General features: G+C 50.8%; 5 protein-coding genes across 11 annotated transcripts in view; 3 read left to right on the top strand and 2 right to left on the bottom strand.

Moving 5' to 3' along the window:
• LOC136759396 (T-box transcription factor TBX1) overlaps positions 1–2,580 on the top strand; it is a 4,346-nt gene extending 1,766 nt beyond the window's left edge. Inside the window, exons 3-6 of the mRNA XM_066714379.1 lie at positions 519–620; positions 1,071–1,242; positions 1,965–2,120; positions 2,509–2,580. Of these exons, the coding sequence (XP_066570476.1) occupies positions 519–620; positions 1,071–1,242; positions 1,965–2,120; positions 2,509–2,580 (502 nt within the window). The remainder of the gene's footprint in view (positions 1–518; positions 621–1,070; positions 1,243–1,964; positions 2,121–2,508) is intronic.
• A 2,161-nt stretch (positions 2,581–4,741) lies between these two features.
• On the top strand, positions 4,742–13,996 carry bace1 (beta-secretase 1). Its single transcript, XM_066711593.1, has 9 exons — positions 4,742–5,686; positions 10,360–10,448; positions 10,978–11,194; positions 11,541–11,678; positions 11,939–12,073; positions 12,197–12,298; positions 12,508–12,657; positions 12,896–13,067; positions 13,755–13,996. Exons 1-9 carry the CDS (start codon positions 5,363–5,365, stop codon positions 13,994–13,996), a joined length of 1,569 nt encoding a protein of 522 aa, XP_066567690.1. The 5' UTR covers positions 4,742–5,362.
• A 2,125-nt stretch (positions 13,997–16,121) lies between these two features.
• rnf214 (ring finger protein 214) lies at positions 16,122–27,312 on the bottom strand. 5 transcript variants are annotated; one of them, XM_066711525.1, is made up of 16 exons: positions 26,957–27,312; positions 25,511–26,172; positions 20,211–20,403; positions 20,077–20,136; positions 19,828–19,968; positions 19,529–19,662; positions 19,360–19,428; positions 19,043–19,139; positions 18,854–18,942; positions 18,443–18,542; positions 18,225–18,320; positions 17,801–18,069; positions 17,464–17,587; positions 16,976–17,110; positions 16,666–16,767; positions 16,122–16,479 (listed from the first exon to the last, which is right to left on the bottom strand). In XM_066711525.1, exons 2-16 carry the CDS (start codon positions 25,573–25,575, stop codon positions 16,414–16,416), a joined length of 1,740 nt encoding a protein of 579 aa, XP_066567622.1. In that variant the 5' UTR covers positions 25,576–26,172; positions 26,957–27,312; the 3' UTR covers positions 16,122–16,413. The 5 variants fall into 5 exon arrangements, with proteins under 5 accessions (XP_066567622.1, XP_066567613.1, XP_066567630.1 ...); XM_066711516.1 differs by lacking the exon at positions 26,957–27,312 and adding an exon at positions 26,761–26,850; XM_066711533.1 differs by lacking the exon at positions 26,957–27,312 and adding an exon at positions 26,761–26,850 and having other exon boundaries at positions 19,828–19,965.
• pcsk7 (proprotein convertase subtilisin/kexin type 7) lies at positions 26,795–50,605 on the top strand. The gene is made up of 16 exons (XM_066711503.1): positions 26,795–26,933; positions 29,542–29,957; positions 30,515–30,649; positions 31,635–31,800; positions 32,839–32,929; positions 33,348–33,402; positions 38,857–38,995; positions 39,288–39,388; positions 42,916–43,083; positions 43,198–43,305; positions 43,511–43,613; positions 45,631–45,787; positions 48,530–48,624; positions 48,870–48,963; positions 49,142–49,259; positions 49,544–50,605. Exons 2-16 carry the CDS (start codon positions 29,583–29,585, stop codon positions 49,853–49,855), a joined length of 2,217 nt encoding a protein of 738 aa, XP_066567600.1. The 5' UTR covers positions 26,795–26,933; positions 29,542–29,582; the 3' UTR covers positions 49,856–50,605.
• A 2,097-nt stretch (positions 50,606–52,702) lies between these two features.
• tagln (transgelin) lies at positions 52,703–62,327 on the bottom strand. Of its 3 annotated transcripts, XM_066711564.1 has the most exons (6): positions 62,139–62,327; positions 55,558–55,602; positions 54,727–54,918; positions 54,361–54,535; positions 54,069–54,171; positions 52,703–53,839 (listed from the first exon to the last, which is right to left on the bottom strand). In XM_066711564.1, the coding sequence occupies exons 2-6, from the start codon at positions 55,567–55,569 to the stop codon at positions 53,695–53,697; spliced, it is 627 nt and encodes a 208-aa protein (XP_066567661.1). In that variant the 5' UTR covers positions 55,570–55,602; positions 62,139–62,327; the 3' UTR covers positions 52,703–53,694. The 3 variants fall into 3 exon arrangements, with proteins under 3 accessions (XP_066567661.1, XP_066567670.1, XP_066567678.1); XM_066711573.1 differs by lacking the exon at positions 55,558–55,602 and having other exon boundaries at positions 62,139–62,325; XM_066711581.1 differs by lacking the exons at positions 55,558–55,602; positions 62,139–62,327 and adding an exon at positions 55,632–55,889.
• Between the last annotated feature and the right edge of the window lie 5,822 nt (positions 62,328–68,149).

Genomic DNA, 68,149 nt, shown 5'->3' with positions numbered 1-68,149 from the left:
TTTAGTGACAGTGTGTGTTGTGCAGTGTTTAATGACACAGTGTGTGTTGTGCAGTGTTTAATGACACAGTGTGTGTTGTGCAGTGTTTAGTGACAGTGTGTGTTGTGCAGTATTCAGTGACAGTGTGTGTTGTGCAGTATTTAGTGACATAGTGTGTGTTGTGCAGTGTTTAGTGACAGTGTGTGTTGTGCAGTATTTAGTGACATAGTGTGTGTTGTGCAGTGTTTAGTGACAGTGTGTGTTGTGCAGTGTTTAGTGACAGTGTGTGTTGTGCAGTGACAGTGTTTAGTGACACAGTGTGTGTTGTGCAGTGATTAGTGACACAGTGTGTGTTGTGCAGTGATTAGTGACACAGTGTGTGTTGTGCAGTGTTTAGTGACAGTGTGTATTGTGTAGTGTTTAGTGACAGTGTGTGTTGTGCAGCGTTTAGTGACACAGTGTGTGTTGTGCGGTGATTAGTGACACAGTGTGTGTTGTGCAGTGACAGTGTTTGGTGACCGTGTGTGTTGTGTCTGCAGGAGGATGTTTCCGACATTCCAGGTACAGATTTTTGGGATGGACCCTGCAGCCGAGTACGTCCTGCTCATGGACTTCATCCCCGTGGACGACAAGAGATACAGGTCTGACACTCCCACACAGCGACACACCCACACAGCAGCACACCCGCACACTGACACACCCACACACCGACACAATCAGATGTTGATCCATGGACACACTGCTTTACTGACACAGACAGTGACACACTAAAACCAATAACACAGACACAGACACTGACACACTGACACACCAGCACACCCACACACCGACACAATCAGATGTTAATATATGGACACACTGCTATACTGACACAGACACTGACACACTAAAAACAATAACACAAACGCTGACACACTACTTCAGTGACACTAATACACTGAGATACTGATACACTGATACCCTGACACTCACACACTCATACACTAATACTTTGAAGCTATGACACACTGACAAATGCTCGGATAATGACACTGACATGGACACACTGACACACTGTCCCACTGATAAGCTGCCTGTACCCTGTGCTCCAGGTATGCGTTCCACAGCTCATCGTGGCTGGTGGCGGGCCGGGCCGACCCCGCGGCCCCTGGCAGGGTGCACTTCCACCCGGACTCCCCCGCTCGCGGTGCGCAGTGGATGAAGCAGACCGTCTCCTTCGACCGGCTCAAGCTCACCAACAACCTGCTGGACGACAACGGACATGTGAGGCCCTGTGACACGAGACACCGCAATACTGACATCCTGACAGACTGAGATACTGACACCCTGATGCACTGAGATTCTGACACCCTGACGCACTGAGATTCTGAGACACTGACACACTGAGATACTGACACCCTGACGCACTGAGATTCTGACACCCTGACGCACTGAGATTCTGAGACACTGACACACTGAGATACTGACACCCTGACGCACTGAGATTCTGACACCCTGACGCACTGAGATTCTGAGACACTGACACACTGAGATACTGACACCCTGACGCACTGAGATTCTGACAGCCTGACACAATGAGATACTGACACCCTGACACACTGAGATACTGACACCCTGACATACTGAGATATTGACACCATGATTCACTGTAATACTGTCAGACCAACTTACTGAGACACTGACACAGATATTGAGATACAGTCTTACTGAGAATATAACACACTGAGATGATGTAACACTGTTTTACCAAGCGATTGACACCGACACACTCACAATGACATCACTGCTGACACTGGTACACTGTCATACAAGGATACTGATACTGTAAAAGATTGACACACTGACAGACCGAGGCACCGAAACACACGGACACAGATAGTGACAGTCACACTCTGATATGAATTTGACACCAGAAAGCTGACACTGTCTGTGTGTGTGTCTGTATCCGTGACTGTGTGTGTGTGTCCGTGTGCATATATGCACAGATTATCCTGAACTCCATGCATCGCTACCAGCCGCGCTTCCACGTGGTGTTTGTGGACCCGCGGCGCGACAGCCAGCGCTACGCCCAGCACAACTTCAACACCTTCCAGTTCCCTGAGACGCAGTTCACCGCCGTCACCGCCTACCAGAACCACCGGGTACAGCCGCCCGCCTCAGTGTGGTGCTCCCTCGCGCAGCCACTACGCTGTCCCTCTCTGTCTCTGCTGCCTCTCTTGGGCTCTCACTGTCTCTCTGTGCCTCTCACTGTCTCTCACTCCCTCTCATTGTTTCGCTGTGTCTCTGTGCCTCTCACTGTCTCTCTGTGCCACTCACTGTCTCTCTGTGTCTCTCTCGTGCTCTCACCGTCTCTCTTCTGTCTCTCTGTGTCTCTCTCGTGCTCTCACCGTCTCTCTTCTGTCTCTCTGTGTCTCTCTCGTGCTCTCACCATCTCTCTTCTGTCTCTCTGTGTCTCTCTTGGGCTCTCGTTGTCTTTTCCTAGCTCTGTTCCCATCTCTGTGTCTCACACCGTCCCTCTCTGTGACTCAGATCACGCAGCTGAAAATCGCCAGCAACCCGTTTGCCAAAGGATTCCGGGAGGTTGACAATGACGACTGGTGAGGGGGGGGCAGGGGGCAGCCTGTGTGTGTGTGTGTGCACGTGTGCCACCGCGTGTCCATTAATGTCATTCCTGTGACTGAGGATGTGTCACAGTGTGTTCTATTGAGTGTGTAGCTCTGACAGTGTAACAGGGATGTGTTGACATGTTGCAGCGTGTGACAGAGCGGTGTCGTTGTGTTGGCAGGGTGAGCACCGCTCGGTCGCTCCCTCTCTCCGTCTCCTTCTGTCGACCCAGGGGAGGCAGGCCAGAGCCCAAGATCACACAGCAGCAACCACAGCAACTGCAGCAGCAACAGCAGCAACAGCAGCAACACTGTCCTGGTGAAGAGTCTTTCTCTTGCTCTCTATTTGTGTTCCCATTCTCTCTTTTACTCTCTCTCTCTCCTTCCCTCCCTCAAAAATCAATTATAACACAAAAATTATCTCTTTTCTAACCCCTCTCTCTCTCCCCCTCTCTCTGTGTACAGACTCATGTCTTCAGGACCCAACGAAGCCCAGCCCCTCCCTCATGCCCCTCTCTCTGCCCCCGCACCCCTCCTACTCTGAGAGACCCCCCAGCTGCCAGCTTGGTTACCCCCCTGCCGGCTGCACACAGTGAGCCTGCCCATTCCCAGAACAGCGGCCTGCCCTGTCCACCCCTTGACACCTCTGAGGACGTACCATTGCGTCAATTTCAGTACTACATCCTCTACACCAGACCACCACAATCTCTCTCTCTCTCTGTCTCTCTCTCCTCTTTAGCCCTCTTTCTCTCCGTGTCTCAATCTCTCTCTTGCTTTCTCTCTATTGTTGTCATTATATGCCATTCTATGTGTCCCTGTCTGCCCCTCTCTCCGTCTCATTGTCTGTCCCCTCCACATGTCCCCCATTCTCCCTCCCTCTGTCCCCTTCATCGATCTCTGCTCCTCTCTTTCCCCGTCCTCTACCTCTCTGTGTCCCTCTCTCTGTCTCTGAGATGCTGTCTCCACCTCTCCATATAAATGTGCAGCATTGCTGGATTGTTGGCTCTGTGTTGTTGTATTGATGTACTGATGTTGTGCTGTCTTGTGTCCTGTGGAGAGAATAAACTGCGTTGTTGTGAATGTGCAGTGGGATGTTTCTGTGTGTCTCAGCCCCTCTGTCTCACTCGTAGATGCCCCTTTGTATTAACTGATGTCCCGGCACTTGCCCTCATGTCATATATCTGAGACAAACAAGTCACCCTGTGTAATCTACTAACAGACTACAGCAGCTCTGTGTTTCCCTGTAGTTCTGTAAGTGTCTTGTATATGTGCATTATCAACACGCTCTGAATTCAATAAATCTTGTGTGTGTATTCTTCAAAACTGTTTAGTCCCTATAAGGATGATTGTGTATCTATGTGTATTCAATGAACACTGTATATCCTGTGCAAAGTGCTGATGGAGATAGTAGACAAATAGTCAGGGTGGACTCTAAGGGAAGGATTAAACAGACAAGGAGGTGAAGTATGGTATCAGAAACTGCACTGCAGACCTGGGGCAAAAACAGCAAAACTATGAAGTCACAGTAACAAACTGGAATTAAAGTCTAGTTATTATACCTGTTTCTTTTGCAGTTTTTGTCAGCATTTCATCAATCGACAGTCATACCTGCTGCTAAGTCAGCAACTGTATTTATTGTTCTCATCTATGTAATTATATTTCAATATTTTCAGAGGGTGGTGACTTTTATGAGAAACAGTACCGTCAATTCCCCTTTTCAGATTATTTTTGGATATGTTTTTTACATTGTATTTAAATATTATACTCACAAATGAAACAGAATGAACTATTCCTGGGACAGCCTGTCTGTCTGACTGTACAGTTACAGAGGTTGGTATGATATGGGGACCACAACCTGTTCTTGTTAGAACTTTGTATGATGCTAAAATTACCTACAGTTGTGTTTTTCATATTTTGCAAGAACTCCTGTTGCTTCTTATTCCCGTGGGTTTGCACTTATTTTTTAAATCCCTTTTATCTCACTATAAACCTGACGTGACACAGTGGGGTGTACAGGAAAAATAATACAGCCCCCATGATGCACTGCTCACGGGGAACCAGACATGGGAGCTGAACTAGGATGTTGAAAGCAGGATGCGAGAGAGAGAGAGAGAGAGAGAGAGAGAGAGCGCTGGAGGAGGGTGGGTGAGGCAGCAGCAGCAGTACAGAGAGAGAGAGAGAGAGCGCAGAGGAGGTGCGGATTATGGTGGACGCCGGGGCTGAGGGCTGGCTGTGTTTCTGCGCTGTGTCCGGACCATGACGGGACAGGGGCCGGGGTCGCGCTCGCTGGGTGTCCAGATTGTGCGCTTCGTGGCCGGAGAGATTTTTAAACCTCAGGGCATCTGAGACAATATTGTCATTGCCAACAAACAGCGCTTTTCCGCGGAGAGGCGCAGTCCTCCATATTTCTGCGTCTTCATCACCTGACAGCTGGGGAGCCTTTCGTGTGCATTTTTCCATTTGTCCGAAGATGCAGGTGCAGCGGCGGTAGAGGGGCCGGCGGTGCGGGGGTCTCCCGGTGGCCGGTAGCTGCAGCCTGGTGTTTCAGTACCGCAGCCCGGCCTGTCCGCGGAGAGAGGATGCCACTGTGTGCTCTGGTCGGGATGACTGTGACGGGCAGCGGCTGAGAAGAGCTGCCTGGACCGTCTGGACCGACCCAACCCCGGCTGGCAGCACTGCGGGGACACTGGGAGAGAGAGGGACCCTACTGATCCATTCATAAGGCATTAATACTACACATATAAACACGCAATTAAATAAATAACTAAATCCATACAAACATGGACGTGCCGCTTGTGCGTGGACTGCTGCTCCTGTGCTACGCCAGCCACCTGCTGACCCCGGCCTCCCCCGGCAGGGCCGAGGAGCCGGGCCGAGCCGGGCCGCTGGGCATCAGGGTGCCGCTGCGCAAGGGGCTGCCGCAGGACCGCCCCCGGCTCCCGGACCCGCCGCCGCCGCCCCCCGCCCGGCCTCGCCACCCCAGGGACGCCCGGGCCGCTCGGGGCACCAGCGCGGTCAACTTCGTGGAGATGATTGACAACCTGCGGGGGAAGTCCGGGCAGGGGTACTACGTGGAGATGACCGTGGGCACCCCGCCGCAGAAGGTAAGACTGGGACAGACACCTGTACAACACACTGTATTACTGTGCGGCATTTTACACTGTATAGCACTGACTGCACGACACACTGTATTATACTGACTGTATGACACACTTACTACACTGTACAGCACTGACAGTGTAATAAATGCAACAAATGGCCTTACAGTTCACCCCCCATTAAAACCCCATCCCATCCAGTACTGTTTCCTCAGAAAACAACAACAACTGTCAACAGTCACAGAAAGTTCAACAGGAGGTCAAGGGTCACTGCAAACTGTGCTTACCCAATTCCTGCTCCTCAACGAAAGCAAAACTCAAAAGCAGAATCCCTGAGACTATTTGAGCGACTCTCAGAGTAACTTGTTCCACAAAGCATGCAGTCCTCTTCCAGTTCATGACATTTCACACATACAGATTACATTTTCACATGTCTCCTATGGGTTGACTACATATCTGTGGATTTGCATGATCTGTGGGCAGGCGAAGGGTGATTAAAAAAAGATATATTAATTGAACCGTTTCAGTTGCATGTAAAAGGAAAACGATCAGTACCTCATTATGTATTTCCTAGCAGTGCCAGCACATATGGGAAATACGTCCCTCAACGCCACACGTGGTCGATATGTCCTCGGGGTGAAACGACGTGTGGAAGTGCGATAGCGACGCTCCACAGCACAGCTGGCACGGTTTCTGTGGAGATGGGCCTATAGTGGGAAATAATACATGTAGACTGACTGGGGATAGCACAGACACATGCCGGAACATGATGAAAAACTATGTTCTGTTCAGAGAAACCGAGTTACTGAAAATGATGGCGCCCCAAGTTTACCCAACAGAGTGAACGCACCCCTTCCTAGGTGTCCTGCTTTGGCAGTGAGAAAAGGACACGCCTTGCTGCCAGTACTTGCCTGACACTGTTGTCCAGAAGTGTCATTAGGGTGATTTTAAAGAGGTCTGGTATTTGTCGGTGCATGGAGAGATATTAGTAATCCAGGGAGCAGAGATTAGAAGCTCCAGATGTGTGCTGTTAGTTGCACATCATTTCTTGCATGTAATCTTGTTTTCCTACAGTGTATGTGTATGTATGTGTGTACATGTTTTTCATTTAGCTTGACACGTCTAACCTAGGTTGAAGAGGGCAGGTTTTAAGCCCTGCCTTGTGTGTGGATTGACTTGACACGTGGGATTGCGTCTCTAAGTGGATCACAGTGTATGACTGGGACTGTGTATGTGGCAGGGTGTATCTGGGTCAGGGAGTGAGGGAGTGAGTCCATGTACGTGTGCCAGCATCAAGTGTGTCTCAGTGTATGTCCCCCTTGCCCCTGTGTGGTATTGTCTGTGTGTGTGTGTGTGTGTGTGTGTCAGTCAGTCACTGTTCATTGTGTTGTCAGTGTGTAGGCACTGAAAGCCCCATTGTGCCGAGCACTGTTCTCTCTCTCTGTGTGTCAGCTGTGAGGGAGCTTGGGCTGGGGGTGTGAGCGGGAGACGGGCGTGCTGTCCCCCCGTCCCCGTCCCCTGCTGCTCTCTCTCACTTTCCCTTACATCTGCTTTTTCTCACACATCAGTATGAGACTGGAATAACTGTATTGTGGGTTTCCAGCCCTGCTCCTGCAGAGACACAGAACAGGGTTTTCATGTGGTTCCAGTTCAGCTCATTAATTGCGCAGTTCAGCCAATTAGTCCGCAGGGCTGCAGGGCAGGCCGATCTGAGCGCGGCCGGCCACAGCGATTCCAGCGATGTCTGGAGTGACAGGTGACAGCTGAGCTCTGGGTTCAGGAGCTGTTGAATGACGGGACGCATCGGGGTGGGAATCGGTCAATGAAAAGTCAATGAATGCATTACTGCGCGGGACACTGACAGAGGAATGGATTCGGTTCAAGTTGGCGCTCTCGCCCCCCCTGACACACACAGCCGATGCCACCTTCTCCTTCTCTGCTTCCCTCCATGTCTCTCCATGTTTACATAGCTCATCTCCCTTTCCCTTTCTCGCTCTCTCTCTCCCCCCCCTCCCCCACCTTTCTTTCATTGTCTGATCCCCCTCCACCTTTTCCGACACCCTGGTTGTTCTGAAGTGTGTCTCTCTCTCTCTCATTTTTTCTTCCCCTCCCCCCCCTCTCCACCTCAGCCTCTCTCTTTCTTTCATCCCATCCCTGTTCCCCCTGGCTGTTCTCAGGTTTACTCCATGCCTCTCTCTCCCTCTCTCGTCCCTTGCCTCTCTCCTGCCCCCCTTCTCACCCAGTATCAGATTGTGCTCAGTCAGTCGGTCTGTCAGTTGGTGTCTCAGTGTCAGGTGACCAGTAGGAAGTTCATCAATAATAGAGGTGTCCTTCTGTGCTCTCTGTCAGTTTCCTGTGGTCCCAAGGTCTGCAGCCCTGCCCCCCCCCCTTCCTCTCTCTCTTGTGTGCTCTCGTCTCTCTCTCTGCCAACTCCTGTCTCTCCCTTTCTATCCTGACATGTTTCCTCTCTCTCTGTCCCTCACCATCTTTCTCTCTCTCTTCCCTTTCCCGTTTATTTCCATCTGCTGACTCTTGTCTCTCTCCCTATCCTGTCATTTGTCCTCTCTGTCTCTTTCTCTTCCTCTCTTGAGTTTCAAAGTTTCACAATTCACAATGCAGTCAGCGTGCCCGGGTTGAGCCAGTTTTTCCAGAGCGTTGATACTGATTCTCAATGGAAACAGAACCGTTGCAGTGCAGGGCGGTCGAGACAGAACCAGGAGAAACCCATTTACAGACATTTAGGACCAGCCTGACCGCGTGTCTCGCTGTGCACCTGGAGCTCCAGGGTGTGTTGTGTTTCTGTGTGGGAGAACAAGTTGCCATGCTGTGACAAGTCTGTGCGCAAAACCCAACAGAGCATTTTACAGCTTGTGCAACGAGAGGGGAAAACAAGTGCTCTGCCGCTGGTGTGAGAAGAAGTGTGTTGACAGTGGACAGCCTGTCAGTGTGTTGACGGTGTGCAGTGTGGAAGAAACTCAATCTTCAATCAGGTTGGATCGTTGCAATGCCTTTAATACACGCAGCATGGAGAGGAACAGTGAATCAAGAAGATTCCAATGTTGCTCTGACTTCATAGAAAAGGCTTATATACACACAGAAGTCAAAGATCTGGTTATAATTAACAAGTCATTACTTACAAGTTGTTATCTTAAAAGCTAGCTAAGCAGAATATACACTCACCTAAAGGATTATTAGGTACACCTGTTCAATTTCTCATTAATGCAATTATCTAACCAACCAATCACATGGCAGTTGCTTCAATGCATTTAGGGGTGTGGTCCTGGTCAAGACAATCTCCTGAACTCCAAACTGAATGTCTGAATGGGAAAGAAAGGTGATTTAAGCAATTTTGAGCGTGGCATGGTTGTTGGTGCCAGACGGGCCGGTCTGAGTATTTCACAATCTGCTCAGTTACTGGGATTTTCACGCACAACCATTTCTAGGGTTTACAAAGAATGGTGTGAAAAGGGAAAAACATCCAGTATGCGGCAGTCCTGTGGGCGAAAATGCCTTGTTGATGCTAGAGGTCAGAGGAGAATGGGCCGACTGATTCAAGCTGATAGAAGAGCAACTTTGACTGAAATAACCACTCGTTACAACCGAGGTATGCAGCAAAGCATTTGTGAAGCCACAACACGTACAACCTTGAGGCGGATGGGCTACAACAGCAGAAGACCCCACCGGGTACCACTCATCTCCACTACAAATAGGAAAAAGAGGCTACAATTTGCACAAGCTCACCAAAATTGGACAGTTGAAGACTGGAAAAATGTTGCCTGGTCTGATGAGTCTCGATTTCTGTTGAGACATTCAGATGGTAGAGTCAGAATTTGGCGTAAACAGAATGAGAACATGGATCCATCATGCCTTGTTACCACTGTGCAGGCTGGTGGTGGTGGTGTAATGGTGTGGGGGATGTTTTCTTGGCACACTTTAGGCCCCTTAGTGCCAATTGGGCACCGTTTAAATGCCACGGCCTACCTGAGCATTGTTTCTGACCATGTCCATCCCTTTATGACCACCATGTACCCATCCTCTGATGGCTACTTCCAGCAGGATAATGCACCATGTCACAAAGGTCGAATTATTTCAAATTGGTTTCTTGAACATGACAATGAGTTCACTGTACTAAACTGGCCCCCACAGTCACCAGATCTCAACCCAATAGAGCATCTTTGGGATGTGGTGGAACGGGAGCTTCGTGCCCTGGATGTGCATCCCACAAATCTCCATCAACTGCAAGATGCTATCCTATCAATATGGGCCAACATTTCTAAAGAATGCTTTCAGCACCTTGTTGAATCAATGCCACGTAGAATTAAGGCAGTTCTGAAGGCGAAAGGGGGTCAAACAGTATTAGTATGGTGTTCCTAATAATCCTTTAGGTGAGTGTATATCATTAGAGGACAGAGTTCATGGGTCAATACTAGGATTAGGGAGCAGACACTCAAATCATACTGTTTGGCATCTTCTCCAAGATGCTCATCATAAATAACAAACAGAGGTCAAACTACCTTCTGGCCTGACCTTCTAGCTTTCTTAAGTATACAATGAAGAAAACGTGTGAGAGAAATTCCTAACTTTCCTTCCACAGCAGCCTGTCAGTGTGTTGACGGTGTGCAGCCTGGCAGTGTGTTGACGGTGTACAGTCATTGTGTTGCTGGTGTGTTTTTCCGCAGCTCAATATCCTGGTGGACACGGGCAGCAGTAACTTTGCAGTGGGAGCAGCTGCCCACCCCTTCCTCAGGAGATACTATCACCGCTCACTGTGAGTAAGGTCTGAGTACCTCACACTCAGCATGCACTGTACACAGCCACTGCAGTCTACACACAGTCTACACTACTAACACTGTACACACCATGTACTCGCACCACACTCACTGCCTACTGCCTACTGGCAGTACTCACACTCTACACTGCACTGTAGGCCACACCGTACTGTACATACAGTGTACCATACTCGTCCTGTACTGACACTGCTCTACACTCCACCACACTCGCCCTATACTCCCACTGAACATTACCGGCATTGTACTCACACTTTAACTACACTATTCATACACTGTACACTTACTAACACAGTACACACAATGCCCAATACTCTCACTGTACCCATCTCATGCGGCACACTACTGACCTGGTACTCACACTCTACCCTACTCACCTAGTACTCACTCTTTACTAACTGTAACACACACACAGACTGCAATATCTCTCCTCTGTCCCCTCCCTCGGACTCAGTGCTGTGTGTGTGTACTAAATGCTCTCTCTCTTTTTCTGTGCCCCTCCCACCCCAGCTCCAGTTCGTACCGGGCGCTGGGCCGCAGTGTGTATGTTCCGTACACGCAGGGCCGCTGGGAGGGGGAGCTGGGCACTGACCTGGTGTCCATCCCCCACGGTCCCAACGTCACCCTGCGCGCCAACATCGCTGCCATCACCCAGTCCCACCGCTTTTTCATCAACGGCTCCAACTGGGAGGGCATCCTAGGCCTGGCCTACGCAGAGATCGCCCGGGTCAGCAGGGTGGGGGGGCATTGTGTGTGTGTGTGTGTGTGTGTTTGTCCATCAGTGTGGGAGCTGATTTGTGTGTCTCTGTGTGCCTGTCTGTCTGTGCATGTGTTTCAGCTGCTCAACCCTAGAAATGTTAATTAACCTGTTTTACTGCCCATCTCTAATAGTAAACTACTAACATGTATTTAATAACTTTTACATTTGTGATTAGGAGACCGAAGCGGCTTACAAAATATGACACTGCAACATCTTTTTATTTAATTAATCCCAGCTCAAATCACATCGGTATTGCCAAAGCATTGACATATTGACATACAGGTGCTCGCTCTCTCTCTCTCTCTCTCCCCAGCCTGACGAGACTCTGGAGCCATTCTTTGACTCCCTAGTGCGTCAGACCCCGGTGCCCAACCTGTTCTCCCTGCAGCTGTGTGGGGCCGGGTACAGCGGCAACGACAGCCAGGGCCCTGCCACCGTGGGGGGCAGCATGGTGAGAGAGAGAGAGAGAATGGGGATGGAGGGGGGAGAGGGAGAGGGAGAGGGAGAGGGAGAGGGAGAGGGAGAGGGTGGTGGGGACGGGGGAACGTTGACAGGGAGTGGAGAAGAACAGGGAAGGAGAGGGGGAGGGGCAAATAAAGGATGGCAAAGTAGGAGGCAGGGAAGATGACTGGAGGGAGGGAGGGAGGCTAGAGGGAGGTGCACCAGGGGGGGTTTCAATATCCAGCCTGACCGTTGCCCTGTGTGCTGCAGATCATCGGGGGGGTGGACCCCTCTCTGTTCGCGGGGGAGCTGTGGTACACGCCCATCCGCCGGGAGTGGTACTATGAGGTCATAATCGTGCGCATCGAGGTCAACGGACAGGACCTAAACATGGACTGCAAGGAGGTGAGAATTTAAACGACTGACTGTGCGTGCGTGTGTGTGTGTGTGTGTGTGTGTGGTTCTATGTATGTTTTCATTGGAACTTTGACAACCACTAACCTCCCTCTCTCCCTCCTCCTCTCCCAGTATAACTATGATAAGAGTATAGTTGACAGCGGCACCACGAACCTGCGTCTACCCAGGAAGGTGTTCCAGTCTGCGGTGAAGGCCATTGAGGCAGCCTCCTCAGTGAGTCTCTCTTGCTGTCTGCCTCTCCATCCCTCCATCCCTCCATCCCTCCATCCCTCAATCCCTCTCCCTCTCTCCCAGTGCAGTGTCGACAGACTAGTCAGTGCCTGTGTCTGTCCCTGTCATTGCCGGCTTCATGTGGCTGAGTGTCCAGTCATTCAGTGTGTGTCTGTATTAACTCTCCCTCTCTCCCTCTCTCTCTCTCTCAGACAGAGCAGTTTCCTGCAGGCTTCTGGCTGGGGGAGCAGCTGGTGTGCTGGCAGGCTGGCACCACTCCCTGGCACATCTTCCCTGTGATCTCCCTGTACCTGATGGGCGAGAGCCGCAACCAGTCCTTCCGCATCTCCATCCTGCCACAGGTGAGAAGGCAGGGGGGTGAATCTCAAACCCACAGCCCGGTCTGGGGACCCCCCACATCACTACCACGCTCCCAGGGTGTGCCATTCTCCCATGCAGTCATAAGATAAGATGCATGAAGCTGTGTTTGCTTGCTTGATGGCATTCTGGAACCCTGCTGAAATGACACACGTCGCATCAGCAGACGTGTCGGTGACTCGCCCTGACTTGCCCTGTCCCCTCTCTCTCCTGTGTGAGCAGCAGTACCTGCGGCCCGTGGAGGACGTAGCCTCCTCTCAGGAGGACTGCTACAAGTTTGCCATCTCCCAGTCCAGCACGGGCACCGTCATGGGCGCCGTCATCATGGAGGGCTTCTACGTGGTGTTTGACCGGCAGCGGCACCGGATCGGATTCGCCGTCAGCACCTGCCACGGTAAAGGGGTCGGGGGGGGTGAGAGGAAGGGGTATAGAGGACGATGGCAGTAGGGGGTAGAGGGAAGAGGCGGTGGGGTGTAGAGGGAGAGGGGGATGGAAGAGGGTGTGCAGTCGGCTGCTGTCACAGTGAGAGGAGAGGAGGGGGTACAGATGTTTTTCCTTGACTTGAAATGAACGCGTCATTCTCTGTGTTTACCTGTCTGTCGGTATTGTGTCTCTGAACATTGTTATATAAATGTAATTTTATAAGCTCATTTAAACTGTTTTCACCACATACCCTGGAAGGTGGAGGTTATGTTTTTTTTTAAGTGGATACAGGCTGAATCGCAATGCTATTATAATAATAATATTTCTTAGCAGAAGCCTTTATCCAGGGCAACTTACAATTGTTACAATAGATCACATTATTTTCCATACAATGACCCATTTATACAGCTGGGTTTGTACTGGAGCATTCTGGGTACAGTGCCTTGCTCAAGGGTACAGCAGACTGAACCCCCGACCCGCCGCTCAGCAGTCGAGCCCTGACCACCTCTCCACACACCTGTGTTAGATTAGGTTGGTCAACACTGTATTCAGACAACATCACTACTTTGACCTTAGAGAAGTCTTGGCCGGCCCTTTCCAGCCCCTCGCTCTCAGTGGGGTTTGTGTGGCGTTATATTGTGTCCCCCCTCCCCCGCAGTGCATGACGAGTTCCGCACAGCTTCGGTGGAGGGACCGTTCCCGGGGGCGGAGCTGGAGGACTGCGGCTACAACGTCCCCCAGACAGACGAGTCCACGCTCATGACCATCGCCTACGTCATGGCGGCCGTGTGCGCCCTGTTCATGCTGCCGCTCTGCCTCATGGTGTTCCAGTGGCGCTGCGCCCGCTGCCTGCGGCCGGCGGGGGGGGACTTTGCCGACGACATCTCGCTGCTCAAGTAGACCGGGGGGGGGGGGGGGCTGGCCTGCACTGACCGACTGACTGGCTGCAGACTGGAGTGAGACTGTGTCACTCTGCTGTGACACTGGAGTGAGACGGTGTCACTCTGCTGTGACACACTGGAGTGAGACGGTGTCACTCTGCCGTTGCACACTGGAGTGAAACACATCCCCTCTGTCTCTGTATGGAAGATCTTGGCTCTTACTGCAGGTTCAACCTTTTCTCTGTCCAGTGTAATCCCTCAGTTCCCCCTGCTTTTCTATAGCGCTGCTCACCCCAGAGTGTGCTGCTGTTCTCCACTAGGGTGGGAGGAGTCTCTCTCTATCTCACTGTCCATCTCTTCCTCGCCCCCCACTGTAGTGCAGTCCACCCCTACGGCTCAATTTGCGCACCAGCTGCTCCACGGCACAGAGGAGCCCCATCCTGCGCTGTGACACTACAGGAGGACATTTCCACCGGCGATGTGGAGTTTTATATTGTACATCTCTGTCTGGTTTGGATGGAGGAGGCTGACTGGGGCAGTGGGGCACCTCCAGGGGAGACACTCAGAGAGACTGCTGTAAGAGTCAGGGTCTGTACAGAAATGTAGCTGATTTACTGTGTGTGTGTGGCAGGGTTGTATGTCCCCCAGCAGACAGAGGGGTGTGATACAGCACTGTGTACATACAACTGGGTGAGAGCAGGAAACTTCAGTGACTGAGACATACAGGGAGGGGGGGCACATGTTGAATGGTCTGGGAGGGTCTATGTGGAATAGAGGGGCTTCACTGTATGGACTGGGGCCTGTGTGAGGGGCAGGGGGCGCTGTCTCAACACTACCTGGCAGAGGGATGGGGCCGGGGCCGGGGGGTGTCTCTCCAGGGTTCATATACTTGCACTATGTTACCAAAGGCAATGGGACCACACACACACACACACCGGCCCAGTTGCCACATTCATGGCTGCCGTGCCGCAATCCTTTAGAAAGACAGCTGGAGGAATGCTGTGCCATTCGTCCTTGCAGTGCAGCTTCTAGGCGCTGCTGACTTTCAGTCCCAGTTCCTCCCAGAGGTGTTCTAACTCTGGGATTTGTGTGTGTAATAGTACTGTATTGTACATATATATATACACACATGCAGTTACTGTCAGAACTGTACACCCCCTTCTTTTGAAACAAGTGTTATTCTCTGATTAATGTTGTATGATAAACATTTTATTTACGCCTCTTTGTTTCCTCTGGGCTCGGGCTGATGGGTGTTTCCACTCTCTGATCTGCACGCCATTGGTGGGCAGTTGCCACTCCAGGTGCCAGGGACCCAATATCCTGCTGGTTTCTGTTCTCTAAATTCTTTAATTGAACTAATAATTGGGATAAACTGAGCTCATTCAGAATTATAAACCACTGGAGACTTCGGGTTAAATATAAAAGTAAATAAGGCACCACAACTTTTTGTACTTTAAAACATTATAACATTAAGTAAAGCAAAGTGTTAGTTCAGTTTGGGTTTCAGTGAATGCATTGAGGATGCAGCTGGCACAGAAACCCACAGCACACTGGGTCCCCCGGGTCAGCATTGGGAAACACTGGTTAAAGGGAAGGTCTTTATTCTGGTTCAATAATGACAGGATAACGTGGCTGTCAGTGAGGCGTCTGAGCACTTCTCACTGCAGCGGCACAGGCATGGAGATACACAGCAGCCCTGTCAACTCAGACTCCGCTCTGCACGCCCACACACCCACACCCGCACCCACTCTCTCTCTCTCTCCCTTAAACAAAGTGCAATAAATATCACACTACAGCCACCCCCCCCCTCCAGCCCCTGACAGGTTGTCAATGTGTGTAGTGTTGTTGACTGTAGAGATTTTACTGTATAAACAAAACGTACATGGGCAAGAAAGACATGTAATAAATTCTGTATAATACCCGAGTGGACTGTGTCTGTGGGCCGGGCTTGAGTGAGATGAAGGCTGGACTGGCGTATTAAGACCAGAAGTGGGCCGCCGGGACATGGAGGATGGAGGTGTTATTGACTGGGGGGTTCATTCTGTTTTTTCCAGACCTAGGGGGGCTCTACAGGGTTGTTTGCTCACTGATGTTTAGAACTGCAGGCTGAAAGGGTTAATGGCTGTATTCCACATGAACAAAACACTCTGTAACAAAATGTTTATTGTAAAGAAACAACACTGGCTTTGTCTTTCCCATTTCCTTCCCCTCCTCTCCCACACCCCTATCCCTCTCTCCATCCCACTTTTTCACTCCCCCTCTCGGAGAGGGAGGATTGGCTAGTTTTCCATAATCTCTTTCTCTCCCTCCCTCCGTCTCCACCTCTCTTTTCTGTCACCCTTCTCTCCCTCAGCACTGAGAGCGGGCACTGAACCCATCCCTACATTGTGCCCCTCCTCTCTCTCCCTCTGGTCTGCCCTCCCTCCATCTTTGAGGTCACTTGGTGGACGGGCAGAAGGGGCAGGCGTTGTTCTGGCTAGACTGGACCCACACGCTGATGCACTGGAACAGAGAGACATGGAGACACGGTCAGACACAGAGACACAGGCACAGAGACACTAAGACAGAGACATAGAAAGAGACATACAGACACTGAGACAGAGACACAGTCAGACCATGAGACAGACACACAGACCCAGAGACATACTGTCAGACTGTGTCGTGCAGCGCCCCTCCTCTCTCACTCACCTCCTTGTGCACCAGATGGGAGCAGCTCATGGCCTGCTGGGTCCCCGGCTCCACCTGGTTCTGACACATCAGACACAGCCTCCTGCTGCTGGGCTGCACTGGCTGGGAGGGGAGGACAGGACAGGGACGGGACAGGGACACAGAGAAGGGGACAGTAGAGCAGTGGAGGATGAGAATACAAGACACAGGTACCGCATCGCTGTCCCTGATATCTTTCAGGAGACTGTAGTAGGTCTAAGCTCCTCTCTGCAGGAAAACATTGACCACTGCTCCAGGTGGGGGTGTGCGCGGGGAGTGGGCCTGTCCTCACCTGTGGCGGCCTGTGCTGGAACGCAGCCTGGGAGACGGGTGCCCCCGGGTGCAGGTGGGCAGGGCGCTGGGCCTGGGGCGCCATGTTAGGAGCCGTCCTGGCTGTGGAGGAGGGCGGCCCGATGGGACCTAGAGACTGAGGGTTGGAGGAAGAGAGACTGCACTGAAACAACCTGCAGACGCATCCCTGGCTTCAGGTGTGTGTGGGTCTCCGTGCGTGTCATTTGGGGTGTCATGGTGTCAGGCGAGGGTACAGCTGTCTGCAATTCAGCACGGGACGTTTAACACGTCACACGGAGGCGGCTGCAGGGTCTCGGTTCGAGGAAGTCACACCTACTGGACTGGCTCCTCCTGCTGTTAAAACCGTGATTTTGGAGTGACTGATGCACCAGGGTCCGAGAGGAAGATTCGCAGTGTGTGTGAGCGCAGCGTCGGTGGGGCAGTGTGTGTGTCGGCACGTCAGGGAGGGTGTGGGTGTGTGTCACTCACCTGGCGCGGCGCCTCGCTCTGTGCCAGTTTCAGTGCCACCTGCTGTGTGAGCTCCTCCATGGACAGACCCGCCATGGTGCCCCGGGACATCTTGATCTGCTGCAGCACGGCGGTCAGCTGAGTCCTGAGAGAGAGATTTTATACAATACATTTTATATTATATTATTTATTTTCCATACATGTATGTATGTTTACTTGCTTTGGCAACACAAATTAGTTTGCCATGCCATGCCAAAATTGGGAAAGAAAAAATGAAATTGAGTGTGTGTGTGTCAGAGAGAGTGCAGTACTGTGTGTGTGTGTGTGTGTGTGTGTGTGTGCGCGTGTGTGTGTGTACCTGTTGCACTGGGGGAAGCGAGCTCTCAGTTTCTCCAGCAGCAGACCCAGTTTGTCGGCGGTCTGCGGGGCAGGGGGGTTGGAGGGGCTGGGGGCCGGGGCAGGCGGCGGGGTTCCCACTGTCCGGTGCCTCTGGGTGGAGACCGACTTTGGCATCTTGAAGGGAGTCGCCATCGGGGGGGCTATGCTGGGGTACGGGTTCGTGGCCGCTGGCATGGTAACGGGAGTCCGCTGGGGGGGGCGAATCATCGTGTCGATCAGCATCTGGGCCTGCGAAGGGATCAATAACAATCGATCGATCGCACAGAACCGATTTCCTTCTCTGCTTCCCTGTCACTCAGCGTCACACGAATACCCCTCTGCGTTTACTGATGCACTGACACACTGAGACTCAGGGACGCTGACGCCCTGGCACACTAACTCACCGTGGGCACAGCAGGCAGGACTGGCAGAGTCACTGGGGCCAGACTGTCCAGCCGGTGGCCAGTGCGCAACAACTGGAGCTGTTCACTGTACCGAGACTGAGGGAGAGAGAGGGAGGATGGATCAGGAGTCCGATGGTTCCACATCCTCACCCACAGTTTTCACACCGTCTTCACTTCAGTCTTACTTTCCCACCACGCACACACTCTCCCTCCCTCACCTGCACTGAGCTCAGTGAGCTGCGGATGAGTGCAATATGTTTCTCCCACTCTGTCCTTAGCTGCAAGTGGTGGAGAGAATGGAAGGAGGACAGCTCCATCCTGGGGGGGGGAGGGAGGGAGGGAGAGAGAGAGGGAGAGAAATGAGGACAAACAGAGAAACCATTGTCCAATTTTTGTATTGTGTTTTTCCAGTGTGGAATCTGCCGAGAGAGAGAGAGAGAGAGACACACACACAAACACTGACATGCAGGCACACACATGCAGTGAGAGACCAAGAATTCAGAGAGAGAGAGAGAGAGAGAGAGAGAGTGAGAGAGTGATGCAGTGTGACACGGACACAGGGAGTGACTGACAGAGAGAGAGAGAGACGTGAGAGGGACAGGTGGACGGACAGGCCCGGGCTGCTGTACTTGAGGTAGCTGAGATACGTCTCTGCCTCTGCCAGCCACTCCTCCAGCTGGGACACAGCAGTGTCTCTCTGCAGCTCCACAACTGACACCTGCAGACAGACGCACACGGTGTGTCAGTAGGTCAGGGTGCCAGTGTGTCAGTGCATCAGTAGGTCAGTGTGTCAGTAGGTCAGTGTCCTGCCTCCTTACCTCGTCCCTCAGGGTGCTCTGTCTGGCCTCCTCCACCTTCCTCCGCAGCTCTGCAGTCGCCCTGCGCAGCTCCATCAGCTCGCTTTCCCAGGACTCCCTGCTCCGCGGGGTCAGAGGTCAGACACACAGCCAGACAAGAACATGTGAGCGCCTGGCACCCAGTCCGTAGCTGTTGTGGGTCTCGTTTACAAGATTCAGTGACATTACAAATGGACAGGTCTGGGGCTACTGCAGAGACTGAGATTAGACTGCAGTGCAGAGCTGTGGAGCTGCTGGGGTGAGTGCGGTGTGAATTGTGGGGGGGTGTGGAGTCTCACCTCTCCTGGTTCTGCTCATTGATCAGCAAAGCCAGCCTCCTCTCCTCCTCCTCCAGCTCCTGAGCCAGCCTGAGACAGACGGACAGACAGAAGAGACAGACTCACCCACACGACACATGACTGGAGTGTCTCTCTCTCTCTCTCTCTCTCTCTCTCTCTCTCTCTCTACCTGTTGCTCTCCTCCTTCAGTCTGTCCCTCTCCTTCGTGAGCTCCTGCTTCTTCACAGAGAAATTCTTCTTGGTGGTTTTACTGCAGTTCAGTGCCAGCTTATCCCTCAGAGCCTCCAGCTTGTCAAACACCGCCTGGAGCAAAGACACCCTTCACTTGATACACTGCACACCACCGACACACTGCACTGTAAACACTGCACACCACAGACATGTCCCCTAACATTCCCCCAGTCCTTAAACTACAGCCGGCCCAAACCCCACCTCGTCCCCGCACCCCCAGTCCCCTCGGCCTCTGACCTTGGTCTGGCTCTCTCCCTCCTTCACGCGCCGTTCCAGGCTGCAGACCTGGCTGTTGTTCTGCAGCTCGAGCAGCTCCTGCTGTCTGGTCACAGTGTCGCACTGCTGCAGAAGCTCCGCGGCGCGCTGCTCCACCTCCTGCTGCACACGCACAGCACACACACAATTAGTGTATGCACAGTACTGTATAGTAAGATAGTGACATTATGAGAAACAGGATGAGACACAATAACTTAGAACGACAATTACCATCACGGCCTCGCAGTCCTGCTCCGTGTTCACTGCCCGCTCCTCTCTCCAGAGCTCTGTCTGCACCAAGACACACCGTCAGAAAGCAGTACACACACCAGCCTATCTGACCTGTACACCTCTCCCTCTCTCACCTGTGTCGCCTGCTCCACCCATGCGTCCATCTCTGAGTCCAGTGTGGGGGAGGGCTCATTGTACAGCTCCCCTGCGCCGACGCACACAGGTGGACCTCCCAGCAGCACCGGGGGATAACCAACATCAGCAGCCTGGGGATTGGTCAAGGGGTCTGTGGTCCAGATGTACGACTGGTCTGTCACCACGGGCCGGCTCAATGGAAGTGGGAGAGAGTGGCGGGAGTGTTTAGGCGTTCCCAGTGTGAGGGGGACGCAGTGCTTTACTTACTCAATGCTAAGTCAATCAGGCTTTAATCTGGACTGTACATAACATGACTGACTGACTGACTGACAAATAAGTTGACCGACAGACCTTAAGTCTGATTAGTTTTGGTCCACAGGGCAACACTGTGTGCGAGTGCGTTACAGCGCGAGTCTGGGGGATGGTGTTCAGACAGTCACAAGCACTGTGCAGATTATATGAGTGCAGGAATTGAGGCAATGTGCACAGCATGTGAGTGTTCAGTAACTTAAGTGTGTGTGAATAAAGTGTGTAACAAGCCAGTCAGTCAGTGTGTGATGTAGGTAGTGCTCAGTCAGTCAGGGTGTGGTGTAGGTAGTGCTCAGTCAGTCAGAGTGTGATGTAGGTAGTGCTCAGTCAGGGTGTTGTGCAGGTAGTGCTCAGTCAGTCAAGGTGTGGTGCAGGTAGTGCTCAGTCAGAGTGTGATGTAGGTAGTGCTCAGTCAGGGTGTTGTGCAGGTAGTGCTCAGTCAGTCAAGGTGTGGTGTAGGTAGTGCTCAGTCAGGGTGTGGTGCAGGTCGTGTTCAGTCAGGGTGTGGTGCAGGTAGTGCTCAGTCAGTCAGGGTGTGGTGCAGGTAGTGCTCAGTCAGTCAGGGTGTGGTGTAGGTAGTGCTCAGTCAGTCAGGGTGTGGTGCAGGTAGTGTTCAGTCAGTCAGGGTGTGGTGCAGGTAGTGCTCAGTCAGTCAGGGTGTGGTGTAGTGTTCAGTCAGGGTGTGGTGCAGGTAGTGTTCAGTCAGTCAGGGTGGTGTGTAGGTAGTGCTCAGTCAGTCAGGGAGTGGTGCAGGTAGTGTTCAGTCAGTCAGGGAGTGGTGCAGGTAGTGCTCAGTCAGTCAGGGTGGTGTGTAGGTAGTGCTCAGTCAGTCAGGGTGTGGTGTAGGTAGTGCTCAGTCAGTCAGGGTGTGGTGCAGGTAGTGTTCAGTCAGTCAGGGTGTGGTGTAGGTAGTGTTCAGTCAGTCAGGGTGTGGTGTAGGTAGTGCTCAGTCAGGGTGGTGTGTAGGTAGTGTTCAGTCAGTCAGGGTGTGGTGTAGGTAGTGTTCAGTCAGTCAGGGTGTGGTGTAGGTAGTGTTCAGTCAGTCAGGGTGTGGTGCAGGTAGTGTTCAGTCAGTCAGGGTGGTGTGTAGGTAGTGCTCAGTCAGTCAGGGTGTGGTGCAGGTAGTGTTCAGTCAGGGTGTGGTGCAGGTAGTGTTCAGTCAGGGTGTGGTGTAGGTAGTGCTCAGTCAGTCAGGGTGTGGTGCAGGTAGTGTTCAGTCAGGGTGTGGTGCAGGTAGTGTTCAGTCAGGGTGTGGTGTAGGTAGTGTTCAGTCAGTCAGGGTGTGGTGCAGGTAGTGCTCAGTCAGTCAGGGTGTGGTGTAGGTAGTGTTCAGTCAGTCAGGGTGTGGTGCAGGTAGTGCTCAGTCAGTCAGGGTGTGGTGCAGGTAGTGTTCAGTCAGGGTGTGGTGTAGGTAGTGTTCAGTCAGTCAGGGTGTGGTGTAGGTAGTGCTCAGTCAGTCAGGGTGTGGTGTAGTGTTCAGTCAGGGTGTGGTGCAGGTAGTGTTCAGTCAGTCAGGGTGGTGTGTAGGTAGTGCTCAGTCAGTCAGGGTGTGGTGTAGTGTTCAGTCAGGGTGTGGTGTAGGTAGTGCTCAGTCAGTCAGGGTGTGGTGTAGGTAGTGTTCAGTCAGTCAGGGTGTGGTGTAGGTAGTGTTCAGTCAGTCAGGGTGTGGTGCAGGTAGTGTTCAGTCAGTCAGGGTGTGGTGCAGGTAGTGTTCAGTCAGTCAGGGTGTGGTGCAGGTAGTGTTCAGTCAGTCAGGGTGTGGTGTAGGTAGTGCTCAGTCAGTCAGGGTGTGGTGCAGGTAGTGCTCAGTCAGTCAGGGTGTGGTGTAGTGTTCAGTCAGGGTGTGGTGCAGGTAGTGTTCAGTCAGTCAGGGTGTGGTGTAGGTAGTGCTCAGTCAGTCAGGGTGTGGTGTAGGTAGTGTTCAGTCAGTCAGGGTGTGGTGCAGGTAGTGTTCAGTCAGTCAGGGTGTGGTGCAGGTAGTGTTCAGTCAGTCAGGGTGGTGTGTAGGTAGTGTTCAGTCAGTCAGGGTGTGGTGTAGGTAGTGTTCAGTCAGGGTGTGGTGTAGGTAGTGCTCAGTCAGTCAGGGTGTGGTGCAGGTAGTGTTCAGTCAGTCAGGGTGTGGTGTAGGTAGTGTTCAGTCAGGGTGGTGTGTAGGTAGTGCTCAGTCAGTCAGGGTGTGGTGTAGTGTTCAGTCAGGGTGTGGTGTAGGTAGTGTTCAGTCAGGGTGGTGTGCAGGTAGTGCTCAGTCAGTCAGGGTGTGGTGTAGTGTTCAGTCAGGGTGTGGTGCAGGTAGTGTTCAGTCAGTCAGGGTGTGGTGCAGGTAGTGTTCAGTCAGGGTGTGGTGTAGGTAGTGCTCAGTCAGTCAGGGTGTGGTGCAGGTAGTGTTCAGTCAGTCAGGGTGTGGTGCAGGTAGTGTTCAGTCAGTCAGGGTGTGGTGCAGGTAGTGTTCAGTCAGTCAGGGTGTGGTGTAGGTAGTGTTCAGTCAGTCAGGGTGTGGTGTAGGTAGTGCTCAGTCAGTCAGGGTGTGGTGCAGGTAGTGTTCAGTCAGTCAGGGTGTGGTGCAGGTAGTGTTCAGTCAGGGTGGTGTGTAGGTAGTGCTCAGTCAGTCAGGGTGTGGTGTAGTGTTCAGTCAGGGTGGTGTGTAGGTAGTGCTCAGTCAGTCAGGGTGTGGTGCAGGTAGTGTTCAGTCAGGGTGTGGTGCAGGTAGTGTTCAGTCAGGGTGTGGTGTATGTAGTGCTCAGTCAGTCAGGGTGTGGTGCAGGTAGTGTTCAGTCAGTCAGGGTGTGGTGTAGGTAGTGTTCAGTCAGTCAGGGTGTGGTGCAGGTAGTGCTCAGTCAGTCAGGGTGGTGTGTAGGTAGTGCTCAGTCAGTCAGGGTGTGGTGCAGGTAGTGTTCTGTCAGTCAGGGTGTGGTGTAGTGTTCAGTCAGGGTGTGGTGCAGGTAGTGTTCAGTCAGTCAGGGTGGTGTGTAGGTAGTGTTCAGTCAGTCAGGGTGTGGTGCAGGTAGTGTTCAGTCAGTCAGGGTGTGGTGTAGGTAGTGCTCAGTCAGTCAGGGTGGTGTGTAGGTAGTGTTCAGTCAGTCAGGGTGGTGTGTAGGTAGTGTTCAGTCAGTCAGGGTGTGGTGCAGGTAGTGCTCAGTCAGTCAGGGTGTGGTGTAGGTAGTGTTCAGTCAGGGTGTGGTGTAGGTAGTGTTCAGTCAGTCAGGGTGTGGTGCAGGTAGTGTTCAGTCAGTCAGGGTGTGGTGTAGGTAGTGTTCAGTCAGTCAGGGTGTGGTGCAGGTAGTGTTCAGTCAGTCAGGGTGTGGTGCAGGTAGTGTTCAGTCAGGGTGTGGTGCAGGTAGTGTTCAGTCAGTCAGGGTGTGGTGTATGTAGTGTTCAGTCAGTCAGGGTGGTGTGTAGGTAGTGCTCAGTCAGTCAGGGTGTGGTGCAGGTAGTGCTCAGTCAGTCAGGGTGTGGTGCAGGTAGTGTTCAGTCAGTCAGGGTGTGGTGCAGGTAGTGTTCAGTCAGTCAGGGTGTGGTGCAGGTAGTGTTCAGTCAGTCAGGGTGTGGTGCAGGTAGTGTTCAGTCAGTCAGGGTGTGGTGTAGGTAGTGTTCAGTCAGTCAGGGTGTGGTGCAGGTAGTGCTCAGTCAGTCAGGGTGGTGTGTAGGTAGTGCTCAGTCAGTCAGGGTGTGGTGCAGGTAGTGTTCTGTCAGTCAGGGTGTGGTGTAGTGTTCAGTCAGGGTGTGGTGCAGGTAGTGTTCAGTCAGTCAGGGTGTGGTGTAGGTAGTGCTCAGTCAGTCAGGGTGGTGTGTAGGTAGTGTTCAGTCAGTCAGGGTGGTGTGTAGGTAGTGTTCAGTCAGTCAGGGTGTGGTGCAGGTAGTGCTCAGTCAGTCAGGGTGTGGTGTAGGTAGTGTTCAGTCAGGGTGTGGTGTAGGTAGTGTTCAGTCAGTCAGGGTGTGGTGCAGGTAGTGTTCAGTCAGTCAGGGTGTGGTGTAGGTAGTGTTCAGTCAGTCAGGGTGTGGTGCAGGTAGTGTTCAGTCAGTCAGGGTGTGGTGCAGGTAGTGTTCAGTCAGGGTGTGGTGCAGGTAGTGTTCAGTCAGGGTGTGGTGTATGTAGTGTTCAGTCAGTCAGGGTGGTGTGTAGGTAGTGTTCAGTCAGTCAGGGTGTGGTGCAGGTAGTGTTCAGTCAGTCAGGGTGTGGTGCAGGTAGTGTTCAGTCAGGGTGTGGTGCAGGTAGTGTTCAGTCAGGGTGTGGTGTATGTAGTGTTCAGTCAGTCAGGGTGGTGTGTAGGTAGTGTTCAGTCAGTCAGGGTGTGGTGCAGGTAGTGTTCAGTCAGTCAGGGTGTGGTGCAGGTAGTGTTCAGTCAGGGTGTGGTGCAGGTAGTGTTCAGTCAGGGTGTGGTGTATGTAGTGTTCAGTCAGTCAGGGTGGTGTGTAGGTAGTGTTCAGTCAGTCAGGGTGTGGTGCAGGTAGTGCTCAGTCAGTCAGGGTGTGGTGCAGGTAGTGTTCAGTCAGGGTGTGGTGCAGGTAGTGCTCAGTCAGTCAGGGTGTGGTGCAGGTAGTGTTCAGTCAGTCAGGGTGTGGTGTAGGTAGTGTTCAGTCAGGGTGGTGTGCAGGTAGTGCTCAGTCAGTCAGGGTGTGGTGCAGGTAGTGTTCAGTCAGGGTGTGGTGCAGGTAGTGTTCAGTCAGTCAGGGTGTGGTGCAGGTAGTGTTCAGTCAGGGTGTGGTGCAGGTAGTGTTCAGTCAGGGTGTGGTGCAGGTAGTGTTCAGTCAGGGTGTGGTGTATGTAGTGTTCAGTCAGTCAGGGTGGTGTGCAGGTAGTGCTCAGTCAGTCAGGGTGTGGTGCAGGTAGTGCTCAGTCAGTCAGGGTGTGGTGCAGGTAGTGTTCAGTCAGGGTGTGGTGCAGGTAGTGCTCAGTCAGTCAGGGTGTGGTGCAGGTAGTGCTCAGTCAGTCAGGGTGTGGTGCAGGTAGTGTTCAGTCAGTCAGGGTGTGTGGTTAGTATGAGAGAGGTACCTGGCCTCCCGGTGTGAGAGCTTCTCCAACATGTCGTCCCAGTCGCACTCGCCCTCCAGGCTCATCTCTGCCACCTGAACACAGACGCGGCTGGTCAGCGGCTCCGGAGACGGTGGACGCCTTTCGCCGCTGTGGCTCTAGGGCCGACTGACGTCAGCACGCACGCTGGACGTCAGCGCGGTTTGAGACGAGCCGGGCTGTTTACCCGCTGGTGCGCAGACTGACCAGCGCAGAGACGCTGCGTGCGGACGCTCAAGAGCAGCGCTAACCCGGCGGGAGGCGAACTGCGACAGCTGAGCGTATTCTGGCAAAGACTCGTTTTAGCCCGAGCAAAGCGCAAGTCCCTTCACTGGAGGCGAGGCGGTCTGATCCCGCCGGTCGTGTAATATGAACACAAGCACCCACTGCACACAGCAACACACGCCTTCGGACCGCGGCGCGCTTCCGGGTTCAGAGGTCACGTTTTGGCGTTATCCGCAGCTCTGCGCGGCTCCACCAATGGGATCCCTGGGAATCTGCAGTTCTGCGCAAAACTGCGGACATCTGCGCCACAAGGAAACGCCCAGAGAGAAGACGAGAGAGGCCGAGGGTCCCGCAGCGACGGAGGCGCCTCTGTTTGCCAGAGCGTCCCCTTGTGGCAGATGCTGCTTCCCGCACGTTTTCTGAAACGCAGGCGAGAGCAGTGCAGTCAGGATTTGAGAGCAGAAATATTGAAAAACAATATTCCCATATGCGGCGGAGCAGCTTTTGCTTTAACTCCATGTCTCATCTCAAACACTATTACAACACACTTTTTTAACATTTATAGTTATATATATATATATATATATATATATATATAAATATGTGTCTGATTCCCTTTTCACGCAACTGCATTAAAAACGTACAAGCAGTGCAATATGCAGGGCACTGATTATCAAATGTAAACTTTGTATCGCACCTTTCATACACAAGATGCATCTCAAAGCGATTTGCATACAGAAATATAACAATATAAATGATAACATACAAAGAAAAGATACAGGATAAAATAAGCACCCACAAAAACAACGAATTTAAAAATAATCAATAGGCCTAGAACAAAACATACAATAAAACACCTCAAGTGGACTAATAAAATAAAAACATTGTCAAGAAAAAGCAAGCCTATAGAAGTATGTGTTTTTAAAACAGGAATAGAATATAGAGAGAGTATATATATGCGTCTTCGGGCGTCTAAGCGTTTGACGAATGGCCGGAAGTGACGCTACCTTGCGTGTGCGTGAGTCACCTGAACGCGGAAGTGGCTGTCAACACGACGGGAGGCCGACGGACTCGGCCGCGGAGCAGACAAGCGCACAGCCTGGGAGAAAGTGTCCAAAGGGGCGGAGAGCAAGACAGGGATGAGTTTTTAGGCTGAGGACAGAGGCATTTCAGTGGACAGGTAAGGCGGAGCGAGCGACCTACCGAGAGCGCAGCGGGGACACGGACAGACACGCCGCAGCCGCCGGGCAGGTCTGCTGGGTGATTAGGTGGAAGTTGTGCGGGAGTCTCTGTGTCCCTCCCTCGTCTCTGTCCCGGTGTCTGGTCCTGCTGGTGCCTCTTTCTCTGTGTGCTGTGGAGAGGCTGGGAGACTGGATGCAGTGGTCGCTGTCCCAGTAGCTGCCTGTAGTGTGGGACAGTGCTGTGTGAGACCCAGCTGCGCTTGTTATGATTGGTTTAATTGGCAGTGAACTCAGGGCAACAGGTTAAAGCAGAGAGAGAGAGAGAGAGAGAGTGTGTGTGTGTGTGTGTGTGTGTGTGTGTGTGTGTGTGTGTGTGTGTGTGTGTGTGTCTGTCTGTGAGAGAGAGGGACAGGGGACAGAGCAAACCAGCCTGTCCTGTCTGTGACTCTCTGTCAAACCTGATCAGCACCTTCCTGGGGTGTCACTGCATGAGTGACAGAAACAATCAGGGAGTGAAGAGGAGAAGTGTGTGTGTGTGTGAGTGTGAGTGAGAGAGATTGTCATTGTCCTGTGCACTGGACCTGCATGTCAGTGCTTTAGGAATAGTGATGTGACTTAGTCATGGTAATAAAGCTTTTTGAATTGAACTGAATTGAGAGAGATAAATTGACAGTGTGGAAGAGAAGTAGAGAGAGAGAGAGAGAAAGTGACACAGACAGGAAGAGAGAAAATCGAAAGTCTTAAATTAGCATCCTGTCATGTGTTACATTTCATCTGTGTGTGTGTGTGTTGCTGTATCATTAAGAAAAAGGACTGGTGCAAATTTGCTGTGGCTGTGACATAAAAGGCTCCTGGGGTGAGTCCAATTTAAACAGGCAAAACCAGATGCATTTTTCCAAGTTCAAGGAAACAACACGCACAGGTTCCTGTCTCTGTCATGTGAGACACGTATTGTGACAGACGCACCCAGTACAGCACAAACAGAACACAAGCAGGGCAATTTCATATGTATCTAAAGATTTATTTCCTGTTCTTGCCTACATTTAATTCAGGATCTCAGCTAATATAAAACTCAGTTTCTCTCTCTCTCTCTTCTCTGCAAACCCAAGCCAGATCTTTCCCAGGGCTTTTACAGTTGAAATCTGAGCAGCCCTCCTGTGTGTCCATGTGTGTGTGTCTGGCGGCCGGCTGGCTGTCTGCAGGCGCACTAGTGTTACACAGCACCCTTGCTAAAGAACAGCTTGTTTTATTTTTTAACAAAGTGCATGAAGACGTGTTTGTTCCTATTTGTTGCAGCATTGAATTGACCTAAAGGGATATTATTATTATTATTATTATTATTATTGCCCAGCAGCAATATCAAAACTATACTTTAATAGGCCCTGCACCAGTCACAGAGTGGCACAGAGAAACTTAACACAGACACAGACAGAGGCCGCCGTCCAGCCAGTGCACAACTCAAGGATTGCACAACAGTGCTTGGCATCCGGTCTAGGCAGGCTCAGGTTGTTCTGTGCAGTGTAGTCGTGCATCGGTGTTCCAGCACGGTCTGTGGGTATTTATCACGTGAGCCGCCAGTGTGGCTCTGTGGGCGGCGCACACCCTTGGCACACAGTGTGCTGGTGGGTGAGGCAGTTTGAGCAGCAGGGGGGTGTCAGGGCCTGGTTCAGTGCTGCTCAGAGGCCTAGGCTGCTGTTGTGAGATGTGGCTGCTGTGCTGGGAATCTCACACTGCAGCGAGCTTCATCACAGGCGGCACTGGACTCACCCGCACACACAGGGGTACACCGATTCACACTGAGACCCTGACAAATACAGAGACCCTGATTCACACCGAGGCACTGACACACACCAAGGTACACCGAATCACACCCAGGTAGCAAGACACTGATGCATCGAGATAGTGTTACACACTCTGACACTGATACACAAAGAGAGGCACTCGATTCACACCGAGGTGCTGAGGCACTAGGTCGAAGTAACACACATTCTCAGACAAACACAATCTCTTGACACTGATGCACCAAGACACTGATCTATTAAGTCACACTGGGGTATTGAAACACCGTTCACGCTGTTGACACGTCGAGACTCACACACACACACACACACACGCACGCATACAGACACAGACCGAGACACGGATTCAGACCAGGACATGGACTCGCAGCACCCTGCAAAGTGCACTACGAACAGCTATCACTTCATGCCTTGGCTGGCAATATAGTGCACATCCTGTGAAGGCCGTCCCTGAGAGAAAGGAAGCCATCACGAGTACAGAGGCTCCCGGCACTCGATGTATCGGCTCATTACAAATCCCAAGAAAAGATTAATTGTACTGAAAAAACCTGGTTCAGACTGTGATTCACTCTATGAATGCCTGTCTGTGCGGCTCTGTCTCTCCGGCCTGTTTTCTCACAGACCAGGCCCTCTCCGCAGCTCTCCCTGCTCCGCTGGGGGGGCCTGTCACTGTGCTTCTGTGTGTTGCTGTTAACTGTCATTGACTTCTCCCTTCTTCTCTTCTTCCCTCTTCCACTTCTCTGACCTCTTCCTTGACCCCTTTCTCCTCCTCTCCAACTCTCCCCCCTGCCTGACTCCCCTGTCCCAGGCTCTGATGTGCACCAGTAGTGGGGGTGTTTCTGAGCTGCAATGGCACTGCCCGCCCTGCTGCTACCCCCCCTGCTGCTTCTGACCATCACTGCGCCCCCCCCTGTCTCTGGGGAGTCCTGTGGATCAGGCCAGGGCTGGGCGGTGCGGCTGAGCCTGGGGGGGGGCGAGGACAGAGCGACGATGGATGAGCTGGCCCTGCGCGTGGCTGCAGACGCCGGGCTGGAGAGCCGGGGGCAGATCGGGCAGCTGGAGGGGCACTACCTTCTGTGCCCGGGCACCTGGGCAGGCCAGGGAGCGGCACATGTGCTGTCCAAACACCCCACAGTCACCTGGTACTCACAGCAGCAGCTCCTGCGCAGAGCCAAGCGGGGCCTGGCCTTCAACGACCCCAAATACCCCAAGCAGTGGCACCTGGTGAGAGCACGCCAACTCCCTGACCGACTGACACGCCGACTGACGGATACACTGTCTCACTGACTGTCTGATACACTGACTGACTGGTTCACAATCACTGGTTGATAGTTACAGACATGCTGACAGATTGACTGACATCCTATCAGTCTCACTCAATGACAAAGTGACAGTGCTTGAGTGACGCACTGTTTGACGCAATGACTGGTTGACACTCGCACTGTGTGCCTGACATACTGACTCAACCGCTGGTGAGAGAGGTAAAGCGCACTTGGGTCCGTGACGCTATGTGTATGCAATGATTCTATACAAAGTGTATAGGCATCATTTCTGTATTGGTTGTTCCCATTGCACTGTTCCTGAGCACTGGACACTGATGTGAATTAGTCGTGCCAATAAAGCTTTTTTGAATTTAATTGAACTGACTTACACTCTGACTGACTGTCTGACACGCTAAATGGCTGTGTGTGACTGTCAGTCTGCCTTCGTGCCTTTCATACCTGTCTCTCAGGCTGTCTCTCTGTCAGTTGGTGTACCCTATCATCTCTCTCTCTCTCCAGCACAACAAGGCCAAGGTTGGCATGGACATCAATGTGACAGGGGTGTGGGAGCGCAATGTCACAGGGTCAGGGGTCACAGTGGTTGTCGTTGACGACGGGGTCCAGCACACCCTGCAGGACATTCAGCCCAACTATGTGAGTATGAGAGAGTTACAGCAAAGAGCAGATGTTTTGGTCAGTGTCTTTATGAGTCCCTCCAGAAATCCCGCGATCGTGGAATTTGCCGCAGAATCTGCCTTCATCCGCAGAATTCTCTTCCTCCCGCGGAATTCCGCAGAATAAGACACTTTGAATGACGGGGATTTTTTTTTTTTTTTTTTTTATAAAAAAAGGTGGTGCAATATATAATCACTAGTTACATTAAGTACAAGGGCGTCTGCTAATAAATAAATAATTATAAAAGTAAGTCAAGTCAATAACATTACAGTAAGTAAGTATTGCATTTCATTCACTTGTAACCACCTTTTGTCAACGATCTCTATTATGTATTTTTGTATTGTTTGATCTTCTATTATTGTCATAGGAGGGACAAAACTAAATCGCTTCACTTTGCCAACACGATCAGTTACCCATAGAGGCAGGATACAAATTTAGTTTTTTTTTTAGACCAAATAGCGTTATATCAAAAAATAAAGTTGGAAATGTGTAAATCTAAACAGAGGGCGCGGGAGAACACATAACTTGCTGCCAATCCTGTTGGCGATCTATGGTATGGTCTGTAACAAAGATGATCAACAATTGGTGATCATCTCAAATCAAATCAGCACACAAAGTGAAAGTCCTGTAGCCGGCATTTACAATCAATGTTCACAATACATGTCTCGGAGAAAGATGAAAACTGTCAATTGGCATTCATAGTGTTGCGTGTTCATTTTGAGACATGAAAATTGTGTACATTGTGTACAAGTTTAAGCAACCGTTATTGTCTCAGTTTATGCCTTTTAATTGTTCGTTGTCAGTGAGTTCTTAGTGTATCAATTAACATGTCAGTGTGTGCCAGTGTATTAGTGTCAATTAATCCATGTAAAAATGTTACTGAGTGCCAGTTTGTGCCAGTATGTCAGTTAGCATGTGTCAGTGTGTACCGGTGTATGAGTGTCAGTGCGTCTGTCCTCCCCAGAGTCCGGAGGGCAGCTATGACCTGAACTCCAATGACCCCGACCCGATGCCGCACCCTGACGCCCACAGCGACAACCACCACGGCACACGCTGCGCCGGGGAGATCGCTGCCGCGCCCAACAACAGCTTCTGCGCCGTGGGCGTGGCCTATGGGAGCCGCGTGGCAGGTCAGAGGCCGGGGCATCACTTTATACTGGTGTCAGTCGATACCCAGGGTGTAGTGTGCAGCCAGCGCCTGGTTTTAAATTGCTCTGTTGAGTTAAACCACAGACAAACACGTGGCAGGTGAAGGGAAGATGGAGGCCAAGCCTATTATAGACCAGTCCTTCTGTCTATGACCCCCAGAGACAGATCAGTGCTCAGCAGCCTCACTTCCTCACACAATCCCTCTTCCTGTATATGGACATAAACAATACCGGCAGCACGGACATAAACCAACACGCTGTCATCGTGAGAGAGAAAAGAGGAAAAGCATATAGATACACTGATATACCTGAAGGAGAGAAATCAGAAGAGAGAATCACTGGCTGAAAGATACCATTGCTGCAGGAAATTGAGGTTTGAAAGGGAAGCTGTATGTAACAAAAATGTCCACTATAACTACACTATGGGAGGAATAGAACAGGTTCCATACCAAAGACTGATCCTCAAATTGGAAGCTGTAGGCATTCAGGGTAACATAAGTAGATGGATTATGAACTGGTTGATGTATAGGAAACAGAGGGTGTCGATTAGAGGAGTTACTTCTAACTGGAGTGAGATTGTTACTGGAGTTCCACAGGGATCAGTACTAGGACCTTTGCTTTTTCTAATCGACATTAATGATCTGGACTCTGGGATAGTTAGTAAACTTGTCAAATTTGCAGAAGATACTAAAATAGGTGGCTCTGCAGATACTTCTTCAAACAGAGAGGCGTCACAATCTGAACAAACTCCCCAGCGATGTGGCTGAAGAGACAATTTGGGAACATTCAAAAACAGACTGGATAGGATCCTTGGATCACTTAGTTATTAATGGACACCAAACGAGCACGATGGGGCGAATGGCCTCCTCTCATTTGTAAACTTTCTTAAGCTGTAGTCTGAGATTTCCATATCATAATAAAGGGGTTTTGCTATGAAGTTTTGGTCGGCTAGATACAAAACCTGAAACGCTGTGATGTGTACTCTTGTGTGTCTCTGTATGTGTGTGTGTCTGTGTGCAGGTATCAGGGTGCTGGACGGCCCTCTGACAGACAGCATGGAAGCTATTGCTTTCAACAAACACTACCAGGTCAACGATGTATACAGCTGCAGGTAAAGACCCCCCAACAAAAAAAACAGTCTCACTGTCGGTCACTGTAGCACACTGTAAAACACTGTGTAAAGCAGACTTGGCACACTGTAAAACACTGCAACCACAGTATTAGCAACCGATAACCACACTGGCCACAGTGTGCTGGACTGTTCCTGTGTCTGTCTCTCACTGTCTGTTCCACACGGTCCCGCTGTGTCTCTGTCTCACACTGAACCACCCTGTCTCATTACATTACTCATGCTTTCCCTCAAATAGTCACTTTCTTTCGCTGTCTTAACATTCTGTCTCTCTCTCGCTGTCATCTCAACCAGACCCCTGTCTTCTCTGTCTGACTGACCAGTAGCACAAATGTCTCCCTCTTGTGCACCACACCTGCCTCGCCCCCTCTCTCACCCCCTCCATCCCTCTCTCCCTCAGCTGGGGCCCCGATGACGATGGCCGGACTGTGGACGGACCCCACCCACTGGGCAAGGTCAGAGTTCGACTCACCCCCCCCACCCCCAACGGCCAGGGCCGGGCTGTCGGGGCACAGAGAGCAGTGAGGCCAGGCGAGGGGTCAGGGTGAAGACTCCACTAGGGTCCCACAGTCGAGGTCTTGAGTAGCGGATGAAGGAGTCTCTGTGGCTCACCGCGGCGCGTATCTGCAAAACTACAAAAGCACTAGATTAGTCCTTGTTTCCATAGTTGACATGAAGCATCGCTGTGTCTGCGGCCGTGTGGAAAACACCGGAGTTATTCCACTGCCATTTCAGGTTTCCTCCCAGCTGAAATTAAATCCCAAAACTAAACTATATGTATCGTTTTATTCCCAGCTTGTTGTATTTTACATGGAAAGATGCATAAAACCGTAATTCTAGTTCCCCTTTTATCTTTCACTTCTGTTCTTGGCCTGAGCCAGGTGTATTCTCTCACCCTGCTATTGCAATGAGTGGTTGTTTCCTGTCCTCTCACCCTGCACACATGGGCCCCTGACTGTTTTGTAACTTTTGGCGTCTCCTTGCTGAGATACAAGAGGTTGCTGAAAACACACGCACTGATTAGTAATTAAAATAACTGTGTCTTCTGAGCCTGCCTGTAGTACCGCAGTCTGGACACTGAGCGGCACTGCACTCCACGCTGTCCCACCGCTGCGTCTCTCTCTCTCTCTGGCGGTCTCAAATCGCATACTACGGACTGCACTCAACCGTGGATAGTATACTAATCATCCTGGAATATAGTTTATGTAGTATACTATCTAAAAAAAACTGTTAAATTCATATACTTGCACTTACACAACCCTTGCACTTACAGGAAATGATGCATAGCTCTGCTTGTCGCACAGGAGACATTTTTGTCTTCTCTGAATTACATTTATTTTTCATCTTCACGTACTGGCCAATTAGCCTGTTTGTTTGTTTTTGGTTGTCCGCCATGTTAGAAAAAGTTTTTCAGCCTCGATCGCTCCCTCCACTTCCTCTGCCTGGTGCGTGAGGGAACCTATTGAGTGCACATCTTTCCACACCGAATTTAGGGTATGATCCGGGTATCATTAGTGTACTTTATTTGGTCATCTTTCTTAGTGTGAATGCACTTTTCTGTCTGTACACTCAAAAAACGCCTATTGTCATATATAAGTGTGATTTGAGACACGGCACCTCTCTCTCTCTCTCAGTTACTCATTCGTGTTCACTGGATAACTGGATTGCCTATTAGGTTATTAATTCTCCCCAGGGCTGTGTACACTGCATTCTGTCATAAACCCAGCAGTGAGTCAGGTAGAAAGGTCACTTACAGCAGCACACAGCAGTGACACCATTGACTGTCCCGTCCCCAACTCGAAAAGCCCTCCCTGCACCCTGAACCAAACTGAGGCGGAGATGGTCTTCAGCCGGCTCTCCCACCCCCAGCCAAGGTTGCGTGCTGGAACACATATAACACACAGATCTGCTTCAATTGAGCGCTGGCCAGTCCCTCATCCTGGTTCTCTTTTGTGTGGCTTGTTTGCCGAGTGCAAATATTGCACCAGGGACGGCTGTGTGACCCAGAGCCAAGTGCCATTTGTTATTTGAAGAAGGGCGAGTATTATCGGGGAGCTACAGGGCCGAATAATGCACTGTCGTACTGCGACGCGGTTTTATCTCTGTGGTTGTAGGTTTCACAGCAGCCCGGTTCCTGTTATCTGTTCTGTATGACTCACTGTCACCGGACTGTCAGTCATTGGCACGTGGGAGGACAGCAGCAGTATTTAAAGACACTCGGGTATCATTGTGCTTGGCAAGGTAGTGTTTGAGAGAGTTACACATGGGAAGTTGTCATGAACATGAGAAAGTGTCCAATCGAGAGGAGGCCATTCGCCCCATCGTGCTCGTTTGGTGTCCATTAATAACTAAGTGATCCAAGGATCCTATCCAGTCTATTTTTGAATGTTCCCAAATTGTCTCTTCAGCCACATCGCTGGGGAGTTTGTTCAGATTGTGACGCCTCTCTGTGTGAAGAAGTGTCTCCTGTTTTCTGTCTTGAACACCTTGAAGCCCAATTTCCATTTGTGTCCCCAGGTGCGTGTGTCCCTGCTGATCTGGAAAAGCTCCTCTGGTTTGATGTGGTCGATGCCTTTTATGATTTTGAAGACTTGAATCAAGTCCCCACGTAGTCTCCTCTGTTCCAGGGTGAAAAGGTTCAGTTCCTCAGTCTCTCAGTAGGACATTCCCTTCAGACCTGGAATAAGTGTGGTTGCTCTCCTCTGAACTGCCTCTAGAGCAGCGATGTCTTTCTTGAATTGAGTCGTGTCCCATAAAAATAAACCTGGTTGAGGGAATGTAGTTAAAGTTAACTGAACTCTTCATTTTTTTTCCATTTTCAATTCATTGTTGTTTTTTTTTTTAAACCGTGATGTTAATGTCAGTGGTGACGCTTGTGAAAACACCCCTACTAACTACTCATTATACTTAATGAGTTTGTTAGTCATGAGTGCCAGGTATTCAATGCCTTTTGATGTAGAAAGACCCATGAAACCTGCAGGATTGTGGTTCTCCAGGAATGGGGTTGCCCCCCCGTACAACAACACGTGACCTCTGGAATAATAGTCTTTCTGGTAATATAGTCAGTGATTGCTGTGCTGTGCTGTGCTGTAATGCTCGGGTCTCCTGTTTCGCTTCCTGTTGGGCTGCCTCGTTATCTCCGGCTGCCGTCTCTGGCACTGTGTCACTGTGGGTTGTGACTGCGGGGCGGGGTTTCCGACTCCACTCTCCACCACAGAACGCATCCCTCAGCACAGCCTTTTACGGGCCTCTCCTGAGTGGACCTCTGGTGAGTGGGCCACACGCTCCACTCACGGGCCGAGGGAAGACACAAACTGACTCCCTACGGTCTGTGCACACCTGCAGAAGGAGCAGGAAGTGGCCCGAACGAGGTGTGACAGTGTGCGTTTTTGTCCCAGTGGCGGCAGCCGGGCTGGTCACTGCGGGTCTCCCAGTGAGAGCTGGTGAGGTGTCTATGTGAGTCACCCCCCCACAGCCGGGCGCAGTCGTTAGGCAGCATGACAGACTCCCTCTGAGCCGGGCCGTCTGGGCTCCAGATGTGAGAGGCGGGAGGAACAGTAATCCTGCACAGAAATCAGGCTCTCCCTCTTTGCCTGCCTGTCTTTATCATTCTCTCTGGGCCTCTCTGTCCCTATACTTATGTCTCTCTCTCTTTTTTCATCATCCTCTGTGTCTCTCTTCCTCACCTTCCCCTCCATTGTGCCCCATTGGCAGACTAGGCGCCATGCTGACCTCCTTACTGATACAGTAGGAGTGAGAGAGGCTGGGCGCTGTACAGATACTGTACACTATACTGTACCCGCTGCCTCACTGAGCAGGACTGAGTGACCGCTGGGGACCGCAGTTCTCCAGTGAATCGTTCCCAGTCCACTCTGCAAAGCCCCAGACAGAGGCCTGTGTGTGTACATACTCTCCATCGCCAGAGCCTGAAGCAGGCAGAGACCGGGCATGGCGTTCCCCTCGGCACCAGGCCAGTCCAGTCCAGTCAGGGGGCTTGGGGGGCTCCTCTGTGCTCCACAAGCTACTGGCAGCCCAAACCAGTCCTGATGGGCTCCATCTCCCCCCCCGCCTCCTGCAATCTCTGTGTAATGCTCCCTTTCCTTATTGTGTCTGGCACGGCATATGGAAACTTGTGGGAGCAGTAAAATAGTTCAAGCTGTGTGATTCCAGCTAATAGGGGCTGGCGTGTCTGCCCTACTGTTCTGTAATGGGTTTCTAGAGAGCAGCAGCGTGCCACACTGTACTGTGCTGTACTGTCCCAGGCAGGGCAGGGCTAGGCAGGGCTGGCCTTGGGGTGGTTTTGTGAGGAGGGGAGAGGGGTTTCTGGTTGACCCACTGGCTGATGCAAAGCCTAGCATACGTTGGCTGCAGAAGGATATTATTTTGCACAGCACACACACAGAAATACACCAGACCACACACACACGCACACACACGCACACACACGCACACACACGCACACACACGCACACAGTTCACCACTAATCCAAACTGACATCAGTGTTTGTCAGCAAAGGAAAATTATTGTGCACAACACACTTGTAGAAATACACCAGAAGCGTGCACACACACACACACACACACACACACACACCATAAATCCAAACTGGATTGTACCAGAGGTGTTTTTGCTGTCGTGGGTGTGTTGTTGTTTGTGGGGCACCATGACCTGCCAGTATTGTTTTTCTCTAGGTTTTCAGACCCTGTGATTCGTCCTTCAGTCATTCGTTCTGTGTTTCCGTTGTGATTGTGTGGTTCTCGGTTCAGGTGCAGTACTGCAGGCTGGGGGTGTCCCACTCTGCCTTGGACGCAGGTGTCTGAGAAACTGTGCAACCCGTTAGCAGCCCAAAGCTCCCTGACCAGTCTATCTTGTTCCTTCCCTGGCTGGGTATTTGGGTCCAGACACTCCCGTCACTCCCTGCATAAAGCAGTGCCTGCTGTTTTTTACAACCACTCCACAGAAAGTGTTTCTCGGACCAGTCCTGGGCCCTGGTGTCTTTTATGTTGCACATGGATGGGTGTTTGATCAGTACACTCTGGTTGTGAGCACAGCAGCCCCTCCTGTTTCCCCTCCTGCCTGGCTCGGGAGCACTGTGTCTGTGGGTCAACGGAGAAAATGAGGGAACGCGAGGAGGAGAGAGTAGGCCATCCTGACCATCTGCTTGTGCTGCTCTCCTGCGCTCTTGACCGGCTGTGTCGGCAAAGACTCGTCCTGCGCTGCCGATCTGGCTCTGCTTTCTTTAACCTCGGATAAACTCTGGCCAGTTTCCCGGCCAGCGCTGCTTTTCACATAGCCGGGGGAGAGGGAGAGAGGGGAAGAGGAAAAGAGAGAGGGGAAGAGAGAGAATGAGAGTGTGAGAGAGGGAAAGAGTGAGAAGGAAAGAGTAAGATAGACTTAGGGAGGGAGTTGGGGGGTGGGGGCAGAATGATTGCTTGTCTTTTTACTTTTCCTAAGTCCTAAGCTTCGGCTGCAAGACCAGATAGCTTTGAGCGTCTCCCTGCTCGCCTCGTGTCAGTTACTTAACGAAGCAAAAAGTATGTGCAAACCCATCTCAGCTGCTCAGTTGCCCAGTAGATTAAAGACTCCATCCCCCCCCCAACACACACACACACACACACACACACACATACACTCTCTCCCAGTGAATATTTCCACTCGTTGCCCGAGTGTGGTCACATTTGTGTAGAGAGATACAAGAGATGAAATCTGATGTTATTTTTCTGCTTCACCGGCACAGTGCGGCCTGTACAACAGTCTTGTCACTACTGGATTGGATCACACTGTTATGCAAAGAGTGTCTTATTGCCATAGTTAGTTACTCAGTGTGCCTGTGGCGCTCGGTGCCTCTGTGGTGCTCGGTGTGCCTGTGGCGTTAAGTGTGTCTCCCTCTTGTCCACCTATCCTTCAGGCAGCACTCCAGCATGGGGTCATTGCCGGCAGGAAGGGCTTCGGCAGCATCTTCGTGGTCGCCAGCGGCAATGGGGGCCAGTTCAGAGATAACTGCAACTACGATGGCTATGCCAACTCCATCTACACCGTGACCATAGGTGAGGCGCTCCGGGACTCCGGCTCCCCACACACGCCTGACAGCTCACTGCATGTCAGTGTGTGTGTGTGTGTCACAGTGTCAGTGTTAATTTGTGTGTGTGTGTGTGTGCTCGCATGTGTGTCACAGTGTCAGTGTTAACTCGGTGTGTGTGTCACACTGTCAGTGTTAACTCGGTGTGTTTGTATGTGTGTGTCACACTGTCAGTGTTAACTGTGTGTGTGTGTGTGTGCGTGCGTGTGTGTGTTTGTGTGTGTCACAGTGTCAGTGTTAACTTGGTGTGTGTGTTGCAGGAGCGGTGGATGAGAACGGGAGGATGCCGTTCTATGCGGAAGAGTGCGCCTCCATGCTGGCTGTCACCTTCAGCAGTGGAGACAAACAGATGCGCAGCATTGTGAGTCCCACAGCACCCCTGACCCCTGACCCGCTGATGCACACAGTTACTAACAGTGACTCACTGACACTGCTGCTGACCCCGACCCACCCTGACACACAGTACTGATATTGACTCGGATACTGATGTTGTGATACTGACACCCTGAAACACCCCCCCACACACACACACAGGCAAGCACACAATGACAACACAAACCGACAACACACAATGAAGACGCAACATGACAGACACTGATACACACTCAAGAAGGCCGTGCTCACAAGACACATATACATTGACGCACTCATCGACACACTCTGACAGCAGGGGCACTGCCTTCTGTGCCCGTGTTCACGTCTTTGCTGAGACTTTGCAGCGTTGCCAAAAGCAATCCATCGTGTCGTAGCTTATAAAAACTGAACAAGAGGGGGAGAGAGGAAGAGAGAGTGAGAGAGAGGGGGGTGAAGTCTACATGGCAGAGAGCGAGAGAGCGCTCCTGTGGTTTTCTGTGTTTGCTGCTGTTTGTTTGCCGTGTCCATGGTGACGCGGTGGCGGGGGGGTGATGTCAGCGCGTGTGGTGTGGAGCCGGGCCCCGCGCTGACCCCCTGTCCCTCTGCGTGCCGAGCGGGGGGGTCCGAGTCTTTACTCCGGTTCCACTTTTAAACCTCACTCCAGTCTAGACAATCCCAGTTCTGTAACTGATATTTCTCACTTCCTATTCCAATTTTAAATCTCTGCCAACAATTCCCATTTCAGAAATGAATGAGAAATGGGTCAGTGGTGTGAGTGTGAGTCCTGAACAGATTGATTGTAATTTAATATAGTGCAACTCAGAAGTTAGTGTGTTGTTTGAATTTCCTGCCACCCCCTCCTTGTGCTTTGAGTCTGAAAGCCAGTGAGAACTGCATGTGTATAATGAGAACATAAGAAAGTTTACAATTGAGAGGAGGCTATTAGACCCATCCTACTCGTTTGGTGTCCATTAATAACTGAGTGATCCAAGGATCCTATCCAGTCTGATTTTTAAATGTTCCCAAATTTTCAGCTTCAGCCACATCGCTGGGGAGTTTGTTCAGATTGTGACGCCTCTCTGTTTGAAGAAGTATCTGCAGAGCCACCTGTTTTAGTATCATCTGCAAATTTGACAAGTTTGCTAACTATCCCAGAGTCCAGATCATTAATATAGATTCGAAAAAGCAAAGGTCCTAGTACTGATCCCTGTGGAACTCCATTAACAACCTCACTCCAGTTAGAAGCGACTCCTCTAATCGACACCCTCTGTTTCCTAGACATCAACCAGTTCATAATCCATCTACTTACATTACCCTGAATGCCTACAGCTTCCAATTTGAGGGTCAGTCTTTGGTGGGGAACCTTATCACAAGCTTTCTGAAAATCTAAGTGTATCATATCATATGCGTTCACATGATCTACAGCTGCAGTTGCATGTTCAACAAATTCTAATAAATTAGTAAGACATGATCTGCCTCGTCTAAACCCATGCTGACTATCTCCAAGAATATGGTTTTCATTAAGATGCTCCTCTATTTTCTGTCTAATAATTTTTTCCAGGTGAGACTGATTGGTCTGTAATTTCCTGGCTCAGTTTTGTCCCCTTTCTTGTGGATTGGTTTGACATTTGCTGTCTTCCAGTCAGTTGGCACATCCCCTGTTCTAAGTGTCATTTGGAATATTTGAGTTAGCGGCCCATAAATAATTTCCCTAATTTCTTTAAGTATTGTTGAAAATATCCCATCTGGCCCAGGTGATTTGTTGGTTTTTAATTCTGCTAGTCCCGTTAGTACCTCCTCCTCATTATCCTGATCTCTCTTACGATTTGACTGGACTGGTTGTTAACCTGTGGCATGTTATCTGTTGTTTCTTTTGTAAAAACCTCAGTGAAATACTCATTTAGAACATTTGCCACATCTTGTTCATTTTCGAAGATACTTCCATTTTTGCCCTTTATCTGTTTCACTTCCTCCTTTATTGACCGCTTGCTGTTGTAGTATTGAAAAAAGCTCTTTGCATTAGTTTTAGCTCCAATAGCTATGTTTCTTTCTATTTCCCTCTTTGCTTTCCTGATCCCTTTCTTAAGGTCTCTTTGCAGCTCAACATATTCTTTGTATTTAGTTTTTGTCTCCATCCCTTTTCTATGCGCTATACAGCATTTTCTTTCTCTTGATATTTTTTTGCATACCTCTATTAACCCATTTTGGCCACTGTTTTTTGGTCCTCAGTTTGCTAAGTTTTGGTACAAATGTCTCCTGAGCCTCAAGTAGTATATTCTTAAAATATAACCGTATCAGTCTGTACTGGATGTTTATCAGTGAGTATTGAGTCTGTACTGGGCGTGCAGCAGGGTGTATGGGTCTGCACTGTGTCTATCGGTGAGTTCAGGGTTGCTGACTTCTCATCTCATTTCCTGTTTCCTGGGCGTACCTGGGCTGCAGTGGTCTGCTAGGCGTCTGGCCCGTCCAACCAGTGGGTGTGAGCAGGGGTCACCTGGAGTCAGACTGGGGAGACAGACATGAAGTCATCACTACTGCTTGAGAGAGAAAGAAAGGGAGAGTGGGTGGCAGCTGGTGACCGAAGGATTGGGCTGTACGGGGAGCGAGAGAGAGACGGAGGCGGATTGTCAGCAACAGAGTGAAGGGTGAAAGGGAGATAGAGAGGAGAGGAAGAAGGAGGGAGGCTTGCTCAATCCATCACTTCCCTCCCCACTCTCCTCCTCCCATCTTCCCCTTCTCTCTTTCTCTCTCTCTCTCTCTCTCTCTGTGTCCTCTGCAGTTTACAGTTGTGTCCTGGTCTTTGTCAGTGCAGTTATAAATCTGACGGCTCTATCCCCTCTCTCCCTCCCCCTCTGTCCTGCTCTGCCGTTGACAGTGCTGTCCTGGCCTTCGTCTGAGCAGTAATAAATCACAGCCTCCCTCGGCGGAGTGTAGGAGGGCCGTAGTGCTGTAACTCTCTCAGTATGTACACAGTGGAATTTCTCATCGCCTCTGTCATCCGTGCTGATCCGGTGGACATGTTCTCGCCTAACAAAGCGTTGTGTGTGTGTGCGTGCGTGCCTGTGTGTACACGATATATATATAACCCAGTTCTCTGTGTGTACAATGCATGCTTTGTGTAAATATCCGGAATTCCCAATGCATTCCTCAGTCTGACTCCATTTACATGTGGGCAAATGTTAGCAATGCCGAAACTGGACATAGACAAGATGAGTGTTTTCCTGCCTTGTGTACGTGCTGATATTTTAAGTGTTAAACCTTTTTAAAGCATTTTACCTGACCTTTTATTTTATACGGAATAAATAACAAACAAAGGCACAGAAATCCAAGCCAGTCACAGCCCCCGGTCTGGGAAACAGGGCCGTGTAGATCTGTGCATGTATGTGTGTGGAATTGAGCTGTCAGTGTCTGTAATGCCCACTCTAGCCATGTGTGTGCGTGTGTATGATCAGGTTTCGTGTGCGTCCACATGTGTGCGTGTGCTCTGTGCATGTACACATGTCTGACCCCTCTGTGCGTGTGTGTGTGCATCAGGTGACATCAGACTGGGACCTGCAGAAGGGCACCGGCTGCACAGACGGGCACACGGGCACCTCGGCGGCCGCCCCCCTTGCTGCGGGCATGGTGGCCCTCATGCTGCAGGTGCGCCCCTGCCTCACCTGGAGAGACGTGCAGCACATCATCGTCCACACGGCCACCAAGGTGAGGGCTGCGTCTAATGATTGTGCGTAGAGAGTGATGGAGGAGAGTGGGGCTGTCTTTCCTTCCTATGCAAGTCATTTACCGGTCTGTCTGTCCCTGTGGGTGTGTTGTCAGTACGAGGACCGGCACGCAGGCTGGGAGACCAACGGTGCCGGCTTCCACCACAGTTACCAGCACGGCTTCGGCCTTCTGAACGCCTGGAGACTCGTCAACGCTGCCAAGGTAAACCTCCCACAACCACACGGCCCTGACTGCAGTACACTCACTTCACTGTACTGCACACACTGCTGCACGCTCACTACACTTTACTGCACTGTACTGCACACTGCTGCCTTGCCGCTCAGTGCTCTGACCCTGGAGGCACAGACTGTACTGCACACTAACTCTCTTTCCCTCTCTCTCTCTGTCTCTCTTTTCTCTTGGGCAGGTTTGGGAGTCGGTGCCGTTCCTGGTTTCCTATCAGAGTCCAGAGCAGAGTCTGGGCACGGTGATCCCAGCGTTCCCCAACAGCCTCAGTCTCACCTGGAATGGTGAGTGGCAGGAAATGGGGAGCAGAGAGGAGAGAGGGATGGTAATGGAGAGGGCGAGCGAGGTGACGGACAGTCCTCGTGTCAGGAAGGAGAAAAATAGTGGGGGAGTCCAATATGCAGCTTGGTAGAGTCCACCGTTTACAGTCCATGGTTCATACGTGTCTTTGTAAATTGGTGATAGGAGGGTGACTCCAAAACCTGCTGGACAGGGGATCTCTGGGACCTGGGTTGGAGGGCGCTGGTTGAGTTGAGACAAAGGGGTGTGCAAAGCTTTGTGTGTTTAAATTTGGGACCCTCGCTTTGGTCGAACACATGGTTTGTACTGGAAAATGTTGCGCTGCCGTTCCCATTGCGTCTGTGGAGAAACAGATTCCTAAAAATATGCCTCCGACTGAAGACAACCTCCAGTAACATGAGTCGCTAATTAAGGGCTGTGAAGACTTTGACCACAGCCGGCTGTGGCAAACTGTTGCTGAGTTACACGGAGACGCAGGAAGCCGGGAGAGAGAGAGTGAAGGAGGGAAGAGGAGGAGGAGGAGGGCTCTCTCTCTTAGCCAGCCTCCTTTTCTGATCTGCCCTTTTTAGGCAATGTTTGTGATTCCAGAGACGTCGTGTCACTCTAACTGGACTGCAACACATCCCTCGTTCTCCCTCCTTTTAGCGCTCCCTCTCTCTCTCTCCTCTCCTCTCCTCTCGTTCTTGGCCTCTCCCTCTCTCCTCAATCTCTGACACTTTCCATCTCCCTTGCTCCCCCTCTCTCTTTCCTCTTCTCTTGTTCTCGGCCCCTCTCCTCACTCTATCCCTGACGCCCTCCCCTCGCTCCCTCTCTCCCTCATTGTCTCCTTATCTCATACTCCCCTGTGCTCTGAGCTGTGCTAGGAAACCTATATCGCTACGGCCGACAAGCGATTAAACGCCTCACTAAGAACATGATGTCATGCCCACAGTGCAGAGTGAGCAGCCCGGTCTGCGGTGACACCCCAGCGCTCCTGGCAGCGAGATCAGAGTCGGCGCCCCAGCAATGATTCATGATCCTGTCGTGGGAGCTGTGTTACGCCCAGGGTCTCCCGTGTAGGTTCTTTGAAGTAACGCGTTCCAGGTGTTGACACTAGCCGGGGTAAAGGCTGCCGCTTCCCCTGATCTCGGCTGCGGTCCGCACTGCCTGAGCTCAGGGCAACAAAGCAGTTTCCACACTGGACAGGACAGGGCTGTGCTGGACTGGTCGTGTAGTCCCGGCCTGCTACTGCTTCCTGTCTCCTCTCTCTCTCTCTCACTGCCCTCTCTCTCCTCTTGCCCTCACTGCTTCCTCTCTCTCTCTCTCTCTCAATCTCTGTCTCTCCCTGTTGCTCCCTCAATCTCCCTCTGTCTCTGTCTCATTCTATCTCTCTCGCTCTCTCTCTCTCTCAATCTGTCCCCATCTCTCCCTCTCCTCCTCTCTGTCCCAGTCCCCCCGCTCCCTCTCTCCTGCCCCTCGGGAATGTGTTCTTCCCTATAAGGAAATGTAGCGTGAAGCTGCAACAACAAACATCGAGTGAGGAAATGCCAAGGAATTACACTGAAGCAGGGAGGGAGGGAGGGAGTGAGATGGAGAGAGAGAGGGAGGGAGAAAGAGAGAGAAATAAAGAGAGGGGGAGTGGGAGAGGGAGGGGGAGAGAGCGCTGAGCCAGTTGTGATTTAACCTTCTTCTCGACTCTCCTCTGGATTGCCAGTCTGGCTCAGGTCCTTCCCATGCCCGCAGTGTGGCTGTGCTGGGCCTGTATTCACGGGATACAATGCAGCAAGAGTTCTCTTAAAGGAACAGAGCCACCTGACTCCCCAGTTGACCTCTGGAAATTAACATGAACAGATTAACATAATTTAACAGAAATTAACAGATTTAACATAAGTGTTTGCTGTGTGTCTGGTGCCCAGTGTGTCGTGCGTGTGTCCCTGTATTTGTGTGTGTGTTTGTGTGTACAGTGCCAGTATGTATATCTATGCGGTAACACTGTTGGTGTTAACTCTTTCCTGCCCGCAGTGACTGCAGAAGACCTTCAGCAGTCAGGGATGCAGACGCTGGAGCACGTAGCCATCACTATTACGATGACCCACCCCCGCCGCGGCAACGTAGAGATCATGCTGAGCTGCCCTAGCGGGATGTCCTCACTGATCGGAGCCCGGCGCTTCATGGACACGTGAGACCCACCTCTACACGCTGTATACACAGCATATGCACCATACACATGTTATGCACACACCATGTACATATTAATGGCAATAAAGAGCTGACGCAAAGCCCTGCCTCACTCTGTGTGTATTTCGTACCTCTGTCCAGAGTGGCCGATGGCAGTGGCTCGTCACCACACAGCTACACATTCAAAGATAATGGCTCCAATTTCCCCTCTACCTTCACTCAATCACCGAACCCCCCCCACCCCACCCCCAAAATGGGCAAGACACATTAGGTGCTTCTACACCGCAGTGTGGACACGACACCACTGATCCCGATCAAATGTACCGGTACTTTACTTTTTGCAGCCAAAGCATTTTAAATTAAAATACAATTATGTATTTTTTGCTAACAAGTAACAAGCCATTCAGTGTTCATTTAATTTTTTTTATTTATAATAAGTGAAGCAGGGAAGGGTCTCTGATCTGCGCCACTGATGCAGGTCTGCCTCCTGCCTAAAACAAACGCTGCCACATTAGCTTGGAAGTCCAATCTTAATCATATGTATATATCACGTCTTAATCTCGTCACAAATTATTCTAACAAGTAAAACCAACGCATCTGCATATCTTTTCACAACTAAGCATTTAAAATAAAAAATAAAATTATATATTTTTGATAACATAAAATAAAAAGCCATTTAGTGTTAATTTTAACTATTTTATTTATAATAGGGGCAGCTGGGAAATGTTCTCTTATCTGCTCCACTGATGTGAAGGGTATTTGCCACCTGCCTTTAAAACACACGCCACCGCAGTGCATGCTGGGACTTGAGCCGGTCGGGCGTCCACACTGCCAGGATCAAATGCTACCGATGCATTTGATCCGGATCAGAAATGGCCATGTAAATGTGCCTACTGGCTCCTAGCTAATGTTTATCAACTGCCTTTGTGATTCTGTCATTCCTCGACATTCACAGACACACCCCCCCCCAGCCCCCCCCCCCCCGCAGCCCTCTGTCTCCACTGCCTGTAAATCAGGACCCCCTTCAAGAGCCTGTGTGGAGAGCTGTCTTTCCCCAGGCTCAGTGTTTATACACTGTCCACACAGTCTACACACTGTCTGCTCTGCACTCAACTCTCCACACACACATACAGTTCTGTGCAGTAGTTTTAGGCAGGTGTGAAAAAATGCTGTAAAGTTAGAATGCTTTAAAAAATAGATATGATAATAGATTATATTTATCAATTAACTCAATGCAAAGTGAGTGAACAGAAGAAAAATCTAAATCAAGTCCATATTTGGTGTGACCACCCTTTGCATCAATTCTTCTAGGTACACATGCATAGTCAGGGATTTTGTAGGCTTATAGTCAGGTGTGTGATTAAACAATTATACCAAACAGGTGCTAATGATCATCAATTCAATATGTAGGTTGAAACACAATCATTAACTGAAACAGAAACAGCTGTGTAGGAGGAATAAAACTGGCTGAGGAACAGCCAAACTCAGCTAACAAGGTGAGGTTGCTGAAGACAGTTTACTCTCAAAGTCACACACCATGGCAAGACTGATCACAGCAACAAGACACAAGGTAGTTATACTGCATCAGCAAGGTCTCTCCCAGGGACAGGGGACAAGGCAGACAGGGGTTTCTAGATGTGTTGTCCAAGCTCTTTTGAAGAAGCACTAGAAATGGGCAACGTTGAGGACCGTAGATGCAGTGGTCGGCCAAGGAAACTTACTGCAGCAGATGAAGGACACATCATGCTTACATCCCTTCACAATCGTAAGATGTCCAGCAGTGCCATCAGCTCAGAATTGGCAGAAAACAGTGGTACCCTGGTACACCCATCTACTGTCTGGAGAAGTCTGGTCAGAAGTGGCCTTCATGAAAGACTTGCAGCCAAAAAGCCATACCTCCGACGTGGCAACAAGGCCAAGAGACTCAACTATGCAGGAAAACACATGGCAGCAGGTGCTCTGAACTGATGAGTCAAAATGTGAAATATGTGGCTGTAGCAGAAGGCAGTTTGTTAACCGAAGGGCTAGAGAGCTGTACACGAATGAGTGTCTGCAGGTAACAGTGAAGCATGGTGGAGGTTCCTTGCAAGTTTGGGGCTGCATTTTTGCAAATGGAGTTGGGGATTTGGTCAGAATTAATGGTCTCCTCAATGCTGAGAAGTTCAGGCAGATACGTATCCATCTTGCAATACCATCAGGGAGGCATCTGATTGACCCCAAATTTATTCTGCAGCATGACAACAACCCCAAACATACAGCGACAGTCATTAAGAACGATCTTCAGCGTAAAGAAGAACAAGGAGTCCTGGATGTGATGGTATGGCCCCCACAGAGCCCTGATCTCAACATCATCGAGTCTGTCTGGGATTACATGGAGAGAGAAGCAACTGATGCTGCCTAAATCCACAGAAGAACTGTGGTTAGTTCTCCAAGATGTTTTGGCCAACCTACCTGAAGAGTTCTTTCATAAACTGTACCAAGAAGAATTGATGCTGTTTTGAAGGCAAAGGGTGGTCACACCAAATATGGATTTGATGTAGATTTTTCTTCTGTTCACTCACTTTGCATTTTGTTAATTGATAAATATAATCTATTAACGTCTGTTTTTGAAAGCATTCTTACTTTACAGCATTTTTTCACACCTGCCAAAAACCTTTGCACAGTACTGTATATAAGTGCGTACAGTGTGTGTGTTCGTCCCTTGCCCTTCACCCTGTCCTCAGTGTCCATTTCCTGTTTGCAGGGACCCCTCTGGCTACACTGACTGGACCTTCTCCTCGGTGCGCTGCTGGGGGGAGCGAGCCGAGGGCCAGTACAGCGTTCACTTCAGCGACCACAGTGAGTCTGAACACCAACACACAGACCAGGCAGCTTTTCTCCTCCCAGGGGTGTTCTCTCTATCGCACTGAGCAGCCCCGTCCGGTTCTCTCTGAACCCGCTGTGCTCCACTCCCAGCTGTGGGACAGGGTGCATTGTGGGTAGATGTACAGGGGCCCCTCACACTATCACAACACTGCAAGAGCTGCGGTGTCTTGGACTGCCCTTCTGGATGATACTCACTGCGATCCCTCTCTTGCTCTCAGGGGAAGCGGCTCTGGTTCCTGGGACCCTGAATCGCTGGAGGCTGACTCTGTACGGTTCGTCTCTGTCCTATGAGGCTGTGAAGGAGAGACAGAGGTGAGGGGCATGCTGGGAGACGGGCAGAGTGTGCTGTCTGCATTTGTGTCGTTTGACTCGATCAGTTTGTATATATGTGTGTGTGCGTGCGTGTGTGCGTGTCCGTCTCAGTGTGAGACTGAAAGAGTCGAAGGGCCGCGCCTGTGTGTGACAGTGCTGTGTTGTGATTGGCCCCCAGCCACGTGGAGGATGCGATGGGCGGGCAGTACCTGCACCCGGGCTTCTCTCTGCCCTGCCCCCCCGGCCTGGACATCCCACCTGAGGCTGTGAGCCCCCTAACCTCAAACAGCTTGAAGGTGAGTGAGAGCCACAGTCCCTGGCTGTGCGGTGGCCCCCTTCTTTCTCCGCACGGCTGTTCCGGTTTCAAGCCGCTCACTGTTCAATTGTGTTCTGGACATTCTGTATGTGTACTGACATCTCCTCTCTCCTGTTGCCCCTCTTTCTCTTGCTCTTCCTCTCTTACCCTCCTTTAATCTTTCTCAAACATCACTCTCTTATTCTCCTATCCCTTCTTCACCCCCCCCATTTTATTTTCTCCAACTACTTTCCCTCCCTCCATCTCTCTCTCCCCCCTCTCCAGTCCCTGCTGCTCCTGGGTTGCTTCGCCCTGTTCTGGTCTCTATACTACACCCTGGAGGTCAGCCTGGCTCACCTGGACTGGCGGGGGCTGTGCCGCCGGCAGGGACCTGGCAAGGGAGGTATGGAAGCCGGGGATGAGAGCCCCGAGTCGGAGGACGTAATCCCCCTGCACAGACTGAGCGCCTCCGGCCCCCAGACACCCCCCACACTGCAACTGGAGAATGAGAGAGCAGTGGAGGAGGAGGAGGAGGAAGAAGAAGAAGAAGAAGAAGAAGAGAAAGTCCCCCTAATTGTCGGGGTCCCCAGCACGTAGCCGCACCCCCCTCCACCTGCCACCTCCCTCCCTCCCCCCACTGAGATCTAGTGTGCAGAGAGCGGAGGGGAAGGGCGGGGCTGGATGGAGGGCTGTCCGGAGCGGAGGGAGGAAGATACTGGGATACTGGGAGAGAGACGGGCACACTGGGAGAGACACTGACAACGATGGGCAGATGACTTGGGTGCCAAATCACACACCAAATGGATGTCCGGACCTCCCGCCTCCCAGCATGCTAACGGAGGGGTCTCCTCGTGCTCAGCTAGTGCTCTCACAGGGACACACACACACTGGAAGACAGGAGTCCATGCCAGCTCCCGTTCTCAGGAGCACCCCCCCAAGAGCGCAGCTCTGGACTATTGGGGACCCCTCAAGACCTGGCAGGAGTTGGGCCCCATTTCTCGGCTGTTTTCCTGTAGGACAGTTCTTCTGTGGCCAAACTACACTGCCTTTTTACTACTTGCCCAGCCGTGACTGCCCTCACCCGCAGACCGCCCCAGAAAACGGCCCTGCTGCACCTCGGGGTGGTGGTGGTTGGGTAAAAGGGTGTGGGTGGGTCTCTTGGTGGTTTTTAAGGTCGCTTTATTTTCTAATTGGGTGCATTCTGGGGGATGGCAATATGGGGAGGGGATGTAAATGTATTTGAGTGGGACAGAGGTTTTTTTTGTTTGCAGAGGATCAAATATTTAAATACTTGAGACACTTTCTTGTTTTTTCTTTTTAAAGATATAAAAAAATTAAAAAACACCACTTAAAGGTTTGATTTTTGGATGAGGGCTGCGGAGGTTGTGGGTGGGACTGACACAGTTACCCTGCAGCTTGACACTGGGACGCCACCACTCGCTGAAGTCGACTGCCAGTGCATTTCAAAAGGAAGAGGAGATGCTTTTTCACACCGAGAGTGGCAGGGGTCGGGAGCGAGCTGCCTGAAGCGGATTCACTGGTGTCCCTCTGAGGCCAGTGTGTGGGGTAAACAAAGTGGTGCTCTTCTCTGTGATCCCGTCTAATTCTGATTGTCTGTGTTCTTGTCTGTCTGTCTCTGTCCATCTGTGTCTCTCTGTGTCTGTCTCTCTATGCCTGTGTCCTCAGCTGTCTGTCTGAGGGACTACATTTAAGTTGTGCACTTAAGTGAGAGGGAGGCCACAGCCTGTATATGTAATATACTGGGTATTTTTTTAGTGTTTTATTGAAGCCTGTACTTTCCTAACCACCGCAGTCTCGTGAAGTGAGATTTAGGTACATATTAGGCCAAAGTGTTCAACACTAATCCATATGCAGTTGAAGATGTGAACGAGGAATTCCCAGCAGGAATGTGGAATGTCAGTGTTGGATTTGATGCATTGTTTCTCAACAAGGAGGACGTATCGGACATGTTTGTCTTTGAGGACTGTTTCCCACATGTACCGGCGCCTCGGGGAGATAAATGAGGTTTATCCTGATTGTTTTCATTTCACGAGTAACTGAAATGGTTCAAAGAGTAAAAAAAATAAACCTGTAGACATGAGGCAGTGTGGAGCTGCAACCCTGTCTGACTCCACGCCCCCGTGACCCGCAGACTCGTGCCAGTTCTCGTGCCGCGCTCCATTTTGAGAGTGATGTAATATTCCCCCCCGTGCCACATTGAAGAATCCCATGGCAGCGTACTTTTTGGGCCAAACCGCAGCGAACGCCTTTTTTGAGATGGAAACAGGCGATCAATTTCCCTGTGTCAGGTCTGTGGTGGAGGCTGTGCGTGTCGTGGTTGTGATTGGGTTGGGAAGCCAGTCGTTCTCATGCTCCAGATGCTGTGCTTGGTAATGAAGTGCAGTATTTGGGCATGGAGCATCCTGCAGCACACATTCCCCAGATTATTCTCTCTCTCTCTCTCTCTCTCTCTCTCTCTCGCTCTCATTTTCTCCCCTCCCTTGCTCACTCTCCATCCTTCCCCGTTTCACTCTCCCTTCCCCCTTTCTCCCTCCATCTCTCTCTCTCAACCTCCCCCCCTCGGTTCTTTTTTTTTTGTTTGTTTATGAGCTGCAAGCCCTTTTATATTGCCCAATTTCATCAGCAGGGGATTGTGGGAGTGTCAGCTTGGACTGCACTCTGCCCGCGCAGATGTGTGTGACGCAGGTCAGTGCCTTTTCAGTGGATTGGGGCGGACCTCTTCAGACTTGAGGCAGAGTAAGCAGATCCTGGGTTTTCTCTGTAGTCCCTCCTTCCTCAGAGCTCTGATGTTTATTAGGTTAGTTTTGGATGAGGGTTTTGCCTGGAATTCAGTCCGGACTCGAGGCTAAGTTTCTGTTTCAGAACTCGTTTGGTTTTACTGTCAAAGTCAAGGTGCGCCAACTGTATTGCTCTACGTCTTTCCTCTGTACACCCTCCCAGGGATTTGGCAAACACTATTGTTTATCAGGCCACTGGAGCCAAGTTTTAATTTGTAACTCTGCCACTATTGAATTTTTTTTATCAGTCTGTGTCGGGCTTCTAGTTTGAGTTGGGATTAAGCTGTTAGTTGCAGAATTAAGTTTGTACTGAGAGATTAAGACCGGGCCAGGATTGGGTCTAGTGTTGGTTGGTCTTCAGGGTGACATGGATTTAAATCTGGTACATGTTATGGAAAACTGATCCCAAACATGGTTACACACACACACACACACACACGCACACGCACACGAGTATGCATACGGTCACATCTGTGTACACAAGTCATGGCTCAGACATAGACGCAACTCTTCTATAAGGAAATAGCACGCGTGTGCTTGGACGTACGGGTCTGCAGCTCATACACACACACACACGCAAGCACCAGTGTCAGATGGGAGTCTCACACACTAACATAATTGAGAAATAAGGAGGTCAACAGCCAGGTATTTTAAAATAAGACTATTTTATTATTTGAGAATCTTATTTCTTTCTTTCTTTTTCTTTTTCATTTTTTTGTATAAGACAATGTACAAAAACAAGGCAAAAGGGATTTCCGAACATCATAATGTGGAAGGGGGGGAATTTTGTATTTATGTTTATTTTCTTGATATTAACACGTCAGCCCTACTGCGCAATTCCCAGTTTCAAATTAGTCACTGCAAGGGGAGGGGGAGTGTATAAAAAATCAATCAGTTCTGTGTTTCTGTGATTCTAATGTAATTATCCTATTATTCTTATTGGCTGCTAAAATTCGAATTAGTCTCATTAAGGTTTACAGGTCTCAGCTGATCTGGTAGGGATGTGTGGTTCTCTCCGGTGGGAAATTTAGGAATTACATTGAAGTGGTTTCCCCTGATTAATTCCCTGTGACTTCCATGTGGTTTCCCAGGAGTTGGCTGAGGTCTGTGCTTTCCTGGTTGGCTCTGCTTGTGTGGCCACCATGTGTTGTGTGTCTGATCCTGGTGCAGGTTTGTTAAGTGGTATGTGTAGTGTAGTAACATCATTATGTATTTAGGGGTGTGTGTGTGTTTCTGGGGGGGGGGGGGGGGGTCAGTGAATGTGTGTCATTTGGTCACAGTCGGGATTTGGTCTCAGTGTCATTTGTGGTCGGTGTGTGGTCTGGTCACTGTGTGTGATGTAATTTGGTCATATGAGGGTTACTGTGTGTGGGGGTGTGGAGTCTGGTGGTGAGGTGGTCAGGTGAGAGTGTGGTTTGGTCTCTGTGTTGGTTCAGGCCGGTTCTGGCCCAGTAAGACTGTGGAGTTTGGGGGGGACTGATCCTGTGCTCATTGATTGTCTGAGACCCTGGCAGGGAGTTGGGGGGGCAGGAGGCTCCGGCTTTGCAGGCTGGGGAAGGGATGGTGGGGATGGGGTAGGTGGGTTGCCTGTCTGGGGGCCACCCTGCCAGGGGGTTGTGGGGGTGGGCTGTCGGGAGCTCAGTTGATGATCTGTCGGGGCCGGCCGTACCCTGTCATGCCCGCCTGGGACGCCCCCTTGTTGGTGCCCATCTGCAGCCCGATCACACTCTTGCCCTCCTTCAGCTGGTCATCGCTGAAGTCCCGCCGGTTCTCCTGCGCTTTCCTGCACAGAGAGAGACGCACGTGAGGAAAGAACTCCTGTGGCTGGAGCTACTGTGGGTGCTTCTGCTGATGCTGCTGGAGCTGCTACCTACATATCCAGCGCCTCTCCAGTTATACTGGCACCAGGGTGAGAGAGGAGATTGAAAGACGGAACTAGGACGAGAGAGAAAGAGAGAGAGCGCCAGAGTTAGGGCAACTCTAACAGGTCAGAGGTCAAGGGTCAGACTCACTTGTGGAACCAGCTGGGGTCACCCTTGTAATGGCCATCACTCTTGGTAACGGCCAGACAGCCCAGAGCCATCAGGGTCCTCTGGACAGCAGCCATGTCCTTCCCTGTGGACAGACAGAGAAACATACGTTGAGTATATCTATTGGCCAGACATGTCAGACTGTCACACTGACGTCGATAGCTACACTAATACAGACAGAATCACAGAGACACGAACGCAAATTGCACTGACTCAGACAAACCAATAACGCACAGTTAAACAGACACACAGACACTCAGTCCTGCACACTGACCCTCCCACAGGTCGACGGTCTGGAATATGTCAGTCTTGACAACACCGTATTTCTCGGCTGCCTGCAGGAACTGGGACACCTGCTCCATCTGCTTGAAGGCCATGCCTGAGTTCTGGATCTTCTTAATGGGCCTCTCCCCGGCATTGTACAGGCTGTTAATCAGCTCACTGAGCACCTGGGGGGACAGATGCACAGAGACACACTGACACCTGCTCTCTGACTGGGACACAGACACATACAGGGACAGAGACATACAGGGACAAAGGGACAGAGACACGCTGAGACCTGCTGTCTGACTCCCACTAAGATGGGAAGTGGTGTACACAGGCACACTAGCACTGGTCAGTCGTCGATGGGGGTACTCACAGAGCCGTCCTTCAGCCAGACCTGGAAGCCAGTCTTCCCGGCCTCAGGGCGGCCCACCCCCGCGCCACACTGCGCCATGATCCACTCCGTCAGCCGCTCCTCCAGCTCGGGGTCGTACTTCTTGTCGATCTTGCTCTGCACCTCACGGCTCAGGCCATATGAGGGACCTTTGTTGGCCATTCCTGGGGCTGCCTGGAGAGGAGAGAGAGGGGGACAGGGAGAGAGTAGGAGAGTAAAGAGAGAGGTGGAATAGAGGGGTGGTGAAGGGGGAGAGAGGAAGGAGGAGAAGGAGGGAGAAAGAGGGTGGCAGAAGCAGAGGTGAAGGGGAGTGGGGGCAGACAGAAAGACAGACAGACAGACAGAGAGAGAGAGAGAGAGGGTTAGCGTCGGGCAGCAGTGCGTTGATGCAGTGTGCACATAGCAGGCCGACACAGCACTCCTCCGTGTGTTAATCGACAGAGCTGGAGAGAGATCCCCAGACACCCCACTGAGGGGGGAGAGGGGAACTGGGGGTGCAATTAGGGGGCTCTACATTAGCACCTGTCCCATGGTACATGGTCTCTTACCTCTCTATTATTATAACAGTATTATCTCTGGTGGACCAGTGAGGTGGATGGAGAGCTCAGGGTGGAAGGGAATGAGTTTAGCTCCTGCATAAAGTATCTCTCTCTCATTCTCTTCCTCCCTTTCTTTCTCTCTCCCAGCCCGTCAAGCATAAAGTTGTCAGAAAGACACATGCACACACGCGTGAGCCAAACCCAAACACACGCCAGTGCGTGGCAAGAGCCCTCGCCACAAAGCACACCCACGCACACTCCGTGCCCCCGTCACCTGTGCTGCCATCCTGACGTCACCGCACCGAAGGGCTTGCTGGGCCTGAGGGTCAAAGGTTACAGGTTACACACCTCGTCATGCAGGAGCAGAGATGTGTGTCAGGTGGTTGTGCTTAACCAGAAATCCCTTTCTCTCTCTCTCCTCCTCTCTCTTCTTTCCGTGTGCCTCTCTTCCTCCTGCCCTCTGTCTCCTCCTCTCGATCTCTCTCTTTCCCTTTCTCCTCTTCCTGTCCTTCTCCCCCTCGTTTCCTCTGTTCCTTCACCTTGTTCCTTCTAGCTGATCTGAGAGGAGACCAGAGCAGTTTTCTCCAGCAGGAGGGAGAGGGAGAGCTGCCTGGTTCCCTTCCTTACACAGTGGCTCACGATGGGCCACGCCTTGTTGTTTTCCACTGAGGTCGTTAAGCAACATCTGTTTCTCTCGCTCTTCCTTCCTTCCTCCCTCCCTCCTCTCTCTTTCTCTGCATATGTGGGCAGGATGTAGCACTGTTCTCTGCCAGTGCTTAGGCTCTTTGAGACAGATATGGAGTTTCTTGCACTAAACTGTTCTACTTTTCTTTAACTACAGACCCTTATTGTAACGGCACAATTGTACTGTACTTTGGCCCAGAACAGTTGCACTTCTCACAGCCTCCATGGCCACAGTGTTGACGCACAGCTCCGTTAGGGGCCAGGCTGTGTTACTAACTCTGATGCTCACCCCTCGCACTCTGTCACTGAGCCTCGTAGCGCAGCAGTTCCTTGTAAGCATTGTTGCTGCCTTTATCTGATTTGACCCATGCATGAACTGCAACATCCTGTTTGCCAAACCGAGACAAGGTTTCCACAGCAACCACACCACAACCCCAAAAACACAACCCCCCCCCCAACACACACACACACACACACTCTTCTTGCAGCACACACACTGATCCAAGTGTCACTGTGACTGGAGAGTAAGGGGGAGTCTCAGTGTGTGCATGAGTGTATTTCAGTGACTCCTGAGCATGTTTGAGAATGGAAGTTCTCTCTTCTTCCCTCCCTCTCTCTCCCTTTCCCTCTCCTATTCTCTCTCTCTCTCCCATGCATTCCCACACTTTTCATCTCCATACACCCGGTTATGCTGTTGTGATGTGCCAGGAGACGTTAATCAATGTGTTGTAGCTCGGCTGGGCTCAGTCCATCCCTCTCTCCCAGGTATGCGGCCGTTTGTGATTGAGCCTGATCTGACAGTGGCCTAACTGGCCCACGGGGAGCTGCTCCACACTGTTAGCACACGGGACATGGCTCTTTGTGTAGACGTCGGCACCTATAGGTCTGTACACTCTTTGTGCTATTGTAACAGAACTCCTCCCGTGTACTTTATCCTGCACCACTTATTGTAATGGGGCTTTTGTAAACTACTGTTATAACCTGAGTGCTCCACTCCGCTCCACTCCTCTCCTAGTCTCGCGTCAGGATTGATACTGATGGTGTGGGACTGAACTCTCTCCTTAGGACCCAGATTGAAACCGTATGTTCTCTACTTCACTTTGACTGTAACCTCTATTGGGACATGGCCACTCTACGCCACGATGATCAGGGGCCAGTTGCATAGAACTATATTAGACTAGTCTAAACCATTAATTTGACATACTACTCTAATGCAAGTTAGTCAGTTGCATAAGAGTTAAGACTTACTACCACTAAACCTGAAAAGTTAACCTCCTCACCCCCAGGCTAACTTAGGATTTAATTATTTCCATTGAAACTGCTTGTCTGAAGCTATTGATACTGACAGGCGGAGCCTCCGATTGGCTCACACACACTCCGCTGTCCTGCCCACCGGCAGTCCCCCAAAACGTCAGACACTCCTCCCCACAGACTTCAGTAACCAATCCTGTGGTCCCTTTAAGTTTTTAGGGAGCTCCTCCTCCAGTACGCAGATGTTTCCTCTTAAATAGTAGTTTCTGCACGTCTTTTATAGACCGCACACAAAGTGGGTTGACGCTGTTAACTTTTTTATTTTGTCCCACCCCTTTCCCCCAAAGTATAGATTTTTCTGCATTATATTTCAGTAAGTACCATACATTTTCTGTCACTGTGAACTGGGATCGTACAATTTTTTTATTTTTTTATTCAAGTGTCTTAAAATTTCCCAGAATGCCTTGTGTGTTTGACTGAGTGAGATCAGTCTAAGGAAACACTCTTTTATGCAAAGGTTTTAATCATTAGTATGACTTATAATTATACTTAGACAAAGACTCAGTCTATGTTTATGCAACTGGGCCCTGAACCTGTAAAAGTGACTGGTAGTGCGGCAATTAGGCTTCAATAGTTAATAATAGAGAGCACAGTATTCAGGTACAGTGGGCAGAGCAGGGCCACACTAGTACAAAGACATGATTGACATGTCAGTCTTTTATGAGTCAAGCCTCTGTACAACGCCTCCTCCAAGGGTTTCCACCCCACCCACCAGAGTAGTCAATGGCAGCTGCTTATTCGCATACAAGGTGACAATGGAGCCCTCAGCCCCTGTACCATATTCCAGAGTTAACCACCCCACCCCTGTACCCCCCTCGAAGCTCATTTAATCACACACCCTAAAACATATTAGACAGACTGTCTCTTCTCTAATCTTTATCACTGCAATTGTGATAGTATTCACACAAGACATTCAGAAACCTCCCTCAGCCCACTGTGTCCACTTCCTTTGAATCAGGACACCGTCCAAGAATATCTGGGGAGACTGGACTGGACGGATTGGTTGAGGTGGGACAAGCACACTCCGTTCAACTGGAATATGTGTGTGCCAATCGCTCAGCTGTCCACTTTCATGCATGAAATTATGTATGACACAAATGGCGCACCATAGAAAAACGGGTTTCCTTTTCTGTGTTTTTTCTATGCACTCGTTAACGTTACGTACAAGTATGTTGGCAGACACCTATGTGAGACGCAGACGCATAATTCAAATTAGGGGGCAGAGAGACATACAGAGAGGGGGGAGGAGACACAGAGAGATGGGGGTAGGGAAGAAAAACAGTGATCGAGACAGGGGGATGGTGGAATGGAGGGGAGGGAGGGAGAGAGAGAGCATGAGAAAACAGAAGAAGAAGAAAGAGCAGGAAGTCACATTGCTTGTCCTGACTTGCCAGCCTTGATAATCTACTGGGAGAAAAAGACAGAAAAGAAGAGTCAGAGAGAGAGAGAGAGAGAGAGAGAGAGAGAGAGAGAGAGAGAGAGAGAGAGACTGATCGTGTAAAGCCGGGGGGAGGGCAGCGGTCCCCCGGGCAGTGGAAGCGTGACTGACGCTACACCGTGTCAGGAAGCTCTGAGACGACGTGCTCTCTGACTCGGTGCCGAGAAGCTCGCCGTGTGGCATCCGTCACTGTGACACTGTGTTGGGTGGATGAGCTCAACAGACCTGGTTACTGGTCTGTAGCGGGCAGGGCTCGCCCGTGACCGCAGTGCCTAAAACCCATGGTACCATTTCACTGTAGCGCCACGGCCCTCCTTGGATCAGCAAAGCAGTGTTTGTCTGTGCAAAGCCTTGTGCAATGACTGCAGCCATGTCCACCCTGTCAGCCCAGAGCACACACAATGACAGTCAACAACACAGCTGCTCCCACTCCACTCCCACCCAGGACACTCTCTGAGTGCAGCCTGTGCCCTTTGTTGACACGGGTCCTGCTGCCCTCGTCCTGACCTACAGCCTCTGTCTGCTCTCACCCCCGCAGTACAGCTGCCACAGCTACTGCTGCTATTACTGCTACTGCTGCTGTTACTCCGGCTACTGGTACTGGTACAGCTACTGCTACTGCTGCTTCTGCTGCTGCTGTTAAAGCCCCAGCTATGACCTGTAATAATGTGTCATCAGCACAGTGTAACTTCTGTCGCCACCATTAGGAAATCAAGCCGTATTTCTCTACATGTTATCATCTGTCGCAGTGATATCACACAGCCTGTGGTTTGTGTCCCGGCAAAGAACATGACACAGAGAATTACTGAGAAACCCCCTGTACACTCGGCTCCGGGTTTGGCTTATCTTAGCTGCTTTACTGTGCTGCGTTACAACTCTTATTGCTCCAGACTGATCACAAGAAAATAATCAACTGCACATGGTGTGTGTGTGTGTGTGTGTGTGTGTGTGTGTGTGTGTGTGGTGGGGGGGGGGCACTGACTACTGCTACAATTACTGCTGCTGTTGATACTGCTACCACTACTACTACTACTACTGCTACTACTGCAACAATTACTGTTTCTGTTGCTACTGCTACTACTATTACTATTACTACAACAATTACTGCTGCTTCTGCTACTACTACTGCTACTACTACTGCAACAATTACTGCTGCTGCTACTACTACTACTACTACTACTACTACTGCTACAATTATTGCTGCGCCTGACTACTGCTACTGCTGCTACTACTGTTATTGCTACATCTGCTACTGCCAACTGCTACAACTGTAGCTGCCACTGTTACTACTACATTTACTACTACTGCTACACATATGGCTGCTAATACTACTGTTACTGCTGCTGCTGCTGCTGCTGCTTCCATTTCCAGTGCTGCTGCTGCAGGTCCATGCACTACTGATGCTTCCGACATCTACTAGAGCTGTTACTGTCACTTCTGCATTTACTACCGCCCTGCCGACGCTGGGACCGGTCCTGTGCGCCCAGTGTCTGTGTGAATGGGGCGAGAGCTGAGGGGCAGCGCCACTGTTTTACAGTCAAGACAGCAGCTCCACACACACACACACACACACACAACCTCCACCCCTCCTCTCGCCTCACAATCGCATGACTGAGATCCAGCAGAGCAGTCTAACATGTCTTATCTGCCTCACCTCACAGAATGATATTGTTATTCATTCAGTGCTTTTTCTATTTTGCTCACATCCCGTGTTATAGGTTTTCATTTCTGTCTCCCAAACTTCCCCAAAAAACCTGCCACCAAAGAAAAAGAAAATCCCCCAAAAGTGAGCAAATGCAAAAACTACCCCCCCAGGCCCTCTTCAACAAACAAATTGAGTGTCTGTATGCGTGTCTGTGCATGTCTGCCTGTCTATATCTGTGTGTGTCTGTGTGTGTGTGCATGTGCAGGTAGACCCCTGACACACATCATCCCTCCAGAAGCTGCTGAAGCCCCACAGGTTTCTCCGCTCAGAGGAAAGCAGCGCAGTCCAGTTGGAAGGAGTCCCAGCAGGCTTGTGCTGACCGTGGCCTGTGGGCTCGGTGACGCTCCCGTGCGTTTACTCTCTCATGTTCACAGCCTGAACATGAATAAAAATACGCCAGGAGAGCCCATGTTCCCGATGGCTGTCCTCCCTGGCTAGGCATTAACAACCACCGCCCCCTCCCAACACTTACACAGAGAGAGGGGACAACGCACACACACACACACTCACTGCCTGCCCTCTGCATACCACGTCACTCTGCCCCCTGTCATATGCAGTCCATGTCTCCCCCTCTACTTGTTCTTGTTAGCTTGTCTGAGCTGAGCTGTACCCTCCCAAAGTGGACCGCTCGTACGCCAGCCCCCTCCTGGGGTCTCCCGAAAACTCCCATCCGCTTTCTACCTTACAGCCTGTGAACTGTTATCAGCTACACCGCACTGCTTCTCACAGAAGGTCACATCGCCGGCCCCTCCTGTTGAGCTGCCTGGCTCGTAGTGAGCTGTGGGCGGCAGCAGCAGTGTGACTTTTCACAGATCCCTGCAACCTATGCTTTGGTCAAATAAATCATTAGAAATAAAGAATGATGATGATGATGATATTATTATTATTATTATTATTATTAATAGCAGTACAGTACAGTCTACAAATAGACTACAAATATCTATGACAGAGAGAGCCAAAAAAATAAATGTGCTCCGTGTCTCAGACATCCTGTTGTGCTGCCCAGGGGACAATGTGAGGAAGCTGAGGCAGGTAGACGCTGAGTGCAGACGTCACTGTCAAACTGAGCCCTGCCTGTCTGCCTGCACCGTAGTGTACAGGAGCAGTTCCAGCACAGGGCCACTAACGCCCTGCCCTGGCACTCTAGACGATTGGGCTGAGGGACCAGTCTGGGGTCTCTGATCTACTTCCACACTGTGGACTCGGCTCCGAGGATGTTGGAGGCTCTCTGTGGGAAACGGCGGCCCACGCAGGCCTCTACTTCCGAGGGCCAAGGTTTTCTGCTCTTTGTTTTATTTGTTTTATTTTTTGCGATCCAACTGCCAGTGAGGCAACAATGTAGTGCGTCAGCCTTCCTCTCCAGCTCCTCTCCTCCCCTGCCCTGCCTTATCCTGCACACACGCAGACGCACGCAAACACAGAGCTGGACAAACAGCTGGACACCCCCCTGACAGACAGACAGACACACGCATCTAAACTTTTTCCATCCCTTCTCCTTTGCCGCCCTCCTCCCCCTCGCGCTGACACCGTGACCGAAGCAAGAACTCACGGGTGCAGTGGAGTTCAAACTCTCAGGCTGTTGAAAAACTGCCACCTCCTCCCCCCAAAAAAAAATAAATCAACCCCAACTGCCCAAAAACAATAGAAATTCCTTCTTTCCTCTCCTCCCCACCACTGAGTCGCCACAACATCACCACGGTAAAACTGGCTTACTTACTGTGTAGAAGGCTTTGTGCAAAGAGAGGTCCTGTCTGGAGTTGTCAGACAAGTATCCGTTCCTGACTGTGCTTTCAGTTAAGTGTGCTTGGTTAACTCTCTCTCTCTCTCTCTCTTTCTCTGTTTCACTGGAGTGCAGAGTCCTGACCGGCGCAGTGCTGGTTTAAAAAGAAGCAGTTCTTGACAATGACTTCACTCCCCTCTGCCGGAGAGAGAGGGAGGGAGGGAGGGAGAGAGAGAGGAAACCACCGCCTTAAAAGGGCATGGCCTTTTCTCTCCCTCCCTCCCTCTCTCTCTGTCTCACTTGTTTTATTTGAGGGGGGGTTGGGGTTGTAAGGCAAAACCGCCTCCTTATTTGGGAAGAGGACTGGGGAGCGAGGGCACACTGCCAGTGTGCTCGGTTTGGTCAACAGCAGAAATTCTCCAAATACCTCATTGCCACTGCCTGAGGGCGGGGGGGGGGAGAAGGAGGGAGTGGGGAAGGAGAGAGGGAATGTGGTGAGACAGAGAGAGGGGATGGCTGAAGGTGCCTGACAGAGTGGGGAAGGCAGGCCCTTTTATGTCCAATTCGGTGTGGAGGGATGTGTGTGTGTGTGTCTGTGTGTGTGTCTGGTGTTATTTTACCTCATTGTGTTAAATATTAGCAATAGCAGTAATACAAGTAGCAGCAGCAGTGCTTGAAACCCTTTATCTCCCCCCACTCTCTTGCCCACTCTCACTCACTCTGTTATTCTCCATTTCCTTCTGCCCCCCCATCCTCCCCTTCCTCCCTCCCTCTCTCTTTTTTTTCCTTTCTGTCCCCCTCTCACTAACGTGTCTCTCTCTCACGTTCTGCTCAGATCCTCTGGCATCCCGAGTGACATCACCCCCGTACCTGACCCCGGCGATGACATCATTCACATCAGAGCGATAACATCACCTCGAGAACCGGCCCCAGTGCTCTCCCTGCCTTGCTGCTCTGTTCCCACACCGCAGCCCCCAAAATGGTCAATGTGCCATGAGTCCCAGCTCTTGAGTCACTGTGTCTGCACTGAGCAGAGGATGGCTGAGCACAGGAGCCCTCTCTCCATACCCTCGCTGTCTCCCTTTGTTTCTAACAGCTAATCAATCATAGTTCATGTACTAACAGCTAATAGATACTCAGCATCTCATCCACCCATTTCTGTATGGAAGCAGCCCAGGGAGTTGGCTTCAGCTACAGAGCAGGACAGTCTGTTGCACACTCCCACCTCTCACTGTGTAAATAATGTAAAGTAGCACCTCCAGTTATCAGTCACGATTTACACCTGTGCCCTCTGGTCCTTGATTCACTGCTGGGCCAGAAGCTGAGTCCCTGGGTTGACTTTGTTCTGCACCTTCCCCACCCCACACCACAAATTTACAATATCATTGTCCAGTAATGGATCGTGCCAGAGGGGAGGCTGGTGTGTGTGAAGGGCCCCATGCCCAGCCAATGCAGTGTTGTGATATTGTGGCCCACAGGGCCCAGCCAGTACTGATGGGGTTTTACAGTGAAGGGTCCCTGTACATCTACCCACAAGGCACAGTGGGTTCAGGGAGAACAGGACGGCGCTGAAGACACTTCATAGTCCTGACCTCAGTCCTGTAGAGAGAACACCTCTGGGAGCACCAGACCCTGTTAGCTGTGCATTCTACTGTGTCTGTTCCTATGGACGGTCGAGGAAACAGGTTTGAGGGATCCAGTCAGGGCCACTGTGGCTAATGCGCCACGGCTGGGTGGGTAGTGTTGTTCTTGGAAACTGGGCCATCAGCTGCAGGGTGTGTGGCAGTGCGCTAGCATGCAAAGTCCGCTGTGTGTGATCGCTATCAGTCCGTGTGAATGGGACGCCGCTGGCTCTGTGAAGAGGGCTATTGTTCTGAGGGCTGACATAATGGGAGGTCACACTGAGACTGGGTTTATCAGCTATCGGGACTGTGTTGTTCACACGGAGAGAGAGAGAGAATAATATTGAGTTATGTAAGCATGTGTTGTGATGTAATTTCATGTGTTTCTAGTGCTTGTCAATGAAACCCTTCTGAATTTTATCATTTTAATCTGACTGGGAGAGAGAGACAAGGAGAGAAAGCAATAGAGTGGAAAAAAGAAAGGAAAGGAAAGAAAATAAGAAAGCAATCAAAGACATGAGGAGACACAGGCAGACACAAACACACACACACACACACACACTAGCCCAGTCATGCTGCTGCCCGGTGACACACTGACACACTGAGCCACATTTGACCCTGCGACGCCACTGCACAGTGACACGCCGGCACCGGTCATGTTGCCCCTATTTGTAAGTGCGTCAGTGTCAGTGTCTCGGTGCGTGTGCGATTGGGGGTCAGTATGCCGACACAGCCGGGGGGAATGTGTGGAATGTCTCTGTTTATGTGTGCTTATCTCTCCCCCCCCCCCCCCCCCCGCATCGCCAGACTGCAGACTCCGCTGCACAGCTGGACACCGAGGCCCTGACTGCACAGCCCAGCAGGCACACGGGACAACAGTGAGAGTCTGAGCACACGCTTTCCCTGTAGTGCGTCCGTCTGTCTGTCAGTCCATATGTCAGCACACACTGTTCTGTCTGACTGTCTGTCTTCATACAGCGTTTCTCTCTCTCTATTTTATGTCTGTGTAAAGCATCTCTGAACAACGTATCTCATGGTGCACAGTGCACTGGTAGAGGGTGTGTGTGTGTCTGTGGCTACGGTGTCTGGATGCAGTCCCCAGGGACTGTAAAGTTTTACTGTTTCTATTGTTATGCATATTTGCATTGTAGTCACGTTGAGGAAGTGGCTGTTAAAATCAGCGCAGTGCAAAGGCCTCATAGTGTGGAGTAGTTCATGCAGCAACACAGAATGCAATCCTTCATCGTTTTGGTTATCTGGGGGGCAAATACACTTCCAGATACAGTGGCTATAGAGCTGCAGGGGACCACGGACTGCCAAGCCAAGGGATCTGAGGGAGGCGGCGGGGCACGGTTTACGCCTCTGGTTTGCCTGTTGACCCCCTCTCTTCCCCGTGGTGTTGTTGGTCATTACTGTTGTCTGTCCAGCTCAGTCCCAATCTGTTTGATGTAGCAGAGGGTCGAGTTCACACCACAGGGGTCGACCCCCCCTCCAACACACACAGGGGCAGCTGGAGGCGCTGTCAGTGCTCCCCTGCGCTTTACTGTCTCAGAGCAGCGCACACAATCCCAGCAGCACATGGACACACAGATCCAGTCCCTCTCACTCTCTCTCTCTCTCTCTCTCTCTCTCTCTCTCTCACACACACACACACATACATATACTGCATGTATACAGTCTCACACACACTCACAATGTACTGCATGTATACTCTCTCTCTCACACACACACACACACACACACACACACACATTCTCTCTCTCTCTCACACACACACACACACACAGTTTCTCACACCCTCTGTATAAACAGAGACAAGTTCATAGCTGAAGGCTCCAGGGCTGGGATTTTGCTCCTGTAACTGAGACAACAAAACACTCACAAGTCCAAACTTAAAAATAAAATGAGTATTTTTAAAATTATTATTATTATTGTAATACTCTAATTTAATTATGTTTGGGAACTTAGTCTGGAGTTTGAAAAATGTTATTTTGTAGATGCTTTGTATCCCTAGAGACAAGGGGGTGAACTGTCTTGCTGCTCTAGTCACTGACTGTACTGTACTGTACTGCTGTAGAGTCACTGACTGTACTGTACTGCTGTAGAGTCACTGACTGTACTGTACTGCTGTTGTAGAGTCACTGACTGGACTGTACAGCTGTAGAGTCACTGACTGTACTGTACTGTACTGTACTGCTTCTGTAGAGTCACTGACTGTACTGTACTGCTGTAGAGTCACTGACTGTACTGTACTGTACTGCTGTAGAGTCACTGACTGTACTGTACTGCTGTAGAGTCACTGACTGGACTGTACTGTACTGCTGTAGAGTCACTGACTGTACTGTACTGTACTGCTGTAGAGTCACTGACTGGACTGTATTGTACTGCTGTAGAGTCTCTGACTGTACTGTACTGTACTGCTGTAGTCACTGACTGTACTGTACTGCTGTAGAGTCACTGACTGGACTGTACTGTACTGCTGTAGAGTCACTGACTGGACTGTACTGTACTGCTGTAGAGTCACTGACTGTACTGTACTGTACTGCTGTAGAGTCACTGACTGGACTGTATTGTACTGCTGTAGAGTCTCTGACTGTACTGTACTGCTGCTGTAGAGTCACTGACTGTACTGTACTGTACTGCTGTAGTCACTGACTGTACTGTACTGCTGTAGAGTCACTGACTGTACTGTACTGCTGTTGTAGAGTCACTGACTGTACTGTACTGTACTGCTGCTGCAGAGTCACTGACTGTACTGTACTGTACTGCTGTAGAGTCTCTGACTGTACTGTACTGCTGCTGTAGAGTCACTGACTGTACTGTACTGTACTGCTGCTGTAGAGTCACTGACTGTACTGTACAGCTGTAGAGTCTCTGATTACTGTACTGCTTCTGTAGAGTCACTGACTGTACTGTACTGCTGTAGAGTCACTGACTGTACTGTACTGCTGCTGTAGTCACTGACTGTACTGTACTGTTGCTAGAGAATCACTGACTGTACTGTACTGTACTGCTGTAGAGTCACTGACTGGACTGTATTGTACTGCTGTAGAGTCTCTGACTGTACTGTACTGCTGCTGTAGAGTCACTGACTGTACTGTACTGTACTGCTGCTGCAGAGTCACTGACTGTACTGTACTGCTGCTGTAGTCACTGACTGTACTGTACTGCTATAGAGTCACTGACTGTACTGTACTGTACTGCTGTAGTCACTGACTGTACTGTACTGCTGTAGAGTCACTGACTGTACTGTACTGTACTGCTGTAGTCACTGACTGTACTGTACTGTACTGCTGTAGAGTCACTGACTGGACTGTACAGCTGTAGAGTCTCTGGCTGTACTGTACTGCTGCTGTAGAGTCACTGACTGTACTGTACTGTACTGCTGTAGTCACTGACTGTACTGTACTGTTGCTAGAGAATCACTGACTGGACTGTACTGTACTGCTGTCGTCACTGACTACTGTACTGCTGTAGAGTCACTGACTGGACTGTATTGTACTGCTGTAGAGTCACTGACTGGACTGTATTGTACTGCTGTAGAGTCTCTCACTGTACTGTATTGTACTGCTGTAGAGTCACTGACTGTACTGTACTGTACTGCTGTAGTCACTGACTGTACTGTACTGTACTGCTCTGTAGAGTCACTGACTGTACTGTACTGCTGTAGAGTCTCTGACTGTACTGTACTGCTGCTGTAGAGTCACTGACTGTACTGTACTGCTGTTGTAGAGTCACTGACTGTACTGTACTGTACTGCTGTAGTCACTGACTGTACTGTACTGCTGTAGAGTCACTGACTGTACTGTACTGTACTGCTGTAGTCTCTGACTGTACTGTACTGCTGCTGTAGAGTCACTGACTGTACTGTACTGTACTGCTGTAGTCACTGACTGTACTGTACTGCTGTAGAATCACTGACTGTACTGTACTGCTGCTGTAGAGTCACTGACTGTACTGCCAGCCCAAGGATGGACGTCTGACCACAGTAAGGTTCAGTACAGCACACTACCAGCTATCTCCCGTACACAATGTATATGAATACTGTATGGACACACACACACACACACACACACACACTCAGTGTATATGAACACTGTATGGACACACAGATGCTGTGTTTGCTGGCCTGTGTGTTCAGAGATAACAGTGTGAGCTCAGGGCGTGGCAGGTACACCTGAGCCAACACCCTGAAACTCACACTCGCTGACGCAGGCTGCTGCCTGGCCTCACCACAGCGATAGGACTGAGCAGGACTGAGTTATCACTCGACAGCACGGAGGGAGAGCCCGGCTGCTGTTACTGGGGTTGTGTTGTTGATTCTCAGAGACAGAGGGATTGTCAGTGGGGAAGGGAGATCAGAGGGTACAGAGAGGGAGAGGGGCA

The sequence above is a fragment of the Amia ocellicauda genome, chromosome 1, assembly GCF_036373705.1.
Source record: "Amia ocellicauda isolate fAmiCal2 chromosome 1, fAmiCal2.hap1, whole genome shotgun sequence".
Lineage (NCBI taxonomy): Eukaryota > Metazoa > Chordata > Actinopteri > Amiiformes > Amiidae > Amia > Amia ocellicauda.
Note: the sequence above shows the minus strand (reverse complement) of the source record. Positions and strands in the feature narration are given on the sequence as shown.

What these genes read in the sequence shown, in the direction of transcription:
- bace1 (XM_066711593.1), top strand. Translation starts at nt 5,363, where the DNA reads ATGGACGTGCCGCTTGTGCGTGGACTGCTGCTCCTGTGCTACGCCAGC. An exon ending in AGATACTATCACCGCTCACT is followed by an intron (nt 10,449 to 10,977) that starts GTGAGTAAGGTC and finishes CTCCCACCCCAG; the next exon opens with CTCCAGTTCGTACCGGGCGC. An exon ending in CCTACGCAGAGATCGCCCGG is followed by an intron (nt 11,195 to 11,540) that starts GTCAGCAGGGTG and finishes CTCTCTCCCCAG; the next exon opens with CCTGACGAGACTCTGGAGCC.
- rnf214 (XM_066711525.1), bottom strand. Translation starts at nt 25,575, where the DNA reads ATGAGCCTGGAGGGCGAGTGCGACTGGGACGACATGTTGGAGAAGCTC. An exon ending in TCCTGCCTGCTGTGCCCACG is followed by an intron (nt 18,070 to 18,224) that starts GTGAGTTAGTGT and finishes ATCCCTTCGCAG; the next exon opens with GCCCAGATGCTGATCGACAC. An exon ending in AGAGCGAGGCGCCGCGCCAG is followed by an intron (nt 17,111 to 17,463) that starts GTGAGTGACACA and finishes TCCAACCCTCAG; the next exon opens with TCTCTAGGTCCCATCGGGCC.
- pcsk7 (XM_066711503.1), top strand. Translation starts at nt 29,583, where the DNA reads ATGGCACTGCCCGCCCTGCTGCTACCCCCCCTGCTGCTTCTGACCATC. An exon ending in CATCTACACCGTGACCATAG is followed by an intron (nt 38,996 to 39,287) that starts GTGAGGCGCTCC and finishes TGTGTGTTGCAG; the next exon opens with GAGCGGTGGATGAGAACGGG. An exon ending in GCTGTGAAGGAGAGACAGAG is followed by an intron (nt 48,964 to 49,141) that starts GTGAGGGGCATG and finishes ATTGGCCCCCAG; the next exon opens with CCACGTGGAGGATGCGATGG.
- tagln (XM_066711564.1), bottom strand. An exon ending in TCTGGCTGAAGGACGGCTCT is followed by an intron (nt 54,536 to 54,726) that starts GTGAGTACCCCC and finishes CTGTCCCCCCAG; the next exon opens with GTGCTCAGTGAGCTGATTAA. An exon ending in GACCGTCGACCTGTGGGAGG is followed by an intron (nt 54,172 to 54,360) that starts GTCAGTGTGCAG and finishes GTCTGTCCACAG; the next exon opens with GGAAGGACATGGCTGCTGTC.